Source organism: Pseudochaenichthys georgianus, chromosome 12, assembly GCF_902827115.2.
Source record: "Pseudochaenichthys georgianus chromosome 12, fPseGeo1.2, whole genome shotgun sequence".
Lineage (NCBI taxonomy): Eukaryota > Metazoa > Chordata > Actinopteri > Perciformes > Channichthyidae > Pseudochaenichthys > Pseudochaenichthys georgianus.
The window spans coordinates 25,224,898-25,290,450 of NC_047514.1; the positions used below are offsets into that span (position 1 = coordinate 25,224,898).

Sequence of the window (65,553 nt, forward strand, 5' to 3'; positions counted from 1 at the left end):
CACACAAGTCTTTTTTTAATTATAAAACACTGCATGAACCGCTAGAGCCCCAATCATTATCATTCAGAAACCACGTTTGATGGAAAACATAGATTCGAGTTCTTCTCTAAGTATCTTTTAATCTCCTCTTCTAGGTGGCCTGTGGCATACAAGTTTGATTGACAAGAACCTGGTGGACTTTTTCGTCCCGTTCCTTCCTCTGGAGTACCGACACGTGGTGCAGTGTGCCATGGCCGAGATGATAGTCAGAGGACATCAGCCGGACCCGAGCGTGGCCGACCAGGTGGCCCGAGACGTCGTCTACTTCCCCAAAACAGAGAGAGTGTTCTCTGTAAAAGGCTGCAAGACGATAGAAAGCAAGCTAGACTACTACCTATGATGTCAGCAACTCTTAGACGCTGTGCTCGATCACTATGTGCACTTTTTAAAAAGACAAAACTCTCAGCCAAAGGACTACAGAGAGGGAGTCAGGCTGATGGAGGAGGATTCTCTGTCTGGCCTTGTGGTCATGTTGAGGATTTCAGCAGGCCTTCTCAAATGTTCCATATCACTTCCACTGAATGCTGAGGCCGACGAAGGACTACAGCGCCAACAAAATACGCTCTCCTTTGTAAGTGATTTAGGAGCTTGATCTCCTCTTCATGTCTCACCACAGAGACCTAAAGGTGCCGTCGTTTTCCTGAGAGCTTCTTAATGCCTACAGGGTCCTTCTGTCCGTGGCTTTTTTTTATGTGTACTGGAAAAACCTGCCTTGATTCTTTTCAATTTCACAATTTATTTGTATGTTAGATCTGTTATTTTACCCATGTCCACTGTACTAGTTTGTCAACAATCCCATCTGGCCTTGGTCACTATTCAAAAAAGAAATGCATAATGCACAAGACTGTTTATATTTATCATATTAAATCGAACATGATTTCTGTAATGTGCAGCCCTTTTTAATATCTAATTTAGTTCGTGTGATTCGTATGAGTAATACGCAATGTAGTTAAATATGACCAGATTGACTCCATGACTGGACTCTGGCTGCATTTGGACACTGTATGAACTCGGGAGGATAGGACACGCATTTTTACCAACATTGGATTTTTTTAATTCTTAAAATTGGATACGGTTTAGATTCCATATTTCAAATGATATTGTATATCAAAGTTGATTGTTAATTACTTTTGATTTAAAATTCAGCTCAGAGGTTTCTTACGAACTCCAATTCTCTATTATAATTTATAGTTCTGAAATCGGAGCAAGTCGTACATTGTTGTGGAAGAAAATGTTGAAGTGGTTTCTCAAAATCTGACTTTGAAAAAAAAAAAGATGAAATGAAATGTTTTCTTGTTGTTGCATGTTCACAATGACATGCAGGTGAAGGAACTTTTTATGGACTGTGAAAAGAACATTGTTTGTTTTAGTGGTTGGAAAGCCAACACTTACCAGCCAACGCTCAGTTTCTCTGCTGTTAACACACCGGACAAACAAATCACAAATAAAACATGAACTTTTCCTGGTGTCAACGTTTCTTATGCATGAGGGAACAATCAATAGAATGAGCTATCTGTTAATTGGCTTTTTTACTGAGTAAAGGTACCAAAACGGTAGAGCAGTTTCCTTTCTAAATGCATGAACATTTGAAGTTACATGAAAGAACTGCGGAATATATTTGAGAGTATACTGTGATTCTGAAAGAAGCCAAATAGCTGTTTATTGGTACAGAAAAGCAAAAAGAATCACTGTAATTTTCATGCGATTCTTTTTCTTCATACAATGTACCACACTTTATTAATCCAGGGTGTCCGCTGGGTCTTAAAATGTATTAAAAGTTGAAGAGAAAATGAAGGCTATTAAAAAGTATTAAACGGCATTTTCCAAGCTACATTTTGTAGCTTGTTTTCAAAAAGTATATAAATGGTCCAAAGAGGTTGTGTTCTACAGTCTGCCTGAATGTAATCATTGCGTAGGTGTGTAGTGTGATTCTGTGTAGTTTATTTATGGAATCCCGTTGGGTTTGACGTCATCTGAACCGGACATCGCACGCTCACTGCGTGATAGCGCGCGAAGGTCAGTTTACGCCGGTTGTTAAACATCGTTATGGGGAAATGCAAGCCTGCGTCCAAATGTTGGAAGATCAGGAGGAAGCCAAGGACAATCAATACTGTCTATCAGGGGTCGGCAACCCCTGGCACGCGTGCCAGCATTGGCACCGTAACCAGTGGCACACACACAGCGGTAAGTTAACCAGTGGCACACTAGGAATAAGTGGAAGTGTGCAAAAATATTAAATTGTATTTTCGGATCCTGAACGAGACCGCTGCCAGAGCGCGTCTCCCTGTTACCTGCAGAAGGAAGCCATGCACGCAACGCAGCCCCGCTCTCTTTAACTCCAGGTGACTTTCTGCCGCTTTCCTCCGTGGTGCTGATCGTTTCACCACGAAGGAAAGCACTTCACAAATTGCAGTACCCATAAGGAGCTGTCCAAATGCCGCAGTTTGTGCGTGGCTGTGTATTTAGTTGAAAGCCCAGTGGCGTTCTGCTCATCTCTCATCAAAATAACATGCTACAAAGGGGCGGACTGGCCATCTGTGTGTTGAACTTTCCTGTTGGCTCCCAGACCCTAGTCGAGGAGGGCACAAGCTTCAGGTTCAATAACCCACTTTAGCTTAAATGACTGGAGAGAGGCGAGCTCTTCTTGGGAGGCCGTTGCATTTATTTAGCTGTTCTTCTGTTTCACAAAATACATCACAGACCTCTGTTTTTCTGCTTCCTCGTATCACTTCCAGAAACATACACACGTTCCCTCACTGTCGCGGCCCGTCCACACAACGGCGTGGATCGCTCGACCATCCACAAACACACATGCACAAGCCACACCCCTCTATCAGCAATCTCATCTCACTCTGCATGACCCCAGGGGCGGACTGGGGGGAAAAAGTGGCCCGGGGATTAATTGACAGACAGCCCACTTAATGCACGGCATGTATCGGCCGGCCGGCGACGAAAGTATGTTACTTAACAAAAAACCCTATGCATTTAATGTTATTTTGGACAATTATTCATATAGTAATCACATTGAGCCCTCGAGTTGCCTAGAGCAAAAATAGTTCCGCATATATTTAGTGATTTTAATGTTAACAGATCATTGAGGCAATAACATTTTGACCCAATTTGCCTGACTTGACACATGGAATAAAACATGGGCGACGTACGAAGCATCCTCAATGTGGGTGAGACAATTTAACAGGGGGTGTGGGCAGGTGATGGACCTCACCTCCTCTAGGGGGGCCCGGGGGCAAGCTCCCCCGGGAATTTTTTTTTTTTAAATGTTGAAGTTAAATGCATCAATCTGGTCCATTTTGAGAGCAAATTAGGGACTAAATCTATGGCAGTCAGTAGGGGTTTGGACTGTGAGCCGTAGGGTCGCCGGTTCAAGTCCCCGACCAGACCTATTTGGAGTGTGGACTTCTACTTGGAGAGGTCCCAGTTCACCTCCTGCCCTGCCGTGGTGCCCTTGAGCAAGACACCAGACAAGGCTGTACCTTTAGTAATGAATATTACATGTTGTGAGGAAATCTTTCCACCAATAATTCCAATAAGTAATCCAAAATGTATTCACTTCAGGTTTACGAAAGTAACTGTAATCAGATTACTCGTTTTTCAAATGTAACACGAGCTGAATACAGTTACTTGATTTTTGTATTCTGATTACGTAACATGTATTACATGTATTCCGTTACAACCCAACCCTGGCCACACCCCACTGGGCTGGGCTGGGCCGGAACACTTACAAATGTGGGCCGGTAGGATTTAGGCCCACACACAGCACCGGCCCACCGGGGAAACTCCCGGTATTCCCAATGGCCCAATGGCCAGTCCGCCCCTGCATGACCCTAATATCATAACATGTGTGTTCTGGAGAATCACAGAACGGACGATCGTCCTTATTATTATGCCGTTTAAACCAATCATTTAAATGTCTTTGTTAAATTCGACATCATGTAAGTTGCGCTGACGACACCCAATGAATTCTGTCCTTTCCCCGCTCAGAGACCCAGGGCGTCACACGCATCTCTGCTTGTCTAGCGGACATCTCTCAGTGGATGTCTGCTCATCACCTCAAGCTCAACCTTGACAAGACTGAACTGCTTTTCCTTCCGGGAAAAGATTGTCCCACTCTTGACCTGACAATCAACATCGGCACCTCTGTTGTTTCCCCGACTCAGACTGCAAGGAATCTGGGTGTGACCCTAGATAAAAAACTGTCCTTCACTGCAAACATCGCTGCTATACCCGTTGCTGCAGATACACGCTTTACAACATCAGGAGGATACGTCCCCAGCTGACCCAGAAAGCGATATAGGTTCTGGTCCAGACTCTCGTCATCTCACGCCTAGACTACTGCAACTCCCTCCTGGCTGGTCTACCTGCATGTGCCACCCGACCTCTGCAGCTCATCCAGAATGCAGCGGCTCGTCTGGTCTTCAACCTTCCTAAATTCTCCCACACCACGCCGCTCCTCCGCTCCCTTCACTGGCTTCCGGTAACTGCTAGAATCCACTTCAAGACACTGGTACTTGCGTACCATGCTGCGAATGGATCTGGCCCTTCCTACATCCAGGACATGGTTAAACTGTACACCCCAGCGCGTGCACTCCGCTCTGCATCAACCAAACGGCTCGCTGCACCCGCACTGCGAGGGGGACCCAAGTTCCCATCAGCAAAAACACGTGGGTTTGCTATCCTAGCTCCAAAATGGTGGAATGAGCTCCCCATTGACATCAGGACAGCAGATAGCTTACACACCTTCCGGGGGAGACTGAAAACTCATCTCTTTCGACTCCACCTCGAGCGATAGAATTACTAACAAATAACTGCTAACAGAGCACTTATATACTAATAAAGGACTGGCTTATCTATAGCCAGTTGAGTAGCACTTGAAATACTTGGCTCTATGAAACCTGATGTACTTATATGATTCTGTTTTCTTCAAGGTTGTGTCTTCCTGGTCGAATGTACTTATTGTAAGTCGCAATGTAATGTAACAGGTCCACACACAGCGAGGCTCCCTGAGTTGACGAGCGTGAATGAAGGTCCTCAACACCCCCCCCCCCCGTTGATAGTTCTCGATCGTTGCCACGCTGATAACTATTTTTTTTTTTAAATGGCACTTCATATCAAAAAGGTTGCCGACCCCTGCTGTATAGTAAATGTGAGGTAAAGTGTGTCGCCAATGTAACCGGTTAGAACTCCAAGTGGCGATGAGGTCTTAACATGTATGGAAAGGGTCTTAGTAGAAAAGGTCTTAAAAGGTATTACATTTGACTTCAGATTTCCTGCTGTAATTACACATTTCTCTTCCCTTTTAACGCATATCATTTAGATTTGGCTCTCTATTCATTAAATGTGATAAATGAATAGTATCAGCTGAGTGAATGGGTCGGTGTTATCAGCAAGACCCATGACTGAATAAAGAGTTATGTAACAATCAAACAGCTTTCAAAACCCCACCGTGCAAGGTGCAACTCTGGGCCCACGGCTGAGATACCATTTAAAGTAACAGTTTTAGCATGAGATGACAGTAGACGTCATGCTGCAGTGAAAGCGTGACGCTGGAGAAGAATTATCAGTAGGCTACAATTAATTTAAGGGTAAGTCTTGATACAATATACTAATTTGAAGACTCATAATATAAAATATACACGTTAAAACTGTACCTCATCCATTCTTTCACGCACACATACGGGTATTCTTTCACACACACATACAGGTATTGGGCCGAGCAGTGGCGGTTCTAGACCAATTTGACTGGGGGGGGGGGCACAGGGGGGCCAGTTATTTTCTGAGGCGGGCACAATAAATGCAGGACGAAAAAGAGAACTAGACAGTATGAAGTAATTGGGCATAAGAAAACAATGCAATACAGTTATTGGGTATTTGTTTCAGTAAAACTTATTTATTTCAGATAGATCTTATAGTTATTACTGTTAGCTTCAGCTTAAGTTATAGTACAATTTTTGCACTAACACCATATCATATTTATATAAAAATAAACAGTTACATCTCTACTTTACATAAGGGTGTCTGCATCCCAGGCTGTTGTTTCCTTCCCAAAATGTCACATTACAGCAACAAAATCCTGCTGTCTTTGTGATTTTTGGCAAACCGATCAACAAATAAGTCAAGATTCAAAGTCTTTGACCTCCTTGACTCAATACTAAGCACACCCAGATTGCTCAGTCTCTCATCAGTGATGGTGGATCTGAGAACATTTTTGACCAGCTTTAATGTAGAAAAACTACGCTCACAGGAAGCAGAACTGACTGGGATTGCGACTGCTATTTTGCAGAGTCTGAAGAGCTCAAAAAACACTTCTTTATAAGGCTCAATGAACTGAACAAGCTCCACTGTACTATCAGGTCTCTGCATCCCTGTCTTTATTTTCCTATCTAAAATTATGCTGAACTGATGTAGCTCATGCCCCCTCAAGTCCTCAATATTTGCATCATACAAACAGCAAATGAAAACAGAGTTGTCTCCTTCAGAAATGCATCACTTTTGGGGTTAAGAGCTTGGATGCTATTCATCATGTCACAGTTTGTGTTTGAAAACCGTCTATTTAAGGAATGGTCCACTCATTAGATAATTATTCCAAACTTCAGTATTTAGTGAAACATTGTGTTTAAATCATACCCTGAAGAAATCTGCGATATTCCCCGGTAAATAATGATTTTATAGCTCTTGTTTATCAAAACCTGTATATTCCGTCTGGCCGCCGCCATTTTTGCCATTTTCAGTAGTCACGTGATGGTCGTGACGTCATCCATGCGTTCACTTTGTCAACACACGGAAACATGGCGGCGTATTTCAGTTCGGACTCGTCAGCAGAGGAAGAAGTTTTGACCAATGTGAAGAGATTGGATGGGGGAATTCAGCCATACATATCAGTATGACAATACGACACCCTCTGTCCTTAGTCCCTCACATCGTACAAGGAAAAACTTCCGAAGAAAACCCACAGTTTAAAGGGAACATGGGAGAAACCTCAGGGAGAGCAACAGAGGAGGGATCCCTCTCCCAGGACGGACAGACGTGCAATAGATGCCGTGTGTAAATTGAAAAGATAATACATTTGCAACATAGGTAGTCCAAATGTTTGGAAATGCATGTGTGTATAATAGGAAGATGATATAAGATACTATATGTATGCATGTAGTACCACCCTTGCTAGCGATTCCCTCTCTAGTTTAGCATACTCAGCTTCGTTGTCCCTGGCCATAGAATCACGATTTTATGGGGCCGGAAAAAACTGGGGGGAAATACACACTAGCCGGTACTACGCTATATGGAAAGGCCACCAAAAACTGTCCTGGCCTGGACGCTAAAGGACGTTAAAACGGGACTAGCCGCTGCAATGGAAATGCGCTATAACATACCTTATTCTTACTCCGAGCACTACTTCTGCTCCTCCGTCGCTTCACACTTGCAGAGGGCGATTTCTCAACTGGCCGAACTGGTGTCCTGGTCGGTGATGACACCAGAAAGACCCATGGTACTGCATCTCCATTAAGTAATGGTTGTTCCATAAATCCCATGTTATGTTTTATCATACTCTCAGAGTAGTCGTCCGGAAATTTGAAATGTTCGCTGCATACATGACCCTGTGAATCTTTCGGTTCGGGCCGGCCACATTTCGCTAGCCACTGCCTCCGAATGTACTTCTTATGCTTACCTTTTGGCAACAGATGGAACCGAGCATTCCGTGGATTGTTCCTATCAGAATTGTGGCAATATTTCGCGATACAGTGAGGCATATTTGAAGAGAGAAACTACAGTAAATAACATGGAGATCAACGTGTCTTCGAAAACCAAACGCATGGTTTACGTCACGTCCGGAAAATGGCGGCACCCACAGTGTTGATGTTATTTCGTATATAATCAGTTTAAAATCACTGATAATGTCATCGGATTAAAAAAAAAAAAAAAAAGACTGGCAGAGACTGGTCTGTTTTATCGGATGATAATTATTTAAAAATGAGTGTCATCAGCATACCATTCCTTTAAGCTCATTGAGCATCTGATCAATGACAGGGTAGAAAAAGGCTGTACGAAACCCGTGTTTATCTTGTTTTGTCTCTCTCTGTCCAACAGTAGTCAGTACGAAGCTTTCAGCAGGTTTAGAGCTCAGTCGTTTTTGTCGTTTTGCTGCTGGCTGTATTGCAGTATCACATTGCTCAGAAATGTTCAACACTTCATCCCACAAGTTATCAAAAAATGACTCCTGCCTGAAGTCATTCAATGTCTGAACTAAATCCACAGCCTTTGAAAGGTCAAGGGATGAAGACTGTAACATGTCAGAGAGAAATGTTGTTTCTGCAAACACTTTACGGAGTGTTACAAGATGCACAATGAATTCTAGATCCAACTGTGCCAGCAGACCACGTGCCTCAATAGATCTCTCACCATTGCGTTCTTGGGCTATGTCTTGCAGTACTCGCTTGAGGGCCGGTAATCTATCCATAATGTTAATGTTTCCATTATGCTACAATGATGGGGAGTTGTCTTTTCTCTTACTGTGCCACAGAACAACACAAACACTTGTCTTTTTATTGTTATTATTTTTAAAGTAAAGTAACTTCTTACTAGTTACTTTTATAATTTAGTAACTAATAAAGTAACCAGTTACTTTTTTGAGAGCAGTAACTATAACTATTACTAGTTACTTTTTAAAAGTAACTTGCCCAACACTGGTAATACTTTTTTTCACTTTTCATTTCTAGGGGGGCCACAGGGGGGTCAGAGGTCAGCGTTAGGGGGGCACTGGCCCCCCCTAGAACCGCCCCTAGGGCCGAGGGAGACACCGTACTTCCGGTATCCGCCATTTCACGCGAGGTGCAAGCAGAATATCATAGTCTATTGCCTTAATCGATATCTAGTCAACTCTAAAATACCACATACATGCAATGGCATGATAATATTATTGTGACAAGTGGGGTATTCACCTGGTGTTTCCAGAAATTACACGTAGATGCAGCCAAAATCGACGAAGGCCACTTTCGAGGGTCGTTTTTCCATACATCTGCAGGCAGTCTGTAAGGGCAATCCGACAACCCACACAGCTCTAGTTACCCTGGTAACGACCTAGAGCACACCCCTCAAGTCCAGAGATGTAATCCGAAGACATGCAGCGATTTCTTCGGTCGTTAATTCAGAAAAAAAAACTAGTGCGCTCTGCCTGGCTACGTTAGCTAGCTGTTTATATTAGCACCTCCAGGATATTTGCACCTCCAGGAAAATGGCGTATTTATATATATATGGCGCGCGTTGCATTGTGGGTAGCTCGTGACGTCACTGTGTGTGAAATAATAATATAGTCAGTGTCATACTTCAGCAAACCTAGAAAATGATTAAATGTAGGCCTACAGTTTCCATGTGTTACGAAAATACAACAATATGTTAAACACATCTATAGTCTGCAGTAGTGCTGTGTACCGGTACGCCGAACCGGTACTGGACTTGTAAAAAGTTTCGGTTCAAGTCCGGTTAAAACCGGAACGTCGGGAACCGGTACTTGGACTCGCAAAAAAACTAGCACTTACGTATATTCTGGTGTCTGTGGTTATTTAAACATTCCCTGATGAACGTTATTCAGCGTCAATAAATGAGTGCTAACCCCAGTGTGCTCAGTGTACAACATCACATGTCATTTCACCTTCGATTCACGGTTTGAAAACGTAGCATTTCGCCACATGCTAATGCTAACCGGAACGGAAGAATTTTCAGAATAAAAGCATTAAGTTAATATTGTGAACTTCCGTTTTTTTCAGAATAAAACTGATTTAAATTAAATAGTGTATTTAACTCAAAATTACGCCATATCAACATTGATTTTAATTTCTAACAGTATGTATGTACATCACTATGTATGTAGTATGTACTCCTGTATAATGTACACAAGCAGAGTTGTAGAAAAGTGGCAAAAAGTGTTTTTTTTACATTTGTACTTTGTAGAGAAATGTAGACACAAGTTGGAAGGGAGCAAAATAAACCTGACGAGTTTGAATTTGAGTTGATTATGAGTTAATTTTCAATTGATAATTAGCTCACAATAAGTTCACTTTAGTTACTCACACAACTTGACACAAGCCATGGGTTCAGGTCCGGACTTATAAGTCCGGACCTGAACCTGAACCTCTGGACTTGAGTCCGGACCTGAACCTGAATGTGAGTCCAGGTACGCAGCACTAGTCTGCAGGGGTCGGCAACAGGCGGACCGCGGTCCGGACCCAGACGCGGACCTGACCTATAATCAATACATTAATAGGGGATTTATACATTTTTGACGGGGCAATTCTATATTAACCGCTGCCGACAGGGGGCGAAAGAGACGAGTGAGCGATACAGGGAGAGAAACACAGAAGAAGAGACGAGAGAGCGGGAGAGGAAAGTGAGTGAAGAGAAGAGTTAGCGGTACAGTGAGACAAGACGGCGGCAGACAAGGGGAGGAGACTGAGTGAAGAGCAGCGATACAGGGAGAGAAGTGGAGAGGAGAGTGAACAGGTGTGTTAGCGGCAGACAGGGAGATACACTTACACATGGCGCTCTCCAAGAAGAGGAACGTGGACAGTGAGAACAGAGCTTTTAACCCTGAGTGGACTCATTCATGTTCATCCTGCCCACTGGGAGCACAGAGCCAGTGTGTCTCATTTGTTCAGAGACCGTGGTGTTCATTGAAAGTGCCAAAACGCCACTATGAGACAAAACACAAAGTGTTTGACCAAACATTCCCTCTCAACTCAGAACTGAGGTCACAACAAATAAGCAGTCTGAGAGCCCAATATGATCATTCCACCAGGATCCTGACCCATTCATTCACTGCCCAACAACGTGCTAATGAATGTTCCCTCAGAGTGGCTTGGATTTTGGGTCAAAACAAAAAACCATTTACTGATGGAGAGGTTGTCAGGGGTGCATGAGTGCAGTAACTCAAACCTTGCTTGAGGGAAAACAAAAAGAAGAGCTTTGTGAACAAATTAAGCAAATACCTTTGTCAGCATCATCAGCCACAAAGAGGAGTGAAGTGTTAACCCAGGATGTGCTAGCCCAGCTGGATGAAGCCCTTCATAAGGCACCCTGTGTAAGCTTAGCTGTAGATGAGTCCACTGATGTTTCTGACAATGCTCAGCTGTTCATTTATGTGAGGTTCTTCAACAAAGACAAGAAAGTGTGAAGACATGTTAGGTGTAACCAGTGGCGTTTATGTACAAAAGTGGTGGGGCACAACAAACTTAGATGTCTATATATAAGCTTCTGCAGTGAGGTTCATGGCTAGTGACGCACTGGCACTGACTCTTCAGGTTTGCAAATATTATATTTTGACCTAAATCAAAATATAATATTATTTTCAAAAGCCTCTTTAGTCTGATGATTCAATTAATTTTAAACAGACAGTTCAACAAAAGGATACCCAAAAAATGTAATGTTATCATTTAAATAGTGAATTGTTCTCTCTTAGTAAAATCCCATTTTCAATAAAATTGCAGTCTTACCTTGACATGAAGATTAAGTCCATTTGCCTATCCTTCTGGACAAAAATCTCTATTACTTGTTTGTAAAAGTCCTCCTTATGTTCTTGTAGTTTCAAAAGTCTATCATAAATCTAATCTAATCAATAGATTTATGATTATAAAATTATAAAAGTAGGGTAGACATGTGGATATTATCCGGCTGAACAAAACGTGCATTTATCTAACAGGGTTGTTTCCCACAGACCTTATTTTGAGCTATTTTCTAAAATTCTATGGAGAATTCTCATTGCTTTTTTGTCGAGGGAAGCCATGCGCAGCTTACTTCCGGGTTTTAGGACGCGTCACTGCAGCTCTCTCGTCTCCTCTTCACTCACCACACTTTTCGCGGCACACATACTTACAGCCAATCAGCTCTGAATGATGTGAGATGATGTATGGTGGCAACCTAGGGTCATTATTTTTTTGCCACACACATTAAACCAGGACCACAGATGGAAATTAGCTATTAGCTATAATCTGGCATATTGCATCTCTTCTCTTTGCTGAGATTAATGTTTTTGTATGCATCGTCCTTCTATAAAAAAATACTCTGAGCATGCGCAGTGTAGTTTTTACAGTCACCATTGATTTAAACAGGGAGAGGGAGGGGCAGGATCGGGTTTTGTCCCACATGGCTCTAAACAGCTCAATAGGCACACACTGTATACACTAATTAGAAGAGCACATACTAAAACAGCAATGTACAGACGAATCAGATGATTAAACATGATCTCAAAATATATTTTATATATTTTTTAATTTATTTGTTGCATTTCTTTGTAATCATTATTTGTAATACTTTCTGCTGACACTAGGTGGGGCTGTAGACCAGTACAAGAGGAGAGGAGATCTACCTGGCCATTAAGGAGATGTTAACGAAGCGAGGAATAGAGCCAAAACAAGTGGTTTCAACAGATGGAGCCTCTGCCATAGGGAGAGAGAAAGGAGCTGTGTCAAGAACGAAAGAGGATAATCCTGAGCTCATCTCTTACCATTGCATCATCCATCAATCTGTCCTGTGCTCCTCCCTGTCAGATGAGCATGCTGAGGTGATGAACACAATGATGAAAAAGATACATGGGCGTCCTCTTCCTATCAGCATCGCATGCTCAGGGGATTCCTCAGAGAAGTTGATGCAAACGCTGATGATCTTTTGCTGCACAACAATGTGAGATGGCTCAGCAAAGGCAGGGCGTTGGAGCGCTTTTGGTCCATCAGAAGGGAAGTAGCAGCTTATTGGCAGAGATGGGAAGTCAGAAGGCAACACAGTTTTCTCTCTTTTTAGAAGATGAGAAAAAGATGGATAATGTGGCCTTTTTGGTTGACATCACTTCGTATCTGAATGAACTGAATTGGAAGCTACAGGGCAAGGACTATTCAATTTGTGAATTGATGACAGCTGTCCGCTCCTTTCAGATGAAACTTGAAGTGTTCAAGGAAGATCTGCAGGGAGACTGTGCACACTTCCCAGCAGTGCAGGGACAGAGAAATGTGTCTTCTTTTGTTGGCTTTGTAGATAAGCTGATTGTAAACTTCAGCAAACGTTTTGACAGCTTCAGCTTTGGACGGCAGCTCACCATGTTCATTCAGAACCCATTTCGTATTGCAGATGTCAGGGAGTTCTCAAAGGAAGTTACACAGCACTTCAAGTGGGCACATGCTGGGCCTCTCCAGATGCAACTGGTTGATCTCCAAGCAGACGTGGCCCTGAAAGAGCAACTTGGAAGAACTGACCGTGTTTGGCTCCACATACAGCTGCAAGGCAGCTTTCTCCACAATGAACATTATTAAAACAAAATATCGTTCCAGGCTAACCAATGAGCACCTGCATGTGTGTATGAGAATGGCCCTGACACCATTTCAGCCCAGATTTAAACTGGCAGGACAAGCTCCAGCTCAATTCTCGCACTGAATAAAACAAAGTGAGTGAGGGACTGCAATATAAGAGGGAAAGAAAGAGAACATTTAAAACTGTTCAATTGTTATGATGTGTAAAGACTGATATTATTCTATAATCGTCTGAAACTGTTAAGTCATGATGTGAAACGGTTAACAAAGAAAAAGCGAAACTCAAGCTGCTGCTACACTTTATTTTATTTATCTAAAACTAAGCACTTTTAAGATGCACATATTTTCAAAAGCTATTTTATTTATTTTTTCTATTTTATTTTTAAATGCAGCCCGAGAGGAACATTACACATAGCCACAGTATTTACTGTATATCTGTATAGTTCAATGTTAATTGACAATAAATATTGTTGTTTATGAATTGTACTTTATTTATTTGATTGGCAGTCAGTTGTTGATTACATGCAGATGTTGATAAAGCTGTAGCTACTTCAATATCACATTAATTCATAAAGCAACTTAGACATTTTGATGTTCCGGACCTTTGCACGGGGACATTTTCTCTAACTGGACCTCGTTGGATTTTAGTTGAATACCCCTGCTCAGTGTATCCTGCTGCTTCAGAGGTGCTGTGTCATTGTCAGCGGCTTCCTGCCTCCAACGACACAGAGCCGTGCACACAACGAGGGAGGAAGAGGAAGAAGCCTGTAGGAAACCAGTGCTGTTTCACTTAGCTTTCTTGAAAAGCTAAAAGATTACACTAAACGTGTTAGAATATTTGTAACCCTTGTATTATGTTCACATTTTACACCCGTTGGTACTGTCAAACTGACCTGAGCCATGATTATCATCTTAAAAAATAGAAAACACATAAAGTCCCTAATTTATATTTTCTTTATCTTATTTCCTTACAATATATGTAGCATTTATGATTCATATTTGCAATTACTCCCTTTTAATAATGCAAGTTTCATTTGTTTTTTGTGATAGTTATTGATGTTTATTATTTGTTATCGTATTTTATTATAATAAGGGGGGGGGGCTCTTCGTTGGGATTGAACACTGTATAATCCCATATGAGCTCCAAGCCCCTTTGAGCAGAGACACTGTTCTATTATATTGCTGGAGGAGGATTGAAGTGTGCTATACACTGTAACATATAGTAATTTATATGTTAGTGTGCGGGTGTGAGAGGGTCAGTGTGAGTACATGAAATGTTTAGATTGTTCTGGAATAATATTGTGCAGGTTCCCAATCTAAAAAAATAGGAAGACAGAAGCAGATTGCTTCTCGGTGCTTTGATTGTAACAATGTATAAGGTGTGTGTGTGTGTGTGTGTAGTAGAATTTCCAAGCAGACGTGGCCCTGAAAGAGCAACTTGGAAGACGTGTGTGTGTGTGTGTGTGTGTGTGTGTGTGTGTGTGTGTGTGTGTGTGTGTGTGTGTGTGTGTGTGTGTGTGTGTGTGTGTGTGTGTGTGTGTGTGTGTGTGTGTGTGTGTGTGCGTGTGTGTGTGTGCCTCAGAATTGATCCAGGTCCAACTCACCTGGGGCCTCATCTATAACGAGGTGCGTAGGATTCACGTGGGAAGGTTGCTTACGTAGTAGAAATCCAAAAAATAGGAACAGAAATTTTCCGATTTACCAAACATTGCGTACCGGCGAGGAAAGTGCGTACCGCACTTCTTACGCCGGTTTCCCTTTATAAATCACGATCGACTCGAAATGCGGTGCAGCCTTTGCGGGCTTCACGTAACGCCCATATTTGCCTATAAATAGTCAAAGAAACGCCCATTCATTCATTCTGACTGACTTTATGAAGAAGATCGCAGGAAATGACGACAGAACAGCTAAAAAATACATCTCACACCGTGTCGTTTTTGGTTATTTTGGGGAGGTCGAGATAAATCATATTGTTTGGTGGATGCAGTTTGAACCAGAGTAGCAGCATGGAGGTCGGATCGTCACCAAAATAAATAAATAAATGGCCCGAAAAAGGTTAATGACAAAAACATACACATAGCCTTCCTCAGGCAGTGTGTTTGTACCGGGGACAGGAGACCCCCCCTCAGGGTCGGCTCTAGAACAAATCGAATGGGGGGGGGAAATCATTTACCAAGGGGGGGCACACACTGCCGTCAACAACCAACACACAAACACCAACGCAACTTCAATTTAAAAAAACATGCTGTAAAGTCTATCGTCTTTCACACACATTGCAGGGGTGTAGTGCTATTTTATAGCGCACCTATGACTTCTGCATACATGCACGGTTGTGGCAAGACCACCAAAACAGAAACATATGGACATAGGCCACCATATAAAAAGTGTGCAAATGTATTTAGTATCCTATCCATGTGAACATGTTTTAGGTGGGGGTGGACCTAACCTCCTCTAGGAGTGTCTGGGAGCATGCTCCCCCGGGAAGATTATTTTTAAGATATTGAAGTTAAATGCATCAATCTGGTGCACTTTGAGAGCAAAATGAAGAGATCTATGGATAGCCTACACCTCTCAGCATCCATATGAAACATAACTGTACACAGATTTACTTTTTTTTAATGGATATTTTACTAATCACTCCCCTTTTCAACTGTATTCTTGTGTTACTGTCCTATCGTATTTCATACCCGTTTTTCATTTATTCTCTTATTTTTTTTAATAACTATAGGCTAATGATCATATAAATGTGTTCCTCGCAAATACTTGTTTACATAAATGGTGACCAAACCGTTTGAGACCCACTGAGATAACTTACACTAAAGTGAACTATCTAAACACTGAGAGAGTCCTTACCTCACTGAGCTGACGTTATAGTCCTCTCAGTCTGACAGGAGAGGACTCTCCTCCACCTTGGTGTCGAAACAGCTCTTTATATCCGTTAGCATAGCTAGCTAACCAGATGCTAACAACAACATTCCACATTACCGCTCACACACTCAAAATGCGATCGTGCCACACACACACAGAGCCGAGCTTGAATTAAACACAGAGACCCAGAAGTAGGCTACTTGTACTGTATATCATATTATTTTCGATGGCTTTACTGTATAATCAGTGTAACAGATGAACAGATTGCCACCAGCTTTCATCTAAACACACAGCCACGTAATGATAACAAAACAAAAGTCGGGGGTCATTGGTCAAGCAACACACCAACCAGAGCAACACACTCTCACTCCCTAAGCGTCCAATAGCACGTTTGGTCAGTGTCCGTGGCGTCCAATTGTGACGCTCCTAGGCTCCTTCAGCGTCATAAAGGGACGCAAATAGCTTTCAACTGATTGCAATGTATTCCCATCTGCGTCGGGATTTGACGCTCATGGAAGCACAGCATTCGTTTGTGTCGGCTGCCCTTAAAGGTAATGTGAGCGTCCATTCCCAGGAGTAAAGGATGGCAGAAGACACTACACTACCCAGAATCCCCAGCTATCGTTTGGACTACGCCATGTGCTCTGTTTGACAAACCCCGTGATAGTCCTCAAGCTCTGTGATTGGAGAGTGTGCTCCGAGGGTAAAGCCGATTCTCGAACAGCACTTGAAATGGGATGGAACCACGGCAGACTGTCCAAAACTGGATTTGAACGGGTCCACCGCGTCCCCCCTCCCCCACCCCGTCCCCAGAACTACACATGCTGGCTATTCTGTTTCGCAACATGTTCTCTATGGCACGTCTCTACTGGGAGTTGTAGTTTTAAAAGACGTTTTCGTATTTCCCATAATAAGAAGTTGCCAGTATTAAACAATCTTCAGCAAGAATTGAAACTGAGCAATCTCATTCCTCTGCATGTTTTTAAAGCTAGGGTAAATGAAATGCTTGCCGATACAATGGGAACTTGTAAATGTCTATAACTATGTATCCTGTAAATATAATGTATAATGTCCTTTATTGTTTTATGTTTCATGTGGAACCTATATGCTGCAGGTCTCCCTTGAAAAAGAGATCTATGATCTCAATGGGACCAATCTGGTTAAATAAAGGTTTGAAATGAAATGAAATGAAACTGTGTACATCCCTGGAGGTTTAGGGGACAGGAAACACTCACATTTAAAACATATAATTAATAAATGGGTGAAAATTGCTTGTGCCCATTATGGGCAGTATTAATATATATACCCACATGCCAGCTAAGGTCAGAAGAGCTTTATTTAACAGCTGGTCTTATGTGTGTGACCCCTGTGATAACATTACATTACATTAATTGATAAGCCTGAAACATGCACTTGTCAAGGTTCAGAGGCACATTTTGCAAATATGGCAGTAGCCATCGATCAGCTTAAGATAAGATATACTTTATACTTCCAAGTTGGAACATTTGCGTTACATCAGCATGAGTAACAGTTAAATATGCAGTTGTATTTATTTGAAAATCATTTAGTATAATCACACAAATTCTGTGTTTTATATTCAACAATTCTGTGTTCTTTATTTATTGATTGTTCAATACCTGACAAGGCCGGAGATGAAATATCTACATACATCTTATAAGAGTATAATACATTATATATAATATCAGTTAAAATAAGTGCTTCAACATAGTTAACATTGCTGGAGGTATGCACACATATTGATAGATGTCTTGTAATGCACTATTGAGGAACCTGCAACCCAAGTTTTTCATTCAGTGCAGAACTACACCACAGTTGTGTAGGCCTATATGATATGTCAATAAACCTTAGAAAATCTTGAAATCTTGAAAGGGATGTGCAAAATAGTCATTACATGCAGTATTTAATTAACTATTAGTAGAGAATAACGAGTAATGAATATACTTTATAGGGATCGTATTAATATCTAATAATAAAAATAATTCAATTCAATAACATGCTTTAACCACCAGGTGTCCCTTTATATCAGCTGTGCACCTTTATGGTGTAAATACAGCCTATCTACCAATTGGATCAAATATAAAAGTGAGCCGAATTAGCGTTGATACTGCAAGGAGACGTATTGTGTGAAAAGAAATGTAAGATGTTGTTTAATGGCTGATATATTTATGATCCACGTCACGTTTTCAGTTCCTCATGTTTGTCTTCTCATCAGGGCTCTATAAATACAGAACTACGGCAGATGTAATGCAGCCGAACCGTGTATTACAATGCCGTTATGTGATGACTTTCAAAGAGAAAAGCAAGCACACTCGGAATAAGGTATTATTATTTATTTTTTTAAATGTTTTCGGTCTGTTTCCGGTATTTGTTAATGACGATGTGCTGTGAGATGTGAGACTGGAATTGCACAGGGGAAAATAACGTAGGCTATCTTTAGATGCGGAATTTGTTAAACTAATATGTTTAGGCTGTGGACCAACACTATACATTGACGGGGAAGGGGGTAGCAATAAAGATAACACCATTAAACAGTTACACAACATAATAGAAATAATATCGATAGCAGCTTTCCTAGCAACCACCTTGGTAACAATGAAAACGTCGCAATTTCCTGAAGTAATCTTCGTAATAACTAGCAAACTAAAGATCATGTACATCCACTGCACACATAATCTGAAATAACAACTCATATTTCTCGCATCAAATGACATCAAAACGCATTTTAATGGCCAAACTAACTTTAAAATAGGCATTTTCCACCTAGAATAAAACAAAGTTCGGCCATGTTTTCTTTTTCTGCAGGGAGACATTTGAAGATCATGTGACATAGACCCAGCCATCGGAATGAATGGTGAAAAAAACGGGGTTTGTCAAACAAAGCACATGGTGTAGTCCAAACGATAGCTGGGGATTCTGGGTAGTGTAGTGTCTTCTGCCATCCTTTACTCAGAAAAAATATTTGTTTCTCCGAATCGAAGGGGAAAAATACAAAAGCATTGCACACAATTTAAACCAATCAATGTTGTGTAATTAACAAGGATAATCTGGTGTTTTTTAGTCGATGAGTAGTGCAGATATCACTGTAAAATCAATCGACAGTAAGAGGAATACTTACTTCCGGGTGTACAATTCTCCGTTATCCAATGGGAATGGACGCTCACATTGCCTTTAAGGGCAGCCGACATAAACGAATGCCGTGCTTCCATGAGCGTCAAATCCCGACGCAGATGGGAATACATTGCAATCAGTTGAAAGCTATTTGCGTCCCTTTATGACGCTGAAGGAGCCTAGGAGCGTCACAATTGGACGCCACGGACACTGACCAAATGTCGCTATTGGACGCTTAGGGAGTGAGAGTGTGTTGACCAGAGAGCAGCAGTGAGCACACCTCAGGCTGTGTTTTATATTTGTATTCTTTATTTCTGATGTATTTCACACACAAAACCTTTAGTGGAAACGTTTTCACTTATATGATTAAAAAAACAAAACGGCAAAGTGACAAGGCTTACCCACCCTGCGTTGGGGGGCACAGTGACTCATTTGGGGGGGCATGGCCCGCGAATGACCCCCCATGACGCCGACCCTGCCCCCCCTTGATGAGAAACTGTAAGAAATGATCGGGGAATCCCTCCGGAGTGGAGTCATGACGACTGGATCTGAATTATGTTTTTGTATTTGGTGGTTTGTGTTCCAGCTGTCAATCAGCTGTGCGCAGCGTCTCCACTGCAGCCTGTGCGTCTCAAGCCCCCCCCCCCCCCCCCCCCCCCCCGCAGCAACTCTATATCCACCAGTTAAAGGAAATACAACTAATGTGTTGTGTTATATTAGCTGTACAATTTACCACATATGGTGTTCTTAGCTTCCATACCTCCTGTGTTTTACGAGCGACTTATCAAGTCTTGGCAAACGGCATAAAACACGATTAAACATGATAGTATATAAAACCATGCTCGTATCTACAACCTATAGAAATGCAAAACGGCGTCAGTTTAGACGTAATTCTGTCCTTCTGCTTAGCGCATCATTTGAGAAAACATTTCATAACATTAACACAACATATTCGAGGTGGTTTCAATAACATATCCGTATTTATTTATTTCTCCAATTTATGTTTGTGTGTGCACTGAGGAGTCTCAAACAGGCGTTTGTTAAATCATTTTAAGATTGGCTTTAATCAATGTTTGAAAATGAATTCTTCATATATGACAAATGAGAGGTAACATTTTATTTATGGTATTATTTCCACATATTTCTCTCCATTCTTCCTTCTGCCAACGGTGTCGCAGTTTCTCGTCTCTCCCGTTTTTGTGCTTAGTGCGTACGCATGGGTTAGAGTTTGCGTGGAGGACCGCACATTTTCCAGTCAAGTTAGTATTTTATAAATCGCAAACATTGCGTAGAAACTGGCGTACGCCATCTTTTGAGCGTATATCCCTTTATAAATGAGGCCCCAGAACATATCATGAAGGACGTAACTGTATTCAAGCAAAAGTAAACATGTCTATGTGTTCATCAGAGAAAACAAGATAAAGCCGTGGAGTTTTAAGTTGAAAGAAAAATATCCTTGTATTTAATTTTTTGTGAACATTTAAAATGGGTCAATTTGACCTGAACACCACACAAGGGTTAAAGAGTTGCTGATACATTTAACACTCACAAGCACCTTCTTTGCTGTCTGCTCTTGTGAAGCAGAGTTCATTATATCCTAGGAACTTTACCAATGTCTTTAAGCAGATTAGTTGACTACAGTTATGGCTGGAAAATGTTAGGGAACACTTTAAGACATACCCAATGTTTACTGAACTCAATCGTTATATTATTCTTGCAAAGTCTCAACTAAATCTGTCTTCTGTTTTAGAAACGTCAGTAAATGGCTCATTCTATGCATTGGACTTTCAGGAGCAGGTACAACTGCCCAAGTATTTTAAAGAAAAGTAGTCCTCTTCTTTTAAAAACCAGATCAAGTGATGCATTTTGGACAGACATTGCAAACTTGTTTCATTTGAATCTAAATAGCAAACTATTCAGTCAGATCAGCAATTTAATCTTGAAGTATTTCAAGAAGTATTTCAAGCACTTTATTCAAAATAAAAAAGTACTTTTCAAATCTTGTTCGCACATGTGAGCCCTTCACCATGAGCCCGGCTTTTTTGTGTGCCCTCTTTATTAAACATTTATCCTAACTTTTAGGATATTAGCATGGGAATGTTTCAATGTTTTCAGGGGAAAATAGCTCGCTTAACAATTAGCTTATTATATGGAATATTGAACAAGAAATCAAAGAGAACAAATATGATCACATAACATTTATTCATGTCACATTTAACACAGTATCACCCCATTTTCTTCTTCTGTTACAAAAATTGTTGTGATGCCAGGAGCAGCATCAGCATCTCCCCGTGATGTGAACTCAAAGCGCGTTGCCGGTGTGTTTGTTGTTATCAACATTCCTCTCTTGTGTTCAGAGCTACCAGGCAGAGTCTGTATAAAGGTCCAGTCTTATACCAGCAGGACCGCATTAATGCAGCCGTCGTTCTCTGGGTTATTCGTCACCTGGGCATATTTACCTGGAGGAAGATACATATGTTGGTTAGAGCACAATCACACATCTTTTGTTTACAAAGTGATTTTTTTGTATTATTATTGTTAAGATAGTTAATAGACATATTACCGTAGAACATGCCAATACATTAGGGCTTCACCAATTGGTTTTTTTTTATTTTTAAGATTTGACGCTTCTTTTGAAGTTTTGTTTGGATAAAACTTAAATAAAAACATGTTTTTGCAAATGATCTCTTTGTTTTTTCAATTAATGTTGACGTTTAGTTTTTACAACACTTTGGATTTTTTTAAATCTTTGGAAGTCTGAAAGAAACGTACATGGCTGCTAGAATTTAGATCTACAAATAGTTTAATACTTATAATATTAGCGTAGCCTAATCTAATTCCCCCGGCCACACGAGGACGAAAACGGTCGTTTACGTTACTGTTTAGTGTCATGTAGACCGTTCGGCCACACGAATACGGCACTAAACGACTGCGGAAACGATAACGGGTCCCAAGGTGGATAGAACGGCATACGCAACGCTCTGGGGGGTCCAACGGCTCCGTGTGTACGCCCTATACGATCATTTTCTGATAATGATGAGCAATAGCCCGCCTCTCCCCACCTCTGCTGCTCACCCCCGCGTCAAAGTAAACTGCACACTGAATTCAGATTATTTATCTTTCTCTCGATATGGACCTAAACGCGAGTGAAGTCTAATCTGACAGGACGGAGACACGCAGCTCTGCTCACCTGCAGCTCCTCCCGCTGCAGCAAAACACACACTTCAAGTCAGATCATCACCCTTAGCTATTTTAATTACCTCTCAAACTCCCTACATTAGTTATAAATATGTTTATTTTTACTGTCGGCCGGGCCACTCATTACTGGATCAGCTGCTGCATGAGACAGACACTGACGCTGTCCGAAGAGAGGGAGGAAAAAGAGAGGCTCCGTGTATTTTATTATATAGAGTCGTTATTCATTTGTTTTAAAGCTCAATAAATAACAAAGAAGACCTTTGTCCGGCACTTTTATCATTTTGTCCGGAAGATTTAAACTTTAATACACGTTGACTGGCGAAAAACTCTGCCCGGTTCCCTCGGCCCCCACCGCGGAGAATAAACAGAAGGGCAACCATGACAACCATGCTTCTTCGCTGCTTTTGTGGAGGAAGTTACAGCGCCACGTACAGGCTCGGCATATGTACTGCAGCTTCTCCAGCGGTTGGAGCTAAACGGAGCGGTCTCGTGTGGACAGAAACTTTCCGGTGAATATTGCGTGTGGACGGAAGATTTTTTGCGATTGCGTTTGCGGTTTACCGTTATCGTCCTTGTGTGGCCGGGGCTTTATCTGCAGCCACTGTGCAGAAACACATGAAGTACACCAAGGGATTCACAGATGCCCAAAGAGGAGCACTCACCCCAGATAACCTTTCCTCCTTGTGTAACCAGGCCCAGCTCGCTGACATTGACCTCCACCACTGTTCCTTTTGTGATGACTCCCAGGGCGGTGTAGAGGGGGGAGGAGGGGTTCTTCTTCACTCCCAGGATGGGAAGGCAGAATGTGGCTTTCAGCTCTGGATGTGTGACGTGAGCTTTCTTAAAACGCAAACCCTAAAGTAGATTCAAGAGAAAGATGTTATTTAGGAGTTAGGAACGTAATTAAAACAGACATTCAAGCCTGAACTCATGTAAGCCAAGAGTTGTGTGTGTTAGTTAATGTAAAAAGCAATAAAACAATTCCAATGACACTGCGATCTTACCATGGGTCTGATGAAACGCTCATATTTGGGGGGTTTACGGGTGAAGCCGTCTCCAACAAAGCAAACTTTGGTGACCATTCTCTTCCAGGCTTTCTTTTGTCTCTTTCCAGTTTTGATGACCTTAAGTACTTCTGTTTCTCCCTGGGCACGCACCTTTGGCAGGGGCACCTCCCATTTGCCCTGCAGAAAACATACACACGATATTTGTGATTAGAAACCAATTAAAACATCTCCCAATGTTACCACACTCTGATACAGGGACTGCAGACATACAGATGTGATGTGGTACTTACAGCCTTCTCTTTCCTCTTCTGTTTGATCATGTTGGAGAGGACCTTTGCTCGGGACTGTCCCTCTCTGTCCAGCAGGTAGGCTGGCACTGCTCCCTCTGGGGTCTTATCATCGTTCTTCTGCTTGGTTCTCCTCTGTTCATGCATTTTGAGGCTGCAAAAATACAAGTCAGAATTGTTTAGCTGCTCATTTGGCATAGTTTTCATGGTTTGTTTTTTAAGCCAGCATATACAAAAAAATATATATTAAACTCACGTCTTCTTCATCTGGATCTTCTCTGAATGTCTCTGCTTGTTGTACAGTTTGGCCTTCAATCCAATCAGCGTCCTGGCTTTGTGGGAACGTGTATGGGCCTCACGGCTCTCCTTCTTCCTTTTCCGTTCATCGTGGTCCAAGCGGCGGCCATGCCGCTTGCGATGTAACTCAATGTGCTCGTTCTGGGGCTAAAAAAGAAAACAAAAACGATAAATGCAAAGGCTTGGAGCAGAAATCTACAGTGCTCAGTTCCGAGGAAAAAAAACATTACTCCAGCATTGTCTCTTACATGGGGCGCTGCATTCATTTGTATAGGCTTTCATTATTCGGAAAGTGGCTCATTTCCATATATCAATGATATTTTTAAAAGTGAACTAAGTATATCTATTTCAAATGCATTGATCTTTCCCGTCATTTTTTAGCACACATGTCAAACTGTCTGGTTCTCTATTATATATATATGCTTGTAAATTGATTACATTTGGGTTTATGGTGGTAAAATATCAATTTTAAGACGTCATTTCGGGCTCTAGGTAATCATAAATTTGGCACGCTGATCAATTATTAAAATATGTTACTTGCAGCCATAAATCTAACAATTCCACGTTTAATCGTGTAAATACAAAAACAGCGAACAGAAACAATTAAGCCAGAGTAGCACTTTAGAATATTACACGTTCATTTAAATAGCAAAATTACCTATTATTCAATTATAAATTAGGTCTACACTCGATAAAAACGCAATGGCCATTCCCACTACATTTCAACTTCGAAGCATTTGCGTTACAATTAACACCGCAAGCACAACCAAAACTAAAGATCCCTCAAAAAGATTCACAACATAAACAAGTGCATGCTCATACACTCGTTACTTCAACTGCATCTTTGTATGTAGCAGGCTCATAATTGTAATATTAACAATATAAACAACACCAGGTCAGAGCAGCACGTCACCAAGCCACATGTGAACTGATGCTAACCGCTAGCACGATATGCTAACCTGTTAAAATGACTGATAAAAGAACTACTGTGCTACAAAAAACGGTTGTCTTCATACCATTTTGTGTTGGTGGTGTTAAGTCTTTCGGCGAATACTTCGCAGGTGGTGCCAGTCGGCAAAGACGCGAGTATTTTGTGTTTTCGCTTGAGGCTGGGGTCGTTTCGATGTTGTTTCCCCCGTAGCCGATACTTAGAGGAAGTACGTCATACGGAGGAAACGGTTTGTCCGTTCGTCTAAAGTGAACGTTTTCCACATCTTACTGTGTCACTTGACCGTGTTAAAGAGGATAAATAAAAATATAATTGGATAAAAAACGTGTAAGCACTTGATAGATCAGTCATTCTTTATTAAAGATACAAATTACATATAACAGCTAGTACTGCGTTATACTTTTTTAAATAAAGACATAAATATAGTGACGGAACCGGGAATAATCACGCTTGTTTCTAGGGATGTATTTTCAAGCCGTACCGTATGAAATCGTGACATTTGATAACAGATTATGGTTTTTGTAGCACAATTTAATGCTTGAGAGTGGGATACATTTTGTATTAATGTACTGGTTATAGCCATACGTATCGGCCTGTTGTTACTGTTGTGTTAGTGAGTGTCACTCCACTATGGTTCGTCCAAAACTAACACACATTATGTGGAAAGACCTTGGAAGATAAAACAAGACATTAAAGCCTGTGGGACATTTAACAGGATGATTTGGGTAAGATACGTCAAACTAAGTGCTTTCTGTAATAAATATTCCTAATATCATGTTGACTTCAAGACAAGCTTATTCTAATTCACAGGGAAGGTATGTATTAACTGCTGGGCTCCAGTGCTGCAGATGTAGGGTGAGCTGTCATGTACGAAGACACTACAGAATTCTTCCAGGTACGTTTAAAATACAAACAAACGTCACCTATCGAAAGTATTTTAAGTAAAATGTTGGTAAAAGTATTCAGTATGCAGAAAAGCTAGTGATACAGGTTTTTGGAGTCTTATTAGTCCTACATTAATGTGTATGATGTGTTATCTCTTTTATACATCATTGGGTGTTTTTTGTTCCCTTATATCTTTATTGTTTGTAGATTTACGCTGTCCTGTGATAACCACCTATATATACAAAAACACGTTTATTTGTTTATGAATAGTTTATTTATCTTAAAAGTAGGGGACTTTCACAATACATAGAGGAACACAACCTTCATTTTGATAATAATAATAATACATTTTATTTTAGGGGGCGCCTTTCAAAACACCCAAGGACACCTTACAGGGCATAGGGGCAATATAGGGAACACTTAACACAGTGGATTTAGTGAAGTATTAGTATATTATTATATATTATATATATTAGCAGTATCGGGGTAAGACAAGACAAACAGGAAATGGACTACAGAAGGACACAAAAGGACACAGGGTACAGTTTATAAAGAAAATGCCAGTTTGAACAGGTGGGTTTTGAGTTGGGTTTTGAATGTTGTTATGGAATCAGACTGTCGGATGTGTCGTGGCAGCGAGTTCCAGAGTAATTCAATCAGAATCAGGAGAGACACGTTTTGTGATATAATACAATATATATTTATTGCCAGGAATACACAGATGATTTAAATGGTGTTTGGCGATTAGACGCCCGTTGTGCGGAAGTATCACTCGGGAGGGGAGAACCCCCCCCCCCCTGGATCTAGACACTGGTGGTGCATTGTCTGAGGAGGAGTGGTTTATCTTGACCCTGGATTCGGAGGGACGGGAGGTGAAAGGGGGGGGGGGGGGGGGGTTGTGTCGACTCACCTGAAATGACAGCTGTCAGAGGGGAGAGAGCAGAATTAAAGGTTTAGCAGAGCGCTATGATAGGCTTGTGGGAATAGAGCGAAGTGGGAGTTTACCCCGATCACTGATTGAGAGGAGAGAGAGTAGTAACATGTGAATATGTGAATGAACTAGTAAAGACGGTCTTCCTGGTTGAACTTGCCTTAAGCTTCATGTGGCATTTCACATCATTATTAACGCTTTGCTGATTCAGGCCCATCCTCATAACTGTGCTTTATGTTCACTGTGATAGATGACGTCAAATCGCTGCGGGCTGTGGTCAACCCTGATGTATCCAAGTAGGTTATTTCATTCTGCTTTAAGCCTTTAAATGCTCTTTAGGCTCCGTGTTAACTTGCTCATCCATATCTGCAGAATCCGAAACATCGGCATTATGGCTCACATTGACGCAGGAAAAACAACGACCACAGAAAGGATGCTGTATTACTCTGGCTATACGAGAGCGCTCGGAGGTGAGTACGATGGTTACAAAAGTGTGGATTTCGTACCTGATTGTTTCCATCTTTCTTTGACATTTCTGCTGCTTGTTTCTTGCAGACGTGGATGACGGGGATACCGTCACAGATTTCATGGCTCAGGAAAGGGAACGTGGCATCACCATACAGTCGGCGGCTGTCACATTTGAATGGAAAACTCATAGAATAAACCTCATAGATACACCAGGTAGAACAAGTGTTTACGTGAGAATGAAACACTCCGATGGAAATGAGAATGGCAGCCACTCAAATAGGACTATGTGTGATTACAGGACATGTCGACTTCACTCTGGAGGTAGAGCGGGCTCTTCGTGTGCTCGATGGAGCTGTTGCAGTGTTTGATGCTTCTGCCGGGGTTGAGGTGAGCCCTCAAGCCCTATTTCTAATTTGGTGAAATCTGAACCAGAACCGCTACGATTAGTCAACCAGTTGGAAAGTATTTTGATATCAATTGTTACAGCTATTTTTAAATAAAGTCACATGAAATGCTGTTTCAGCCTCTTAAATATGATGATTGCTTACTTTTTTAAATCATATGAAGGCAAATATATTTTGGGGTTTGACTCACAAAACAGGACATTTAAAGACATCATCTTTGAGAATCTAGGATGGACATTTTTCACAGTTTTTGCCTTTTTCTTTGATCTGACCACTAATCAATTCAAAATGAAATAGGCGGATTCATCAGTGATAAAACAAGCCCTGCTCTGAACACATTTTCTTCAGGCTCAGACTCTGACCGTGTGGAGGCAGGCAGAGAAGCACCACGTGCCCTGTGTGTGTTTCCTGAATAAGATGGATAAGCCTGCAGCAAGGTGAGTGACTCAACAGTCCTAATATGAACACATTTAAAACATGTTTTTATAACGATTTCAGTTGATATCTTCTTTCAATTTCTCACACAGCCTACGTTTTTCCTTGGAGAGCATTAAAAAGAAGTTGAAAGCCAATCCAGTCCTCTTGCAAGTAAGCCTTTGAAGCTTTATGTGAAAAACCTCAAACAATGACTTTTTTCTGATTATGCCAAAATCCCCATTTGAAGAATCATACTTATCACGGCAATGACTTATAATGATTGATGTGTACATTACTTTTGCAACTTTATATACATATACATAATATCAGAATAAATCGCGATTTTTGTGCTTATTTTTTACGTTGTGGTGACAATCCTATTATGGAATTATACTACAGAAACTTATCAAATGAATGAAGCAAAGTATAATATCTTCTTCTTAAATGAAGTGAAGTATCATACCATGTTAATAATATGTACTTCCCAGATTCCTGTCGGCAGCGGGAAAGACTTCTCCGGTGTGGTGGACTTGTTGACCAATCAGAAATTGATATGGAAACACAAAACGATGAGAGATGAGGAAGACGGTCGGACCTTTGAAATCACACCTCTGGGCGAGTCGGAGGAACCAGAGCTCCTGCAGGAGGTCAGCGAGGCCCGGGCGGCTCTAATCGAGCAGGTGTGTTTCAGAACATTTAGAACAGGGGGGCCACACCTTGTTGATTGTGATCCTAATCCTAAAACATATAGGGAGCCACAGTCCAACAATAAAAGCATTGATTTGAAGCAGATACACTCCATTGGAATCCGTGTTTCTAGAGCAGTAAAAGAAAGAAATCTATCAAACTTACTACCTAACAATATGACACAGTTTAACGTTTGATAGGTCAGTATTTTATTTGTGACCACATATTACAAAGAGTATTCCTGTATCCTGTTCTTTTCTTTTCACTATATCTGTAAAGCGTCTTTGAGCACTTGTAAAAGCGCTAACAAAATACATCTATTATTATTATCTGCTGCTTTTAAATTTAATGTAAATCAAATCAATACTTTTCTACTTGAATGAAATGCATGTCTTAAAATGTCTTATGTTTATGATCTAACTGTAGTAAATCTGGATATCTAATATGGATATTTAAAAAAAGTCAGGAAGAAATAGTACAGTATTGTTTCGTGGGACATAAGGTTAGGAGAGAGATAATTTCACAGATTTTAGTCAGCTTTACATTTTAAACTACAACATGTAAGTTATTGGAAATAACCCAAAAGTCATATATGAATTATTAGTGAAATCTCACCAGTTTGTCCACACTGCGGAACATCTCCAATCTCTCCATCACAGGTTGCTGATCTGGACGATGAGTTTGCTGATTTGCTGCTGACTGATTTTGGTGAAAACTTTGATGAAGTTCCCTCAATCAAAGTAAGTGTTGTGTTGTTCCACAGCATCAGCCTTTTAAAGTACCACTGCTGCTTGTGAATACAGGGTAAACCTGGCTGATGTGTCCCCAGCTGCAGGAGGCCGTGCGGCGGGTGACTCTGGCCCGTAAAGGCGTCCCGGTCCTCTGTGGCAGCTCTTTGAGGAACAAAGGTGTTCAGCCTCTTCTAGACGCCATCACTGCTTACCTGCCCGCCCCCAATGAACGGCACCATGACCTGGTGTGAGTGCACCCTTTAACCTGTCACTAACTCAGACCTACAATCTTGTCATAAAGGACCATCCCAGCGTTATTGCTGTCCAAGTTCTGCTTTCCAACACATATTATTCTTTGCCTTTTTTGGTCTTGGTGCATTTTTATTTTTCACAGCCATCACACAAAGTGAGAGTCCTGAGCTGCAAGTAGGTAAAGGCAGGCTTCGGTTTTGCTTTGATTGAATCATATTGACTGTTTCTGAGGAAATATTATTTCTTCACTTTTTGTTTCATTAAGTTGTTGTCAGGGAAGTTTTATTTTGAGGGTCAAATACACAAATGAAAGTGAGTGATGATTAACATGTACATTCTTATAAGCATTTTTAATAGTCAATTTGAAAACAATTAGTATAAAGGCTAAAGTAAGTGATCTTTAACACAACTTCTCATCCAAACTCATAAGGTAACAGCTGTGTAGACCATTGCACAAAACAATTAAATACATTACAAAAATATCTAATAATACTGGAATTGTCCTTTTAATGAATATTCCATGCCTTTTACATCCTTTTGTTGATTATTGTCTATATCCTCTGCAGGCGGTGGTACAAAGACGACTTGTGTGCTCTGGCCTTCAAAGTGCTCCACGATAAGCAGCGCGGCCCTCTGGTGTTTCTGAGGATTTACTCTGGTACTCTGAAACCACAGTCTGCTGTCCACAACATCAACAGGAACAGCGTGTATGTACTGCACTTTCAATAATATGATGTTCAAATGTGGACTAGTTCTATATTTGTGATGAAACTACATAAGAATATACACAGACATTAGATACACATTGCATTTAAATATCAAGAAGAAAGAAAAGAATACACTTCCCAAACAAAAATACTAGAGATGGAATGTTCAAGGAAGGGTTAGAATAAATATAGAAACAAAGATGACCATAACAACTGTTTGCCTCCCTTTCCTAGTGAGAGGATTAGCCGGCTGATGGTGCCGTTTGCAGATCAGAATGTGGAAATCCCCTCCATGACGGCGGGAAACATCGCTCTGACTGTAGGACTGAAGCAGGTAGACATTTTTACAACAGTATAATCTTTATTTGCTATTTTGAAGATTTTCCTCTGCAATAATTGATGTTTCCACTTTCACTTCAGACAGTCACCGGGGACACCATCGTCTCTTCCAAGTCTTCAGCAGCCGCCGCCGCCGCCCGCCGGGCCCATAATGACAGCGGGACAGGGGCGAGGCGCGGGGAACACGCCAGCGTGGTGCTTTCAGGGGTGGAGGTCCCTGAACCCGTCTTCTTCTGCACCATCGAGCCGCCCACCATGGCCAAACAGGCTGGTACGAGGCACTGGTTAAGATGATCCCTGTTCAATCAAGCTTTAATGATAACCAATCCATATTATTCAGTTATCAATACCCTCCTTTGTTCCCCCCCCCTGTAAGATCTTGAGAATGCACTGAATAACCTCCAGAGAGAGGACCCCAGCCTTAAAGTCAGGGTGGACCCGGACTCTGGACAGGTAATGCAATCAGCTTCTACCAATACCTGTTGGATATCTAACCTAAAAGTAAGGTTGGATATTGACAGATATATGAACCTGTCTGTCCAATATCTAACCTAAAACCCACGTACTGTGGAGAGAGCATCTTCCACAATTGGTAAACGTATTGTCTCCATCCTCAGACTATTTTGTGTGGGATGGGAGAGCTGCACATCGAGATCATCCATGATCGAATCAGAAGAGAGTACGGCATTGAGACTCACCTCGGGCCGCTGCAGGTGGCCTACAGAGAGTCCATCCTCCACGAGGTCTCAGCCACAGGTACAGAGGGGCTGTCACACAGGGCAACACGTAACAAGCCTTGCACATCTTCATCTTTACAAAAGTGTGTTTAAAATGCATGCTTTGTCATAGAACAGTTTCAAAGACATTGGATAGTATGTCGAAAATATGTAAAAAACCTCAGGAGGGGAGGCGTTGCTATGATGCTCTTAGAGAGGAAACGGGAGGACATTAATGTCAACATAAATAAATAATCTTAATTTTTATAATATTTACCAACAATCGATTTGCACCAATACTTCATTCAATTCAATAACTACTGTTAAGTATTACAAAATTGGTAATTAAAAATAGCTGACCATTTTCATAGTATGTAAAACATATCAGAAAAAACGACATTGCATAGTATGTTGTAAATATAATTAAAAACAACCTAGTCAAACCTAGTTGGAAATGTATGTCAAACATTTTTGAAAAAATACATAGTATAGTCGATAGGAAAGTGTGTCAAAAATATGAAAAAGATTACATTTTAATATATTTAAAATATAGGCACGGCTTTTACTTTGTACGTAAGAAATGCCAAAACAACGAGGCAAAAGATTCCTCAACAATCAAACCCTAAACTTTACCAACAAAAAACGAATAATTGTGATAATATTCACAATGGCAAAATAAAACGACAGTCATTATATGTATGTCAAAAATATCAAGGAAGTTAGTTGTATAGTATGTCAAATATCATCAAATACGACATAGTCGATTTATTTTAATAAACAAACAACAAATTATAGCAGGTCAAAACAATCATAATAAAAGCCATAGTAATATGTCTAAAACATCATAGTACAGTATGTCCAGAAATATGAAAATAATACCATGATTGAGAATGGCTTCATTAGCTTCTGTGAGGAGAGCACATAACTCCTGACAGATGCATACTGTACTTTCCCAATACGGATCTTTGTATGAATTCCCTGCTCGCCTCTGAACGCAGAAACGCTGGATCGTACTATCGGGGAGAGACGACATGTTGTTGCCGTGGAGCTGGCCGTCACCCCTCTGGACTCCTCCTCGTGTGAATTTGCTTTCACAGAAGAACTGGGGGCCAAGCTATCTGCTGAAATAAAGGAGGCCGTGGAGAATGGAGTACAGAGCGCATATCTGCAAGGTGCCATGGAACACATCTCTTTTCTCATTTCTTTATGAATATGACTTATCTACAACCCCTGCTTTCCCCTCCAGGTCCTCTGCTCGGTTATCCTTTACAGGGAGTGTCTGCACTGATCCAAAGTGTCCACATGGAGCCGGGAACGTCCCCTGCCATGGTGTCCGCCTGTGTGTCCCGCTGCGTGCACAAGGTATTCATCGGCAGGGAGGGATGTAACAAACTTCATTTACACAAGCACTGTCGTCGAGTAAAATGTTGAGATACTTACAATTTAAATATTGTACTTTTTACTCCAGGAATGATCTGGTAGATTAAGTTAATTACATTTTCTATAACAATAACATGAATTACAGAATTAGAATTTCTAGGATAAACTGAAGGATTAAATGTTCCTATATGTGATGAGAAAATTCTCCCGATGTATAAGCTAATTAAAAATGTTAAACCTTAAACCCTTAATTCAAATGAATTACCCTTAACTACATTTATTATCTTATATAACCCGCTTGGATGAGCTGGCACAAAGCTGAAGACAGGGCTCATGGACAGTTGACTTCTAAGATTACTCAGCCCACAAGACAATGCTTTAAAGACATCAGGTTTTAAATTAAGATTTATTGACAGTAAAAATAGCTCAGCTGTTAACACGCAGTGGCAACATGCACTTTTGTAGTAGAAATCGAATCCAAAAACCTCATATAATATTAAATGTAGAATTCTATGATTTGTCTTCCATATATTCACCTTAGTGAGATTTGAAATGCTGGTCGTACCTGTAGTGCAGTGTTTTCAGTGCGTCGCTCCATGTAATACCTTGCTGACTGGTTCTGTTCCCTCGCCCCAGGCTCTCAGGCTGGCAGGAGGTCAGGTTCTGGAGCCGGTGATGTCCCTGGAAGTGACCGTGGAGGAGGAGCGCCTGAGCTCTGTTCTGGGGGATCTAGCACAACGTCGAGGGACTGTCCGAGACATCCAGAGTCGCCATGACGACAAAGTGCTGCTCGCCACTGTGCCTCTGGCTGAGATGATGGTGAGACGACGTGAAAATCAACATTTGTCTGTACTTTTTAGCTGCTAAGTGATGGATATATACTTACATAAAAATGATCCTATTCCTCCCGAAAGATACAATATCACGGTCCCAGACAAAGAAAAAAAACACAAGGGGAACAACCTCACAGTACAGTGCAGCCATTTGTGGAATCCTGTTATCCTCTAATGACAAAATGATATTAATATAATATATATTTGATTTCTATAGCAAAAAAATGTACAGCAGTAATACCACTGTAAATGACAACATGCTACATTTCCAGTTTGTTCTGTATGATCTACATTTATTTACATCTTGTAAAACTGGCAAATAAGGAAATATATACATAAAATGGAACATGTGTGATCCCACGTCAATTCAAGGTCAATGCGTGAGACTTTTTAATAATTGTGATCCTGCTTACTAAATGTATTGGTTTCTGTAACATTTGAAATACATGTAATGGTATCCTACTTCTGTCTCTGAACATCTGGTACTCCCAAGCCCGACTCTTTACTTTTAATATTTATTTTTTAAGGGCTATTCCACCATCTTGCGAACAGTGACCTCCGGCAACGCCACTTTCACATTAGAGCTGGACACCTACGAGGCGATGAACCCCCAGGACCAGAACACCCTCCTGAAGAGAGTGTCTGGTCTGCTGTGATCAACAACAACAACTCTTCACCAACGGGACCAAAGGCTGTCTGAAGCAGAGGCACAGAGAAGACTTTCAGAAAGTCATTCTAATGTAATTTATTGCAGGAAAGAGTGTGAAACTATTGGTGTAATTATGTTCCACGTTGTTCGCTGGATGCAAAATACATTTACAGAAACATTATTTCATACCCTTCTTTTCTCATTCCTTTCTTCATATGAAACAAGACTCACTTAAAATGTCAACATTTTATTCACAATCATTTATACAAACATTCATAAAAAACAGAGTGCAATCATAAATTAAGATGTTTATGACATTATGTGATGATCAAGAGTTCTGGAGAGCAGATGTAAGAAGCATGACGTGTCTCAGCGTCAGGACAGTGAGATCTCGAAAAAGGCAGCATGATTCTTCAGCTTGAAATACAAACATTGTTGATTGCTGTTCCCATGGCAAGTCTCAGCTTCTGTTCAAACACCTCTGTACTCTCGGGGACAGTAGCTGGAAAACAGCGGCTCAGCAGGGATCCCCCGCCTTAGATAGGAGAAGATACGCGTCAATAGGTTTTTTTATTAAATGAGCATTCTTTAAAAAGGATCGTGTCCGTTAAATAATTTAGAGACTGCTATGGGAAACATATGTACTTCTGATTCACCTTTGTGAACTTCATGACTTTTATTATACAATGCTTTTTAAGATTTCTTTTATGACATACTATTTTATGGCAAACTACACAATCACTTTTTATGACATTCTGAAATCATAGAATGAGAGTTCAGATCAACAAAGCAGGACGGTCAGAGCGGCCATTTTTATGTGTGCAGTTGCAAGAATCGTAACTGGCCAACTTTCATATACACCAACTTGCTGCAAAAATGTCAAAGTAAATAGTAGTAGAATTGAAATAAAAAAAATTCTTATCTTCAGTCATTCAGTTATTTTCAAGGTAAGTTGGAGAAACCGGCTCGAGATCGCTAGAATTTGAAAATACACAACCGGAGAAAATCTGCTACTTCCTTACAGAGCCCCTCCTCCAACCGTGGTAAATTTGGTTTTATATTGGACATTGGATATTCGACACATTCGAAAAATCTATTTAACACTGGCTTCGATGGGCGATTTTTTTCCAAAAACCCACTTTTTGATTTTATACTATTTTTTTAATGTTAAAAAATGCTATAAATCTATTATGCGGCTTGGCCTTTTCACCTACCCATGTCAAAACACATCTGATGAACTCAGCTAACTGCCCTACACTTAACACAAAGCTTTTTTTCAAAAAAACCACCTTTTCATTTTATACTATTTTTTTAATGTTAAAAAATGCTATAAATCTATTATGCGGCTTGGCCTTTTCACCTACACATGTCATAACACATCCGATGAACAAAGAAAAGTACCCTCTGCATGAGAAAAAGCAAACACTCTGATTGTTAAAATGTTCCTCATCATCAAAATTGATAACAGTTCTTTGTTTTTGTCTTTTTGACCATGTTGCAATATAGGACATATACAGTGTTTTCAACTGTCAGTTAAAAATATCCTCTTGCCTACTATTTCTGAAGTCCTTATATTATATGGAAGCGATTTAGTAATATCCAAATTATTGTCGTCCTGAGGTGCCTTTCTGTTGGCATATCCTTGAAAATGCTTAAATAATAATTAAAAAAAGTAACTTTCATTACTATTGCCTGTGTCAACCTTTGGTTGTTTTATGTGAAGGTGTATATTTAGCTATTGTAAGTCATTTAAAGAATTCCATGTAGCCTAATCACCTTAAAAAAATTTAAGATGAAAAGGCCAAGCCGCATAATAGATTTATAGCATTTTTTAACATTAAAAAAAAAATAGTATAAAATGAAAAGGTGGGTTTTTTGAAAAAAAGCTTTGTGTTAAGTGTAGGGCAGTTAGCTGAGATCATCAGATGTGTTTTGACATGGGTAGGTGAAAAGGCCAAGCCGCATAATAGATTTATAGCATTTTTTAACATTAAAAAAAATAGTATAAAATCAAAAGGTGGGTTTTTTGAAAAAAAAAGCTTTGTGTTATATAGGCGGGCCTTGTATTAACACATCGAAGTTGGTTTGACAAAAAATCGTCCATCGAAGCCAGTGTTAAATAGATTTTTCGAATGTGTCAAATATCCAACGTCCAATATAAAACCAAATTTACCACACGAACGCGCACATGACCAATGAGGGCACGAGATAAGTTTGTGCCCCGATGGAAGGCTGACAGGCAGGTAGGCCATCCTACCTGGTTGTACTTTGTACAGTATTACGGCTTCTACAGATGACGTTTTTTTATGGATTTCTTGTCAAAGCACTTCAGATATTCATTGCTATCGGGGTGTTTAAGAGCATTCCATGGAATATAACAAAGTGTATCTCGAGCCGGTTTCTGAAACTTACCTACCCCACCTTTAATGCATTACTGGTCACAGTAAAACAGCTGAACAGTGTGCCCAAACAGTCACCTGAATGTTGTTTTACTTGTCAAATAACCACAGGAAAACAGTTCAATGTCTGCTCTGCTCTCATCCGATTCTTTCAAAAGGACATTATCGGTATGTTATTGATCGTTTAATGCCTCAGATACTCACTCCACCATGCGGCAGCGGTGCACAGACAGTCTGTTGAAGGCGTCGTTGATGTCCGTCACCTCCTTGGCGCTCCACAGACGCTCTGCGACGGCACTGGCCCGAGGCCTGGGGGGGGGGGGGCGCAAGGCAAAGTAAAAATCAGACCTCACTGTACACTCCTGTAGTGAGGTATGGTTCCAAAAACATAACAATTGTTTACTGAATATCATACCAGAGTCTGGGTGTGAGGTTGGTGGCGTCCACATACTCCCCCCACAAACAGGCTTCTCCACCAATCACAAGCTTCTTTTGTTCATCAGTTCCTGTTTGAAAATGAAATATTTAATGAGAAAAGGCAGCCGAAGCTACTTCCAGGGAGTCTAAAGAATAAAAAATAATGATATGGTTCTGTTCTCTCATTTGATATCCAAATATTAAATGGGACATATTATGAAAAACTGTTTTAAAGTACAGCATATGTTGCTTACAAATTAATTTTGGAAGACATGACATTTTCAGAAGTGGGAATGAAAGAAACAATTGCTAACATTAAAGCATGTTAAAATGTTCTTACATATATGTATAAATATGAAAATAAGCATAATATATCCCTTTTAAAACAAGTCCCCTCTGTTTATTCAACAGGCTTGCACAGGAGTGACAAACAAAGTGACAAGGGTCAAAGCAATACAGCTTATACAATCTGAGTCAGACCAGCTGAAGGACGATAACACTGAATCTATGACTGTGGCAAAGTCCTGTTTACTATAAACTAGTGCTGTCAAAATTATCGCGTTAACGGCGGTAATTAATTTTTTGAATTAATTGCGTTAAAATATTTAACGCATTTAACGCATGTGCAGAATGGCCCGCCCCATACGTGCCACCAGTGGCAGCGCTGGGGTAGGCTACACCCATACCAAGAAATGGCTTAGCCCCACCATGAAAAATGATGTTAAAGTAAGCAAAATAAAGTCTGCCAACTCGCGCGGAGTAACTTGCACAGACAGCAGTTAGTAAGATTGATTTCAGTAGCCACGGTTTTGAAAACCTTTGTCACGTAGTGATCGTCTTCTCAATAGAACATCTTTGATAACGGCGTGGTGTTGTTGCAGGAAGTCCCGACGGAGAATACTCTTGCTGTAGTACAGGGCAGAGCCATATAATAGTAATAATATGGTTCTGGTACGCAGGTTATGTGCGTAATCTGAAATGCGTCCCGTCACTTGTGTCACAAAGCGCATTTGCGTACCGACGTACTTGTGAAGCTTTTCCAGAAGGCGGTTCGATCACCGGACGACAGAGTCGGTCTCCGTGTGCACAGACGGGGCTGCTGTTAACGTCGGTCTGTACAACGGACTTGTGCCAAAACTACGCCAACCGGCTGCGGAGGGAGACTCCCCCCATCACTGGAGAACTGCGCTAAAACAGCTGATCACAACGTTCACACTGTGGTCACGAAGTACTTCCCCCCCCCTCTGTCGACTTTCCTGAAGTACTCCCCCGTTGATAGAAATCAACACGTCATGAATTAAGACCCCATGGTTTGATGATTGATAGGTGTGTGGGTTGTCTTTCATTTTGACATGCAGAAAAATGTTATAATAAACATAGATACTGTATGTTAAATGGATATATCTGCCTGCTTTCATTTATCTTTCCATTCCCACAACAATATACATAAATAAATGGCATATTTTGGACATAGTTCGAATGGAGATTAATCATGATTAATTAATTTTTAAGCTGTGATTAATCTGATTAAAAATGTTAATCGTTTGACAGCCCTACTATAAACGCAATGTTGCACAAGCAAGCAAATGACCAGTTATTGCTAGAGGCTTGCTAAGCAAAGTAATCATGCAGACGAACCCTGGAAGTCCTGCGGGTCGGCCTGGTAATGGCCCTTCCAGTCTTGGCCGTAGGAGATACGGTTCAGGTACCAGGGAGTGGACAGCAGGGTCTGGTACCCTGACGATGTAATGTTAGCCATCTCACTCTGGTACTGCTGCTTGTTTCCTTTCCAAACGTGGATAAGTGTGTTTTGTTTCAGCTACACAGCACACACACATACAAGTATCAGTATCAGCAAGATAGAGAGAGGTCCAAGCCTTTTTATAAAGACCGCTACAAGGGATGAAGTATTTTGGAAGGCCAAACTCAAAATTGAGCTTCGCCATGATTCCCATGGAAACATCCAATGGCATCCAACCTAAATGAAACCATTATCTACAGGCTTTGCAAACTCATTCGTGCAGCACTCTGTTTGGACGCCATTTAAGACATTGGTGCCTTGTGTTTATGGTCCTCCATGATGGTGAACTACTTGTAAAACCACCAACCATCCTTAACGTCTGTCTCTGACTATCTCTGTCACAACACTGTGCAAGTGTAAGCCTGTTGAACAACATCCGTATTTGGGTTGTGCCTCCAGTAACCATGCCCAAATCATAACCCCCCCCCCCCCCACACTAAAACGGATTCAACAAAGAATGTCATTTTGATGCACACTGACCGTTGAAGTTGAGCGGCTCAACCTTGTAGTACTTCTGCCAGTCCTGTGCGTAGCTAATGTAATCTAGGTACCATGGGGCGGAGAGGATGGTGGTGTACCCTGCTTCTGTCACTTTAGCCAGCTCGTCATTAGCTCCGCCGCCCATCCACACATGCACTACTGTGTCTGCCTTTAACTGCAATAGTTACAGACCAAGCTACGGTACTTAGGTTACATACTACATGACCTGTTGACGTTGGTTAAAAATAGTTAGACATTTAAGGAAATACGTTTGTTTATTTTCTTTCTAGCTGGGACTTTGGGGATTAGATTGATAACATTTCATGTAAAATCTGAAGAAACCACAAGAGGCCAATTAGCTTAGCTTAGCATAAAGAATGGAAACAATGGGAAACAGCCAGCCAAGCCTGGCTTTACCCTCACGGTACCGATAAACCTATATATTATTTGTGTAATCTGTACCAAAAAAAAAGGCACTTATAAGAGCCGGGAGGTGGGTTTTGTTATTTTAGAAATCATCTAGGATGCATATCGTTGACTTTTACGATACCGATACACTGAACGATACCGATACTAGACCGATAATATCGTGATATCTTCATGTTGCATAAGGGAAAAATTCATGCTTATGATATAGTTAACATGTCAATGAATATTACAATTAATTGTGGGACTTGGCCCCTTTTAGTACTGAACAAACAATTGGAAACACACGTTTGACAACACAGACTGTACATTCCTGTACTCTGATTTTATGTGACAGTAGCACATGTTTTCAGAGGTTGGATCTGTTGCCGCCCTTTCCCAGCAATAAACGTATTGCAGTGTTACAGACCCACTCATATGCAGCCACACTTTGGATTTTCGTTGCAGACATCGAGCTTAATGAAAAAACGAAAGTTAACCGAAAGGCTCAGACGTTCGGGAGGAGGAAGGTGAAGGGCGTTGCTTGGCAATCAAGCCAATCACCCGAAGCTGTCGCCAGACGGGCAATCTGATTGGCTGGCCAGTATTGGGCGTGAGTTTAAGGATATTACGCCTCACTTTATATTAAAAAAATAGTAGCTGCCGGTAACCGGTATTTCGGTAATATCAGTATTCAGCTTTTGAATCAAGCAGCAATATATTAACAGACATGAGTGTCATCTATCTATTTCCCCTAAATCCAACGGGAAAGCAAAAGAAGTGTATTTCCAAAAAGTCAAACTTTCTCTTTAAAAACACAAATGAAAACAAAAACACACATTATTATTATAAAAAAGTCTTATATTACATTAGTATATCTAACATGGAAATTACTCTTTAGTTACCTTAACACCGTTGTCAAAGACCTCCTGCCAGATCATGTAGCCCTTCTGGGTAGTGGCCACGATATCCAAGAGTCTATAAAACAATAAAAAGGCACAAAATAAATTCAAAGTCATAAATGAGTAGAACCTACATGTTACCGAGTATACAATGATCAACATACTTTTGGATATAGAAGGATTCCAGTTTGGTGAAGTCTTGTCCGAAGCCTTGCTGCTCCATGAACTTCTGAATGTCCGGGTTGGACTTCCTGCAGGGGAAAAACAGACAGCCAAATATGACCTGCCGTCTAATCCTCGATGCTGAGGAGAAGTGATGTTGGCATTGTGCAGGCAGTCTTACCAGCAGTTGAAGTCCACCTCGTCCCCCCCCAGGTGGATGTAGGCGTCGGGGAACACGGTGCTGACCTCCTTGAAGAACTGGCTCATGAAGTCATAGGTGGTGTTCAGGATGGGGTTCACTGGGCCGAAGGTGCCCGAGGGTTCGGAGCCAGAGTAACACGGGGTGAGAAGGTCTTTCTGCCCTGAGAGGAAAACACAAGGAACATGCAGCATGTGTAATCGTTTCCAGATCGAGCTCTGCTAAAGTCTTACAGTTTTTGAATGTCACATTTTACTGACTGTATAAAATGTGACAAGGACTGGGAGCAAAACAAGCCATTGGACTTAAGAGGGTACCAAAGAAACTCTCTCTCCACTAACACTGGCTGAACGCACCTTTGCCCCAGGACTGCGTGTGTCCGGGTGTGTCAAACTCTGGGATAAACACGAATGCCTCGCAGACGTCCAAACTCGATCACCATCTTCACGTCGGCAGGTGTGTACACATGTGTGTACGGGTGGTAGGCGCCCTGCGAACAGTGGAATCAAACTGGGACTCAAACAATGTCTCTATATTCAAACTTGTGCGCCACAAGGGATTCAATTGGCTTTCCAATTCTTCGATCAGTTTGGCTGATTTTGTCAAGGGTGTGAGATTTTTATTTCCAATTATGAATTTTGGAAGAACAACCTCAGCTCTTATAACGGGTCTATTTTAAACTGAAACTGAAATACCCTAATGGACCAAAATGTCCCAATTGAAACCCATTAAAACACAAGGACATTACAGATCAAGTAATTTGTTCTTATATGTTGTATTATGACAGGTCTTCAGTCTCATGTCCCTGGATCTTTGTGTTTTGGATCTTATTTGTGCCATGTAACAAAGGCAAGGCAAGTTTATTTATATATGCCAATTTCCTGGTTTTCTTGCACAAAAACATACAACTATCAACACATGTTCTTTATAATCACTGACATATCCCAGACTAGAAATGTATATATCATTTAGCTTTCGGATAATTAATATTTTTCTGTGTTTTTATAATTGAATCGATTAAGAGCAAAATAATATTAACATCATTTTGGTGACAGTTATTTTTAACACTGACATGTTGTCCTCTGTGGACATCAGAGCTTTAACACTGACATGTTGTCCTCTGTGGACATCAGAGCTTTAACACTGACATGTTGTCCTCTGTGGACATCGGAGCTTTAACACTGACATGTTGTCCTCTGTGGACATCAGAGCTTTAACACTGACATGTTGTCCTCTGTGGACATCAGAGCTTTAACACTGACATGTTGTCCTCTGTGGACATCGGAGCTTTAACACTGACATGTTGTCCTCTGTGGACATCGGAGCTTTAACACTGACATGTTGTCCTCTGTGGACATCGGAGCAGGGTTTTTAAGGTGAGGCACAAGCACTGAAAGTCTACTTGTCTGTGCTGAGATTGATCAGATAACCAGTCTGACCTGCTGACTCAGCTGCGGGAACGTTCGGCTCAGGTAAGGGAAGGATGGGTCGTCCACGATGTGCCAGTGGAAAACATTGAATTTGTTCATGGCCATTGTTTCCTGTATGAATGGACACAAGGAAATATTTTATTCAAGCTCTGAATACAATTTAAAATGAGAAAACATAATAAAGAAGGTGTTGGGGGCGTACCAGATTAGCCAAGAGGACTTTAATGGGCAGGAAATGCCGAGAGCTGTCCAGTAAGATGCCTCTGTGAGCAAATCTGGGGAAGTCGCTGATGGTTGTTGAATTGATGCTTTTCTGAAAGATGCAAAGTGAAAATCAGTCTGAGTTAGAAACCTGTCACACGTACAGTTTGATCCGAAATATATGAATAAAAACATTACAACAATAATGTTAAATCAATTTCTTTCGTAACTTACGGCTCCATTTTCATCTTCATACACCAACTGGCTGAATGTTTCCAGACCTGCAACGATTCAAAAGAAACAACATTTTTATGATACAATAAATGAAGTTATTTGATAGCAGCCCTTAGAAATGTGATACAAGTTGATAACAAAAAAAAACACTATCATTTTATGATGCTCACTTTGCCACACAACTTTTCTGCAGACTAAGCACTTTATAAACACCCTTTTATTGTGTATATTACATTGATATAAACTTGGAGATATATCTGATGCAAACATTTTGCATCAGTGTTTATAATGATGCAGGATGATGCTGAAGTGATTATAGTAAATCCATTGACAGAAAATACGTATCAACAGCTGTGATAACTGACTAATCATTACAAATACTTTGAAGTGTTTGGGTTATTTCTGAGACTCAGACCAAACTGACTAATGGATACGGGAAATAATTGTTGATTGCAGGAAGTCTCTGAAATGGTGCTTAAATTAAATATTTACCGTGCAGGGCTCCCCAGACCTTGGGTGCTTTGAGCACAGCGTACGGCTGATCCACGGTCAGCTCGTCTGTGGACACAAACAGGTGTGCAATGCATGTGCGTAGTCAGTGTTACCAAAGCTCAGCATGTGGTTATTATAGTACTAACGTCATGGTGTTAAACAATCAGAGGGGGCTTAAAACCATGAACCGTGTTAATCCGACTGTCTACCCTCCAGGTGATCTCTAACTCCACCGCTAAATCATGAGTCATGAACTTTCTTTAGGTGTGAACTGCAGCCTGAAGAATCAAATGAATGACCCACATTATGACAAGTTATTTTCCTTAATGTTAAAGAACCAATACAGCAATGCCAAAATACAAGCCTGTCTTAAATCAGACATCTAAAATGTGAAAGCTGGCCGCAGCTAGACAGGGCTGTTGTATACGCTTATCATATGCTTTTTTATGCCAAATTTAATTAAATAAAAAGTGGAAGCACAGAAACATTTTGCTTGTGGAGTTTCTTTTAACTACTTTATATTCTGTTACAGTTTAATCTTTAACAGTTGATCATATTATGTATCCAACATCTTTATCTGTAAAGTAGCCAGAGCAGGTAAATACATAGTGAAGTGAGGGGAACAACATGTCTCTGAAATGTGCTTAAACACAAGTCAGAAACTAGCCTAAGAATGTACAGAGAGATGTGAGGACCACACACGACCACTGCGCAGAGTCACATGACAGTGTCCTGGTGAGAAACGTGATAAAACAATGAGGAAGAGCAGAGACTCACATGACTCGTCAGAAGCCACACTGGGGAAAGAGTCACAGTCAGACTCAGAGGAGGTGATCCACACCTGCAGCTCGGTCACATCAGAGGGGCCGGCGCGCCTGCTCTTCCTCCCCTCCTGCCTTTTAAAGCTGCCAAAACATGTACTCATAATACCTGTGGGGGTGGGGGGGGGAGGAGGACCATTGCAAACAGAGAGAGAGAGAGAGAGAGAGAGAGAGAGAGAGAGAGAGAGAGAGAGAGAAACTGAAACCAGAGCGAAAAACAAACTGACAGTGGTGTAAAGTAACTTTTACTTCAGTACAATTTTGACAGACTTTACTTGAGATTTTTAAACGTGTGCTAAGCTGTACTTCTACTCCACTACAATTCAGAGGTACATTGTGTACTTTTACTCCACTAGATATGTAATCCCTTTAGTTACTTTACAGATGCGGATGAATGATGTGAAATATAATCAAGTGTTAAATCAGACTTTAGTTCCACCTGGAGTAAATCCACCAGCTACCCTGCAGTCTACAACGTCATTCAGACTAGCTGCACCTTCACCAGCTTTGAGAACACTTCCATGATCAATCATTATAAAACATATCATAATATATTATTCTGAAATCTGCACAATGACTACTTTTACTTTTGGTACTTTAAGTATATTTTGATGGCAATACTTTCTACTTTTGATTAACATTTAGAATACAGGACTTTAACTTGTACCAGAGTATTCCTACGCTCTACAGTACTTGTACTTCTAGATGTGAGATGTGAATGAAGAGCTCTTACCTCCGGTAGGCGTCCTGCAGGAGGCTGCAGCTCGGACCCGCCGTGGACTCTTTGGCGTCGCTTATTTTGAAGCTGACGCCGTTCAGCTTGAATGAAACCTCGGAGAGCTGCACTTTCTGCGGCAGAGGCCACAGAGAGCCATACTTTGAAGCCTGGACGACGCCCTCAGCCTGCTCCTCTTCATCGAAGAGGTCGTTCAGAAAGCCCCGAGAGAAGGAGACACCGAGGAGCAGCAGAGAGAACCTCAGAGCAGTGTTCATGTTGGTGGAGGAGATGAGAGTCACGAGACCTGCGAGCACAGCAACAGTATTTGGAGGGAGGTGGGCGGGGCTTCCAATGCGGAAGTCGGGGTTGTGCAAAGATTTAAAGGGGAACTTCAACCACCTCCTGCTGATAACATTGCAAAACAACAGAGAACAGTATCTTAATCGGCTGCTGAGCAGCTGACAGGAAGAGACTTAAAGTATTGATAATATATTGATATCAACATCAATATATTATAGGTCTCAAAACATGTCTCTGAAGTGTTTGGCTAGAAACACCAAACAGATCGTGCATTGTAGCATCCCATAAACCCCTCTGTTTCAGCCCTATTTCAAAAGTGCTGATTCTGTGTCTGTTACTTTAGATGAAAACAAGGAGCCACTCCCCACGCCCCTCTGAGAAATATTTGGTTGAAAAGAACACAGGAGGAGATTCAGGTGATAAGGGGGGGCGGGGTGTGTAATGGTTACACAAGCCTAAAAATCGTTATGACATCATAAAGTGGCCAAAATCTGATCAGGTCATTTTCAGACAGATCAGGACAAAAAGTGAGTGAATCTTTTTTCCTGAAACGTTCAGAATGTCTTTACACAGAGGGGACACATGTTTATGTATAAAATACGTGAAAACGTGGATTTTGCATAATAGATAACTGACTGGAAAAGAAGGCCAGCTCTGTCCTGGGGAGTCTTCGGGACACTGTGGAGGTGATGTGCAATAATCACCTCGATGTGAAAGCCATATTTTGGTACTTGTGGGTTATCTGTCGCCACTTTTTTCTGTTTTTTTCCGACTCTCTAAATAACCCTAACCCCTAGGATTAATGTTTGTTATTTTGAGAAATAACGGCACATAAGGCAATAAAGCAATAAGGCACGTCCAGCTGGGAAGAGACCAAGGGGTAGACCTAGGACCAGTTGGAGGGATTATATCTCTTCGCTGGCCTGGGAGCGCCTTCTTTTCCCCTGTTGTTAGTTTCCCTGGTGTGTCTAATTGTCTGATTGTTCACCTGTCGCCCTTGTGTTTCTCCTCCCCTGCCCGGCTGTTTCTCGTCTTGTGATTACCCCTCCCTGTAGTTAGTCTTGTCTCTTCCTCTGTTCAGTGTTGGGTTGTCTTTTGTTTGTGACTGAGTTCACCGGGGAGTGTTCTGTTTTGTCCTAGTATTTTTTCGTTATCCTTGAAATAAAGGCATTTTCAGCGTTATCTGCATTTGGGTCCTGCTTGCTTCACCCACCGTAACAGAACCAACCAACCAAGAAATGGACCCAGCAGATGATCCATTTGAGGTGGAATTACAAAATGTTTGCTTTTATTTGGCTTGCTGCTATGATTGGTGGAAGGGAGCGTCAAGTGTTCTGCAGAAGGAGGCCGCTCTGGTAGAGGCGCACCGGTTGGCTATGGAGAAACCAGGCTTGGTGAAATTCTTACCTGGCTGGATTTTGAACTTCCTCTGGGTGTGTCCAGCCTGCTGACTCCCGGCCCCAGTTCTGGCCCCAGCAGCCATGGTTCCAGACCCAGTTCTGCCCCCGGCAGCCATGGTCCCGGCCCCAGTTCCGGCCCCAGCGGCCATGGTTCCAGACCCAGCTCTGGCCCCAGCTGCCCTAGTCCCATCTCTAGTCCCATCTCTGGTCCCATCTCTGGTCCCTTCTCTAGTCCCTTCTCTAGTCCCTTCTCGAGTCCCTTCTCAAGTCCCTTCTCAGGTCCCTCCTCTAGTCCCTCCTCTAGTCCCTCCTCTAGTCGCTTCTCTAGTCCCTTCCCTAGTCCCTTCTCTAGTCACTTCTCCAGTCTCACCTCTAGTCCCTTCTCAAGTACCAACTCAAGTCCTTTCTCAAGTCCTTTCTGCCAGACTGCCAGAGCACCGGCACTAGGCCGGGCCGGCGTGGAGGCCCTCTGACAGTGGGTCGCGTTTGCCATTCGATCAGTGAGAGGAGAAAAATGCAACAAAAATTGTCAAAATCCGTTAATATATGGATGAGTGGGGGGGGGGGGGCAGGACACAGGCCGTGGGGGAACACCCGAGACCGGGCAATGTCCCCGTTTTTACGAGAACCAGGCTGGGGGGGGGGTCAAAAGGGCTTGACCAAGGCCGACCCAAAGTGCACGGTGGGCGGACTCATCACCTCCGTGATGAGTCTCCATTGTGATTTGAAAACTTCCATCAAACGAGTCCTTCGGTGGGCGGGAAAAAAAACGTGTTCGTCAGAATCGTCACTTCCTGTACTGACAGTGGCGGTGTCCTGAGAGTGGAGGTCTGCACCGGAACTGTCCTGAGAGTGGAGGTCTGCAGGCAGGCTCCCATGGACTTTCCAAAACTGGAATCGGACGGGTCCAGCATTTCGTATTTCCCACAATTAGAAGTTGCCAGTATTAAACTGTGTACACCCTGGAGGTTTAGGGGATACGAAACACAGTGGTGTTATCCAATTTAAAACATATAATTAATAAATGGGTGAATTAATATACCCACATGGCACCTAAGGTCAGAAGAGCTTTATTTAACAGCTGTCTTATGTCTGTGACCCCTCCTGTTGTTCATTGATAAGCCTGAAACATGCACTTGTCAAGGTCCAGAGGCACATTTTGCAAATATCGATCATCTTAAGATAAGATACTTTATTGATCCCAAGTTGGGAAATGTTTTTGTTACAGCAGCATGTACTACTTTGTTCTACTCCACTACAATTCAGAGGTTAACCTGGTATTTTTACTCTACTACATTTATTTTTGTTACTTTGCAGATTCTGATTAATGATGTGAAATATAAACAACCCTTAAATCAGACTTTAGTTACACCTGAGTAAAATTCAGCCTTATCAGTTTGTCTGTTTTGCACATCTTCCTGTTAATATCTTTGGACGTCCTGCACTAAACTGTTTTATTGTAGAGATCACTACAGTATATTCTTGATATTTTCAATTCTATATTTCTATCATTGACCCCAATTTTGTATGTATGCTACTCTTTATATTTAAATGTTTTCATCAAATAAAACGTATTCAACAACAAAATTCAATAACGTGCTTTAACCACTAGGCGGTGCCTGTTAAAAAACCAGTGGTGTAGTTAATAAAACATAATAATATCAAACATATGACTATTCATTTTATTGTGAAATTAAAACAGAATGGTAAAGGAAAATACAGTTTCAGTCTCTCGATTTGAAGCTTATGCATTGTGCAACAAGTCCTCCAACTCATACGACCAAATGGGTCGATTGTTCAAGCCCTTATTACGACCAAATCAGGGTTTCCGTTAGCCGGTAATTACCGGTTTTTAGCTGGTAAAATTTATAAAAAACCGGTAAATTCAAAACCTGACGGTCAAAATGTCTGGTAATAATTAGGGAGGCTCCGATCGATCGGCCGCCGGTCATTATCGGCCGATATTCACTCTTAATAGTTTGATCGGTGCTCTCTATAAAGGCCGATCAGGAGAGTTGGATCTGATCGATATGGACATAAACGCGAGTGAAGTGTAACCGGACGCGAGAGAGAGATCAGATCAGCTGCTGAGTCTGACCGAGACACGCAGCTCTGCAGGATCACCTGAAGCCCCGCCCTCTGTTTAGCGAGCTGCAGAAGCTGCATGAGAAACTGACGGGCTGTCAGGGGAGAGAGGGAGGGAAAGAGAGGATCCGTTTCTCCCGTGTTATTATTCAAAGTTGATGTAAACTTCTGAATAATGTACGTTATCTACTACAAGTAGTTTGTTTGAATGTAATAATTATGTTGTTTGTGGAATCATTTATTGAAAAATGAATCTGAATTTTTCGATCTGTTACGATTATAAACTGAAGCAATATAAAATGAGCCCCGTGAACTGAGTTTTAAACATCAGCATATCTGCTCATAGTCCGGTAATTACCTGCTAACGGAAACTCTGCTACACAACTATTATTATTATTATTGAAATATGACCGGTAAGTTTCAAATTAGTCCGGTAAAATAAATTCTGCCCGGACATTTGACCGGCGAGAAAAAATCCTAGCGGAAACCCTGGACCAAATATGTCGTTTGTTGAAGCGCTTAATACGACCTATAAATACGTTTTAAAGTTGTGCTCCCGTTGAATGCAAACGTTACAGAGGGTTGTTTATTCACAAATAACCCTCTCTGTAAAATCCTAAATTGTAGGATAGTTTGGCCATTAAAACGCTTTATGATTAGATTTCTAGCGAGAAGTATATATTGTACTTTTAGAATCCACGTCCAGTCGATATGTAGGATCTTTGATAGATATTACGAAGATGATTTGAGGTTTCGTCAGGAGAACGTGTATATGCGGCATCTTCCATGTAAAGTTACGGGTTGAAAACAGTATTTCCGGTCTCGACGTTTTCATAATAAAACCAATGATCAAAGGATTTAACAGTGATATCTGCAGTACTCATCCACTAAAAAACATCAGTTTATCCTAGTTAATTATACGACATTAATTGGTTTATATTGTGTACAATGCTTTTGTGTTTTTCCCATAGGTTTTTCTCTTTCGATTCTGAGAGACACATTTCTTTTTTCAGAGGTTTTGATAGCCTAAAATCACGCCGCAATGCACGTCGGGATATGGTGTTTATGTGATATGAAATCGGAAAACATTTAAAAAAAATAAAATACTTTATTCCGAGTGTTCTTGCTTTTCTCTTTTGAAAGTCATCACATAACGGCATTGTAATATACGGGTCGGCTGCATTAAATATTACATATCTGCCGTAGATATTTATTTATAGAGCCAGATCAGAAGACCTTTTGACAAACTGGAAGAGATGCCGCCAAAACTGAATACGTGACGTGGACCATAAATATATCAACAATTAAACAAGATCTTCCATTTCTTTTCGCACAATACGTCTCCTTGCAGTATAAACACTAATTCGGCTGACTTTTATATTTGATCCAATTAGTAGATAGTCTGTATTTACACCATAAGGGTGCACAGCTGATAGAAAGGGACTTTTTTGTAGTTTTTAAAGATATTACTGATTTTCTGAACTACCTTTCCAACTCCTCATGCAGTTGACTGTTACAGGTCTATACAGGTTCATGGTACAATGCATAAGCTTCACATCGAGAGACTGAAACTGTATTTTCCGTTACCGTTCTGTTTTCATTTCACAATAAAGTGAGTAGTCATATTATGTTTGATATTATTATGTTTTATTAACTAGACCACTGTTTTTTTAAACCGTACCTCCTAGTGGTTAAAGCACGTTATTGAATTTAGTTGTTGAATAAGTTATATTTGATGAAAACATTTAAATATTAAGAGTAGCCTACATACAAAATAGGGGTCAATGATAGAAATATAGAATTGAAAATATCAAGAAGATACTGTAGTGATCTCTACAATAAAACAGTTTAGTGCAGGACGTCCAAAGATATTAACAGGAGGATGTGCAAAACAGACAAACTGATAAGGCTGAATTTTACTCAGGTGTAACTAAAGTCTGATTTAAGGGTTGTTTATATTTCACATCATTAATCAGAATCTGCAAAGTAACAAAAATAAATGTAGTAGAGTAAAAATACCAGCTTAACCTCTGAATTGTAGTGGAGTAGAACAAAGTAGTACATGCTGCTGTAACAAAAACATTTCCCAACTTGGGATCAATAAAGTATCTTATCTTATCTTATCTTAAGATGATAGATGGCTTCTGCCATATTTGCTAAATGTGCATCTGAACCTAAGTGCATGTTTCAGGCTTATCAATGAACAACAGGAGGTGTCACAGACATAAGACCAGCTGTTAAATAAAGCTCTTCTGACCTTAGCTGTCATGTGGGTATATTAATGCTGCCCATTATGGACACAAGCAATTTTCACCCATGTATTAATTATGTGTTTTAAATTTGATAACACCAATGTGTTTCGTATCCCCTAAACCTCCAGGGATGTATACAGTTTAATACTGGCAACTTCTAATTGTGGGAAATACGAAAACGTCTTTTAAAACTACAATTCTCATTAGAGACGTGCGATAGAACATGTTGCGAAACACACACTAGCCAGCATGTGTAATTCTGGGGGGGAGGGCTGGGCTGGACCGGTCCAAGTCCAGTTTTGGATAGTCTGGCGTGGTTCCATTCCATTTCAAAGAGCTGTTTGACACTCGGCGTAACCTTGTCGCACTGCCACTCCAACATCCAATCACAGAGCTTGAGGGCTAATCACGGGGTTTGTAAAGCAAGGCGGATGTTGTAGTCCCAAACGATAGCTGGGGATTCTGGGTAGTGTAGTGTCTTCGGAAACTCTAGTGTCTAAACTCCGAAAAAACTATTTGTTTCTCCGAATGGAAGGTTAAAAACACAAAAGCATTGTACACAAACATTGTAAACCAATCAATATTGTGTAATTAACAAGGATAAACTGATGTTTTTTAGTGGATGAGTAATGGAGATATCACTGTGTAATCATTTGACAGTGTGGGGAATACTTCCGGTTTTATTATGAAGACTTCGAGACCTGAAAAACTGTTTTCACCCACGCTAACTTTACATGGAAGCTGCCCCATATACAGTACACGTTCTCCTGGCGAGACCTCAAATCATCTTTGTATATCTATCAAACTGTAGATCCTACACATCCACTGGACGTAGATTATAACAGTACAATATACACTTCTCGCTAGAAATCTAATAAAAAAGCATTTTAATGGCCAAACTATTCCACAATTTAGGATTTTCCAGAGAGGGTTATTTGTGAATAAACGACACTCCGGAGCGTTTGCGATCGACAGGAGCATGTTGTTTCTTACACGACCACTAGAGGTGCTACTCTTTAAAACGTGACTTTGGGTCGTATTTAGCTGCTGAACAATCGACCTGAATCGACCTATATGGTCGTTTTTTGTAGGAGGACAGGCTGGCATTGTACCATGAACCTGTATAGAGTGGCGAAGTCCGGGGGAGCTCCATGGGACCTACCCTCACTATCAACACAATGAAACACGTCCAGAAGAATGTCATGCAAAGCTGCCTGCCTGCCTTTCTTTGATTCTCTCTGAACTGCCTGATCTTTTTAATGTTTAATGTCAACCATTTGTGCAGATAGCATGAAGTAGAACAGATCGCCGGTGCTAATGTAGCGTTAGCATTTCTCCCCCGGGGTTAAATGGTGTATTATAGAATGATCACACCTCTGTGACAGTACTCTTCAAAGGGTTCACAAAATATGACTACGACTCTTACTATTTAACATTTTAGGTTACTTGATGTTACTTCATGTTAAGGCTAATAAAAATGACAAGGCTAAGACTGTAATGCTAACTAAGTGCTTGCTACTAGCTAGGTAGCTAACTTGATCCAGCCAGTCACTCCTGGTCCTTTCATCCGATGGAAAGCGAAAGAACGAGCAAGACCCATTGCTGGTATGATAACAACCTGGTACTAAGCACACAGGCATCTTGTTAAAGTTAGCTATCTCTTATATTTAGCCGAGGAAAACAATTGTGACATCAGTTATGACATCACTTACGCGACTCTGGGATTTGTAGTCTTTCTATTTGCGTATTTTTCATAGTCTTATATTTCAACAGTTTTGCGACAAACTGTGACTTTTTTGACATAGAAATTATTTTTTAAGATTGACAAACATCATATGTGTAATATGTGGCACAATTTAAACGGGATCGAAAGATAAGTTTTCTCTCTCCATTGACTTCAATACATAATTTTTCCAAAATAAGGTCCCATGGACCGGAAGTAGATGGGCGTGACTTCCCCACTCTATAGACCTGTAACAGTCAACTGCATGAGGAGTTGGAAAGGCAGTTCAGTAAATAATATCTTTAAAAACTACAAAAAAATCCCTTTCTATCAGCTTTGCACCGTTATGGTGTAAATATAACCTATCTACCAATTGGATTAAATATAAAAGTCAGCCAAATTAGTGTTTGACACAAAGGACTCACAAAGACTCAGATGCACGATTCTTTCTTGATTTAAAAAAATACCTTTTAATATACAAAAAGGTTTTAGGATCAACTAGGACACTCAAAAGTTCGCTAGGTTCAACTAATAGTACGAAAATACTTTACAAAGAAAAAGGTTTCTAGGATCTACTAGGATACTCAATAGTTCACTAGGTTCGACTAGTATGCTTAATGTTTACACGAGGGAGTACAGACATGGACTTGATATAGAGACAAGACGAACCGCCAAAAGACAACAGGAGAACAGGTCTACATATACACAACAGTTAATGAGGCACAGGTGCAAACAATCCAGAACAGGAGATCACAATCAAGCTGGCAAGTGACACACCACGACAGGAAGTGATGACACCTGAAACGAGAGGACAGAGCCAACATCAAAATAAACTGCAAGGCCACCAGAATAAACACAAAACAATAAGCTCACAGACTCTAACGCTGAAACCTTACAGTGTTGATACTGCAATGAGACGTATTGTGTGAAAAGAAATGGAAGATGTTGTTTAATGGCTAATATATTTTTGATCCACGTCACGTATTCAGTTTTGGCGGCATTTCTTACAGTTTTTCAAAAGGTCTTCTGATCAGGGCTCTATAAATAAATATCTACGGCAGATGTGTAATATTTAATGCAGCCGAACCGTGTATTACAATGCCGTTATGTGATGACTTCCAAAGAGACAAGCAAGAACACTCGGAATAAAGTATTATTTAAAAAAAAAAATTATTTCGATTTCATATCCCATAAACACCATCTCCCAACATGCATTGCGGCTAAAACAATCAATGTTTTAGCCTATCAAAACCTCTGAAAAAAGGTCATTGTTCCGCACGGACACATGTTGTTGACTGTACTTACTGTGTGCCCTCCTTTCTTCTCTCCCCTTCTATTCCCGGGCTTCAAGCCGACTACATGTGCATTTCTGATGCTCAATAAACCTAACTTTGTACTTTCGTTACACCGCCTCCGACTCCCGTCTCTCGGCACTACATTGGTGACCCTAACATAAGTCTGGCAGAAGTATCCGAGACTGAACCGAACATGGCAAAAAACTCCGTTTTTTTCAAACTGCCGGAGATTTTTGGAGACGTCTGCGGCTGCATCGTTCGCACGGACTGAGGCTCGGTTCGCCCTCCGTGGAATGGCTGAGGACGACGCTCGCCATTTCCACATCGTTTCGGCACTGGGAGATAGCAAGCCTTCCAACCACATGAAGATGATGCACGACCTGCTAGGTACGGAAGAACCCGACTTCTTGTTCATGGAACTGTTTCTTCGGGACACGCGGCCGCATGCCAGCGCTCGCTAACACGGCTAGTGTTGAGCCCCGCGCTTTAGCCGAAGAAGCTGACCGGTTCTTCCTGGCCGCCCGGTGTTTTACCCCTGTGGTGCTGGCCCCGACACGCAGCCGCACCTTCCCTGGTAGAGGCACGCCACCTAGCAGAGGCTCCGGCTTACAGCTAACGACGACTAACAGCTAACGGCTAGCAGCTAACGGCTAACGACGACTAACAGCTAGCAGCTAACGGCTGACGACATCCATCTGTTAACATCCATTTGTTAACCCTTTTTTTTGTGGTGCTGGAGAGGAGGTTCGAACATGTCTGGTCGACCTCGTGTGGATCCTCTCACAATTTCACCTACCTGTTTTTTATCGTGGACGGGACGACCCTTTTGAGCTTTTTCCGGTGCCTGAGAGGAGGTTCGGCCATGTCTAGGCCGGCCTCGTGTGGACCCTCTCACTGTTTCAACCTCTCTTTAGTGGTTCATTAATAAAACAGATATTTCAACGTGTGCCTACTTTGATCATGTACTGTTGAGGTTAATTTCAGTAGTTGTGTGCTATAATGTATTTACAAAGTGTAGCAACTTTTTCAGCAGGCAACTTTAGAATAGGGAACCTGTTCAGGTCAATTAGAGTCAAACTACTAAATATTGGTTATGAACAAGACTTCACTTTAAAATAGGGAACACATTCTTAGATAGAAATACCTAATTAGAGTCAAACTACTAAATATTGGTTATGAACAAGACTTCACTTTAAAATAGGGAACATGTTCTTAGATATAAATACTTAATTTTGAGTTATTTAGACGTTATTAACACTTATAGTTTCATGTCTTGTTACATAAGAATAGCTCACATTTGTTAAGTGTTATTATGGGACAATTACTATTCTTGTGGTACTACTGCCTTATTAGGCCCATATTGAGCAGAGCATATTAAGACCAAAACTCATGTACAACAACTTCCTTACTTGCAATAAATAAGCACTAATTAGAGGGTTATTGAGGAAAAACTCTCAACTAATGGCTTATTATTAATTCTTAGTAGAATATGGTCATGTAGAATAAGGCATTAATAAGTGTTTTATAATGACTAATAAAGAGCCAATATACTGCTAACATGCATGTTAATTAACAACTAGTTGATGGTTAATTTGTGTACCTTAATAGTGTTACCCAGTTTTTTACACCAGGCTGTCAGGATGCTGAACTCTCTCCCCTCCCTCCCCTCTCTCCCCCTGGACCTTAACACACATTAGGGCTGCACGATTTTTAGAAAAAATCTAATTGCAATTTTTCTGACAAATATTGCAATTCGATTTGCAATATTTGTTTTTAAGCAACCCAACGGAAGGCTATTGTAAAATGCGGCCATATCTCCGGCTAGGAAGGTCGTATCAACATGCTCGTCTCTAGCACCCCCCACAGCCCGAGCTACGAGTGAAAGAACCACATTTACATGAAACTTCCGTTGCTTTAAAGTCAAGCTTCAGTTTAAGATTCACCCTGTAATAGATGTAAAACATGTGATGGAGCATTACTAACCTGACTCAGACGTTTCACCAAACCATCTAGGAAATCTCCATTGGAAGCCGTTTGGAAAGGGCAGGCACTTTCAAAATTACTTGGCAGGTGATTGGATCAATCTGTCTATCACCTTCTATCATGGGCCACTTCTGATTGGTTAACAATGGCTGGTACATGTGGAGCATAGCACTTCTGATTGGTGTGGATGACTGACACACAAGAAGAAAGATTTTTTTAAATCGTAGGCTTTGCGATTCGATAATCGCATCATTGCCAATCGCGAATTCGATTTAAAATCGATTAATCGTTCAGCCCTAACCAGTGTTGGGCAAGTTACTTACAAAAGATATGTTTAGACATTTTGACAGGCATCTTTATTGTAGCCTCAACAATCAAGTGGACAATGCTTTCTGTCCTGCACACAGTTTACATTTGACCGTAATATTTTTTGCGTCCTTTATCCCCACAGATTGAAAATAGTGGTTATATCTCCAAGTTGTAAATGCGCTGCTGCTCTCGCTGATACTTGCATCTGCCATTGTGTGTGTGTGTGTGTGTGTGCGTGCGTGTGTGTGTGTGTGTGTGTTTGTGTGTGTGTGTGCTGGTGGTGGGCGTTGCGTGTTAGCAAGTGTTTGTGTGTCTGTGTATGTTCCCCATAAGGCAAGACCCGCCCAACTCCGTCTCTGATTTGCTTACCCTGAAATGTACCCCGCGTTAACCAATCATCACTCCTCTCTCGTCACTTTCACTTTTCCATGGTACTGTGAGAGGACATCGCTGTATTCGCCTATGAGTTACATCCGCAGCGAGATTCAGTTTAGTTGGATCACATAATGTAACGCAGTAACGCACCCATTTAAATCACAGTAACTATAGCGGCGTTACTGAATGGGAATTTAACATTATTTGTTTCATTTTTTCAAATAATAATTTGTTTTTCAATATATTTTTTGAATGAAAATATTTTTAATTCAGAGCTCAACTAAGAAATATCCGTTTTGACGAATATACAATTTTAAGGTTACGCATAGGCCCGCACATGCGCATTAAACAGAAAGCTATAAAACAGGACCGTCTTCACACAACCCAGGCCGCCCAGGAAGAGAGCCATTTCTCAGCACGACAGATCTTTTCCTGCACCGGAGAGACAGAGAGCAACCATTACATTGTGGTAAGTGAAAACAACAATTTAATTATGCTGCTGTATTTCGTAGCATACTGTTATTTCCATGCTATATATTTTGCCATTTCTCTGCAAACGTACTTGGTAACATTATTTGATGTCGAGGTTGGTAAATGTTAAACTTTAGTTTAGTTTAACATTACACTTGCTAACATTACGTAATGTCCACGTTGGTAAGTCTTAAACTTAGTTTAGTTTAACTTTACACTTGGTAACAATACGTGATGTCGACGTTGGTAAATGTTGCATAAATTAACTCATTTTATCCGTAACTTATGTTACAGCGGTAACGTTAATTAGCTAGCTAGCAAGCAGCTAGCATACCACCATGTTATTAGCTGGCTACCTAGCATACCATGCGTCCCGGCCCGCATGGTGGTTCTAATTCAACTTCAAGTTTTATTTTTCCGTGCTATATATTTTTGCCATTTCTCTGCAAACGAGGAGGAGTTATTGGTTATTTGATGGATGTGGAGATGCAAGGACTGTGGCTATTCATGTACCAGAATATCTGAACTGCTAAAACATTATAGACTAGATCATCAACATTATGGAAGGCACCATGCTTATCCCTGCCTATATGAAAACTGCCCATTTTCATGTAAAACATGGAATGCACTACTGAAGCATCTTTGTACACAACACCCTTCTCAGCAATCCTCAAGAGCAGATATCTCACATTTTAAGTGCCATCTTTGTGACGAAAATCAACTTACTACTGAAACAGACTTTTTTCACCACATTGGCCAACATTTGAAAAATAATGAATTAGTTCCTTGTATTTATGTTGATTGTTTATATCAAACCAACATATATGGAAGTTTCCACACTCATAAATGGAGAAAACACAAAGTGTGTACAGTTAGAGATTTAAAACCTGGAATAGTTCACAGATCACTCTTCAATCCTTCTGCTTTGGATTCAGTTAACAGTGACACTGAGTTAAATGAGGATTTACAATTTGAAGAACCAACTTTTGAAGAACCTAGAGATTTGAGAAAAGATGTTGAGCTAAATTAGCCTCAGTTTTACTGAAATTGGAACATAGCTACCTGGTGTCAAGTGCAGCTGTAAATATACTCCTTGAGGAACTGCAATATCTCATAGGGACTGTGTCTGTGCCGGTCACTCAGGAGACTATCACTCAGTTTTTTGTGGATCATAACTGTCGGGTAGATGAATCACTTGTCCAAGAGTTAGCGACAGAACTCTGTACCTCACATCCTATTCAACTTGTTATTGGAAAAGAAGGCCCATTATCTACTGCATGGAGGCGCAACAAATATTATAGAAGTAAGTTCTGTGTAGTGGAACCAGTAGAATATGTAATTGACCGAAAGAACAGAAGGTCTTTTCAATATATTCCTGTACTAAAAACGTTGCAGCAGGTTTTGAATTGTGAGACTATCCTCAGCAATGCAGTTAATTTAAAGGAGAAACTTCAATCAGTGTCAAGTGAGAGGCAGGTATACAGATGTCTCTGGGATGGTGCGAACTTTAAAGAAAACAGTCTTTTATCAAATGAGTGTGCAGTTTCATTAATTCTGTACATAGATGATTTTGAGGTTTGTAATCCCCTTGGGACTTCGCGCAAAATACATAAAATCTGTGCCATATACTGGATTTTAGGCAATCTTCCACCTGGTTCACACTCTTCATTGTCATCAATCTACTTGGCTGCATTGATCAAAAGTGATGATGTAAAGTTGTATGGATACAAGGCAGTTCTTGAACCTTTGATTAATGACATCATTATTTTAGAGCAACATGGAATATTTGTGGCCAAGTTAGGAAAATGTGTAAAGGGAACAGTGCAATGTGTTGTTGCTGACAACCTAGGTGCTCATAGTCTTGCTGGTTTTGTGGAGAGTTTTTCGAGTGCTTATGTTTGTAGGTTTTGTACAGCTCGGAAATTAGATTTTCAAACGAGTGACATAGGAAGTGGAGCATTCTCTTTGAGGACAGAGGAGGGTCACGCAAGACATCTTAAAACACTTGAGGAAGAATCATTGGCCAATTGTTTTGGTGTTAAGAGGTGTGTTTTGTCAGAAAAACTTGCTCATTTTAATGTCACAACTGGCTTTCCTCCAGACATCGTTCATGATCTATTTGAAGGAATTGTTCCTCGTGAAATAGCTCTTTGTCTCTCTGTGTTCACCTCGAAGAAGTACTTTACTTTGGAATTTTTGAATGACTCTATAAAAACTTTCCCCTTCAAGTGGACAGATAAAACAAACTGTCCCCATCCTGTGCCTCTTACCTATGCAACAAGGAGAACAGTTGGTGGCAATTCTCACGAGAATTGGAGTTTGATCAGGTTTTTGCCGCTCCTCCTGGGACAGAAAGTGCCTGCTGATGAACCTGCCTGGAATCTCCTCACTGACTTGAAGGACATAGTTGACCTTGTTGTCACACCGGTGCACACTGACGAAACGATAGCTTATTTGAATTTCAAAATCTCTGAGCATAGAGTACGGTTTAAGGAGGTTTTCCCAGACTCCAACTTGCTTCCTAAGCATCACTTCTTGGAACACTACCCACAGCTAATCTATCAGTTTGGTCCTCTAGTTTCTCTCTGGACTTTAAGATTTGAAGCCAAGCATAGCTTTTTTAAGAGAGTTGTACGACACACTAGCTGCTTTAAAAACTTGTTGTTGTCCTTGGCAGAGAGACACCAGTTATCCATAACACACCAGCTCTACTCATGTAGCTTTCCTAAGCCTCTACTGGAAGTGAAACAGTTCTCAACTGTTAGCATTGACATCCTGAAAGATGATATTGCACAGGCTGTCAAACACAAGAACCCAAATGTGAAGGAAGTTTCTTTGGCCAAAAATGTCATCTATAACGGATTTAACTACAGACTTGGAATGATCCTTGCTCGTGGATCAATCAGAGGGATGCCTGCATTCACGGAAATCATCCAGATGGTGGTTCTCACAAAGGAATTGGTCTTCATTGTTCGGAAACTAAGTTCTTGGTACATGGAACACTACAGAGCCTATCAACTCGAAATCTCGCCTTCGAAGGAGATTGAAGTTTTTGAGGCATCTCAACTGACCGATCCTTACCCCCTGGCAGACTACACAGTTGGGGCCATGCGGCTTATTACACTCAAGCGATATATTCAAGGTTAAGGTTAGCATAAAGTAATATCTGTTTGGGGTGGGTCAGAAGCAAAGTGGATGTGATGAATTATGCAGGTTAATTTTGTTTTCATTGTAATTAACATGAATGATCATATCATTTAAATTCAACAAAGCTAATGTTGCACGTAAAACTATTTGTTCATAGCACACAATCATTAGTCAACCATGAAAAAAGCACATCTCTAATATCTTTCTCTCTCTCCAAACCCCACCCTGCTTTCTTTCCCTCCCACTCAGAGGATCTCCAAACATGGCGGGCGTCACGCGGCTCCTGGTGATTTTAGAAGAGGACAGTCGCATCAAGCTGGAGCTTCCTAATGGCATCCCCTCCTCGGTTGACGAAGTCATCCAAGAAATAACGAATTTCTGTGGTCTAACTAATGAAATACGGCTTCAATACAAAGACGCTGATTTCGGCACTTGGGTTAACTTAACTTCAACTTCAGAACTCAAGGATCTTGCCACTTTGAAAGTTATTAATGTAGTACCCAGTGTGACTTTATTCTTAGAGCCAGTGGAATACTCTGTGGATAAGGCTAATTTTCAACGCCAAGATGATTCCAGTATGTCTTCATCTGCATGCTCGGGTGACACATTACCCGTAAGCAGCCCTTCTTCGGACACCTACAGAAAGGAGCAGTGGCCCAAGGTGTTCCTCATCCCTACTTTCTCTCATTCAACAGAAACACAACTTAGGGATGGAAATGCAGAGTACCAGAGAAACCAGGTTAGACTCACTCCCAGCTCTAAAATGCTTTCCAACATACTGGAAACGCTCGCTGACAAAGTCTATTCATACAAATCCTATCCTAGCGATGCAGACTTCAGTGAAGTGGCAGAGGCACTCACACAGACACACCCCTGTATGAAAGAACCTGGGTCCTTCAACCACAGTTACGGATGGAAACAGAGACGCAAGACGAAGATGTACAACTATCGCACATACCTGAAATCACACAGTTCATCATCTGACGAGCTGACTGTGAATACTCTGAAAAGAAAGTTGCTGACGGATGCCCACCCAGCAAAGAACATAAAGAACCTAGGCGAGCTGAGTCTAACCATTACCCATCTCTGCCTTTCAACGAGACAACAGAGTCCATGGAGCAAGAGAGAGTGGCCCTCTTGTCTGAGGTAAAGAAAAGGAACAATGTCCAAACAATAAGACAGAAGATGGCTCGGACGTTCGCATTTCGGAGGCAAGAAATTGTCGACAAGAAAACATCTTTGCACGAAATGATCGAGAGATGGCCAGCACTCTTCGAAGTTCAAGAGGTACACTAACTTTACTCATAGTATGTATGTATATGTGTGTGTAATCAAATGTACGTAAAGCTAAATCACATGCTTTTGCATGAGGCACATATCCTTTGTCTGTTTTTGATATATATACCTATACTACCTATATTCCCTAGGTGAATGAAGAATTCATCAGAGTAACCACAATACCCCTTGAAGCAAGGTTCATGCAGAAACTTGACGAGAAGTGCAGTGAACTAATTCAAGTCGTCAGAAAGAAGGGTGGAGCTATCCGGGAGAAGGACAAAGCTCCTGCCATTTGTGGAAACGGTATGTACAGATGTTTTTTACTTTACTGCTCACTTACATATATGCCTCAATAACAATAGATATATCTTTCAATACATAATCAATTATCTATAGCATTGGTCACTGATCCGACACAGCAACCTTTTAGCCAGAGGTTTCATAGACTTGGCACATTCATTCTTCATGTTCATCTACATGTTTAGACATTCATTTTGGCGTAATGGGAATTCTTGGCTGTTTTTTCATGGCCTTAATATGGTTGACACACTAATTGACTGATATTGTAATCATTATTTTATCGACTGATATGAAAGTGTCCAGCCCTACCTTCACGCCAAACTATGCTCTTTTTTCATGTCTCTACTGTCTAAATGCATCCTTACTCATTTATCACCTAAAGCTCATTCCCATGCATTCATTCCTACATACACTAGCTCTCAATCCCACATTAACAAACCGTGGCACACTCGCACTGATTGAATGGACGAACTGAACAATTAACATTAATTATTGTGACTGTCTTCATGCAGGATACTGACACCACTACAAAGAGGGAGATTGCCTCTCAAATGTCTCATCCTCAACATGGGAGAATCGGTGGAGGACCTGATCAAAGAATTCCTGGTGAGGCAAGATTACTGTTGAGGTGTTAAAATTCCACTTTATATGATGTGTGTTACATTTTACATAAACATTTTAGTTATTTAGCAGGTGCTCTATCCAGAGTGACTAACAACAAGTGTAATAGGAGTCAAATTCAAATGTCACCAACACAGCGAGTAACCAATAGGCAGTCCTAGTAGTGTTTAAGACGTGCTCAGACATAGCTGACAGACAAGAGCCAAAGCTATGCATCAACAATACAATTCCTTCTTACAGCCAATTATGGCCTTCCAGGACGTCCACGATATGTCTTAACAGTTAGGCTATTCAATCTGGGGGGAAACCCGAGCTTATTGATTTCAGATTCTTTTTTCCTAAATTATTTTTCCAGGTGTTGGAGAAGGATGAGGCTGGACAAATTCTTCAGCGGGAAACTATCGCAATCTTCGTCATCAGAGATGCACAAGCCGCAACCAAAGACATTGGCATCATTCTTGAGGGACAAGAGGTTGTGAATAAGTTGGCGTCTGTTGCAAATGCTGTCGCCATTCTCCTGGGCTTCCTTTATGCTCTCAATCTGGAATATCCCAAGACATTAAAATTGACATTTGAATATATCCAGAAAGTCTTCATGGAGCTGGACCCGAAAGGCATGGCCACCAAGGTCAAGAAGCTCTATGACCAGCTCTACAATTGAGCTTAGTTCAGGTTGGAAATGCATGGAAAATGATAAAGACAATAACAAGTCACAGAAAACGTATGTGACTGTCCTGGAGAATGAAACGGTTACACACCTGTTGTGTGACTAGTTATGGTTCGTCATTCTGAAGTTCAACTGTTTGAAAATATAAAAACTGTTATAGCAATATACCCTGTGGCACTGATGGGCTCTGCTCTGGCTGGTAGAGTACGCAAGTTGCGTCCGCATTTGGTTTCAAAGGTCAATATGTTTGGCTGTCAGCTCTTCAAAGTTCCAATCTGACCCTTGAGAAACTTGACTGTTTTCTGGCAAGAATTCTTTTTCATTTTTATGCCTTTAGGCATACAACCGCGGTGCAGTTTTCTATGTATTTTAAATTGTTACATTTTATTTGAACAATGCAGATACCCTGTACATATGTTTTGTTTTATAAGTAATAAATCCGTTATTAAATATCACAATGTGTAATGAGAATTATTGATGTAATCTATATTTTTTTGGATTAGATTAAATGAGAAAATTATAGTTTAACAAAATGTATACATTTTTGATTGGATAAAACAAATAATATTTAGTTAATTTTAACGAGAAAAAACTGTTTGATAAAATCTATATTTGTTTGTTTGGATTAAATATAGATTTAAATTAATTGACTTCCTTCAACAAGAAAATATACTTTGTACCAAGTCTTATATCATAGTTTCCATGGACATAAGAAATATTGTTAGAGACAAGTTATTTATTTTTCCTTGGCTCAAGCTATAGAGTATAGATGTGAACCATTACCCTAAACATTTTTAATTGGTTGAACGAAATACTTTTATCAGTGTGTGCCAGTATTCAGCTTGCTGTGTCACACACATGCACACACTGAAACGCTCCTCCAGCACACAGCAGACAGGCCCTATTTGTCAGCGGATGAGATTATACCTTTCATCAGGAGCAGCTGAAAGCTATATGGATTTGTTATCAAACATGTAACGGTCCGGATGCCCCTGGTTACCCAAGTGGAAAACAGGAGACGTCTTGGAATCCCATCTTTCCCGTTATAATCTCTTTGAGGAAGATTGAGATAGGTTAAAAATCCCAAACTGGCAGTATGGAACACATTGGCAAAAAAACCTTTTTCATTTTCAGTAATAGCTAACAGTGAACGAGCTATTAAGAAGCTGCAGCTCCGAGCTGGAATTGAATGCGTTTTATAACGTAAGCACCTGCTTTAGGAGCCAAGAAGTGTCACTTTAATACTGTCCATTTGCTGTAACTAACTGCTTCAATTGAGATAATGGAGCAAGGGCGGAGGGGCAAGTTAACGGCTACCATCACAAGCCATAGCCTCCCCGAAACGGCCTCTTGTTTTCCTAAGCGGATGCTAAATAGTCATACTGGCTTTTATTTTGTCTTCACTAGCTCCTCAAGATCATTTAAACAATTCTCATAATTATTTTCTGTCATAGCCAATAAATGAATCTTAATTTACCCTGCAGGGCTGAGGACTGGTTGGGAGAATATCCTCTGTTATAAGAATCAAGCTAAAACTGGAGCCTCATCATTCATTCTTTACACCAGCAGCTAGGGTTTAGAGTACTTGTCCATCCTTAAAAATGGACACACGCTGGTTGAAATGTGGTTATCCTGCCAACCAAAGCTGCTGGAGCTGTGGGAAGCCACGGTTAAACTAAGACAACTGCTGGACCTGCTGGGTTGCTGGAGGGTTTTGGTGACCCCGGTCAGAGTGCAACCTTTCCCACTCTGTTACAGTTCACAAATCTCTCTGCACTCCGCCCGGGGCCGTTTGGCATTTGTCACCCGCAATGGCATGTTTTGAAAAAAAAGGCAAACATGTGAGGCGCGAGCTGTTGCCCCGTCTGCAGCCTTCACCCTCGGCAAAACATTAGCAACCGTCTTTATTAGTGCCATTAGGACGCTGTGCATGTTTTTCATATCGAGGCCGTGTTAATGTGAGTTAGATTGATGATGATGATGATGATTCTCGGCGCAAAGACCTTGCATCTGATTTGCAGAGGGTGACAATGAGGGCTTCATTTCCATAATGAATCCTCAGCGCCCTCTTTGATGAGCTGTTGACAGAGGAGAAAACAAGTGTCTCGTCTTACGCAGATGAATAATGGAACAGTGGAAAATGACCCAGTCTAGTAAATGTCTCCATCAGCACTGGATGTTTTCTTGAGTTTGTGGTTAGCAATCTACA

The 65,553-nt window shown here is 41.0% G+C and overlaps 4 protein-coding genes across 4 annotated transcripts in view; 2 read left to right on the forward strand and 2 right to left on the reverse strand.

Annotated features, from left to right (window-relative positions):
- The window catches only part of LOC117456014 (torsin-1A-like), a 4,506-nt gene extending 3,006 nt beyond the window's left edge, over positions 1–1,500 (forward strand). The window contains 1 exon segment of the mRNA XM_034095717.2: positions 135–1,500. Coding sequence (XP_033951608.1) covers positions 135–379 — 245 coding nt within the window. The 3' untranslated portion in view covers positions 380–1,500.
- Positions 1,501–21,523: 20,023 nt separating this feature from the next.
- nsa2 (NSA2 ribosome biogenesis homolog (S. cerevisiae)) lies at positions 21,524–25,289 on the reverse strand. Its single transcript, XM_034095759.2, has 6 exons — positions 25,146–25,289; positions 24,089–24,276; positions 23,836–23,986; positions 23,543–23,722; positions 23,201–23,393; positions 21,524–21,799 (listed from the first exon to the last, which is right to left on the reverse strand). Exons 1-6 carry the CDS (start codon positions 25,146–25,148, stop codon positions 21,732–21,734), a joined length of 783 nt encoding a protein of 260 aa, XP_033951650.1. The 5' UTR covers positions 25,149–25,289; the 3' UTR covers positions 21,524–21,731.
- Positions 25,290–25,548: 259 nt separating this feature from the next.
- Positions 25,549–34,658, forward strand: gfm2 (GTP dependent ribosome recycling factor mitochondrial 2). Its single transcript, XM_034095515.2, has 20 exons — positions 25,549–25,803; positions 25,889–25,973; positions 27,145–27,190; positions 27,267–27,364; positions 27,450–27,575; positions 27,661–27,749; positions 28,115–28,203; positions 28,294–28,354; positions 28,672–28,863; positions 29,530–29,610; positions 29,700–29,848; positions 30,420–30,560; positions 30,795–30,894; positions 30,981–31,170; positions 31,276–31,352; positions 31,517–31,655; positions 32,614–32,787; positions 32,862–32,977; positions 33,632–33,814; positions 34,356–34,658. Exons 1-20 carry the CDS (start codon positions 25,795–25,797, stop codon positions 34,482–34,484), a joined length of 2,274 nt encoding a protein of 757 aa, XP_033951406.1. The 5' UTR covers positions 25,549–25,794; the 3' UTR covers positions 34,485–34,658.
- Positions 34,659–34,708: 50 nt separating this feature from the next.
- hexb (hexosaminidase B (beta polypeptide)) lies at positions 34,709–45,463 on the reverse strand. Its single transcript, XM_034095516.2, is given in 16 exon segments — positions 34,709–35,012; positions 37,081–37,185; positions 37,292–37,382; positions 39,575–39,749; positions 40,885–40,957; positions 41,046–41,132; positions 41,225–41,405; positions 41,599–41,644; positions 41,646–41,732; positions 42,682–42,783; positions 42,875–42,985; positions 43,108–43,154; positions 43,600–43,665; positions 44,377–44,512; positions 44,514–44,529; positions 45,154–45,463. Coding segments are annotated over 16 exon segments (1,647 nt in total). The 5' UTR covers positions 45,414–45,463; the 3' UTR covers positions 34,709–34,948.
- Between the last annotated feature and the right edge of the window lie 20,090 nt (positions 45,464–65,553).

Excerpts from the sequence above, each read along its gene's own strand:
- nsa2 (XM_034095759.2), bottom strand. Across the intron at positions 23,394-23,542 it reads AGCGTTTCATCAGACCCATG|GGTTTGCGTTTTAAGAAAGC; the intron begins GTAAGATCGCAG and ends AATCTACTTTAG. Across the intron at positions 21,800-23,200 it reads AGGAGGAAAGGTTATCTGGG|GTAAATATGCCCAGGTGACG; the intron begins GTGAGTGCTCCT and ends ATCTTCCTCCAG.
- gfm2 (XM_034095515.2), top strand. Across the intron at positions 28,204-28,293 it reads ATGGATAAGCCTGCAGCAAG|CCTACGTTTTTCCTTGGAGA; the intron begins GTGAGTGACTCA and ends TTTCTCACACAG. Across the intron at positions 31,353-31,516 it reads TGGACCCGGACTCTGGACAG|ACTATTTTGTGTGGGATGGG; the intron begins GTAATGCAATCA and ends CTCCATCCTCAG.